This window comes from Semicossyphus pulcher, unplaced genomic scaffold, assembly GCF_022749685.1.
Source record: "Semicossyphus pulcher isolate SPU_LCO1_2020_fin unplaced genomic scaffold, fSemPul1.0.p SCAF_6, whole genome shotgun sequence".
Classification (NCBI taxonomy): domain Eukaryota; kingdom Metazoa; phylum Chordata; class Actinopteri; order Labriformes; family Labridae; genus Semicossyphus; species Semicossyphus pulcher.
Genome location: NW_027211737.1, coordinates 9,412,287 through 9,484,375, shown reverse-complemented (window position 1 = coordinate 9,484,375; position 72,089 = coordinate 9,412,287). Strand labels below are relative to the sequence as shown.

The following is a 72,089-nucleotide window of genomic DNA, read 5'->3' as shown; positions in this document are numbered from 1 at the left end:
ACAGTTATTACATCTTGTTAATTTTGTCAACACATCTATTCATGTATCTTATCTAGTTGAATGACAGGACATTAAGCAATGACTGCTTATCAAGTCAATTACAAGAAAATGTTTCAGTTTCACTTTCCAGTTCCAGCTTCTCCGATATGACAATTTGCCGTGTGTCTTAAATCATATTAAACTTAATATTTTTAGACTTTTAGACTGTCTGACAAAACAAACTGTGTGAAGAGGCCAATGTGGGTCCTGGGAAATTGTGATGGTTATGTATTAATATTAAATGATATTTTAGAGAACCAGTGATTTATCTCTCAGAAACATAATTAAAATCTTCAGTTGATGTCCTGGTAAAGCCGATATCCCACAACTCGATATATATTCATTAAATATTCAAATATGGGAATAAACTAAATAGAGAACCATTTCTGGTGCTGTAAAAAGTATGGCTCCATAACATCATACTGTTGAACTTGTGTGCTTGTTTTGGTTGTCTTGAACGACCACCTGCTTGTATACTTGCAGCTGATGTATCCCATAAGCTCCACATTATAAAACTTACCCATGGATGAGCTTTAAAAAAAGAAATCTCAGCAGATTCCCCGGCCGTAGCTGTCTATTACCGAAGCTTCATTACAATTTCTCATTTCTGCTGTGTAGCAGGTCCCTGCTGGCCGGTTGGAATTTACATTGATTCTGTATGCAGCGTCGTCCTGTTTGTTTTATTGTCCGAGCAAGGCGATTATTAAAACAGGGACGGCTGTGATGTGTTTTCTGATTGGATGCTGAAAGAATACATCCGTGATGAATAATAAAATAAGACGCACTAATGTGTGGCTTCTGTGGAATTGCAAAATGTGGGCTGTCCTGGGACTGAAACTGAGCAAGGGAAAGGAAGAATAAAAAATAGACTTAACTTAATACAGATTTGCACTGAGGAAATGTGTGGCTGCATGCCCCCTCGACTACTTTACTGCTATTTATCCATCAAAAGTGAAATCTAACTGGTGGGATGAGCTTCAAAAGTTTAAGAGGCACAGATTTGTCTGTGGATTGGGTGTTCCCTTTCCACAGCTTCTTTTGATATCCAGACTCTGTTTGTCTGTGTTAACAATGGCACTTCAACTTCAAATATTTGAAGTTGTTCGGGGGCACTTGATTTACCTCAGCAGACTGGAACCGCCGCCAACGCAGACACATTACTGGCAAGATTAAAGTAAATCAAGTGCTCCGGTTTCTGCTGTGTTTGCTGTGGGATCAAGCCGCAGGGAAGGAGTGGAGCTTTCTGTCTTGATCATGATTTAAAAGGCTGTGCATGTGTCTGAGTGTGTGTGAGTGTGTGCACGCTTCTTTGTGCATTAAGTATATTTTCAGTGTCGCAAGGTTGAGACCAGCACTCGCCAGCTGCTGCATGTCTCCCACCATTCTCACTCCTATACCCTCTGCTGTACGCTGTTGAAAAGTAAACCTCAGTGCCGTGAAATAATCTTTAAAAAATTGACCTGTTTTGCTTATGGAAGGCCTCCGTAAAGCCGGCCTCCCCGCGCCCGCAGTGGAAAAAGAGACTGCTGAACTAAATAAAAAATCCACATCCTTTCACTTCACATCATGTTTTGACTCAGAGACTAAATTTCACAGCCAAACAAAGCCGGGGCCTTTCATATACATTTACAGTAGCCTGAGCGCATGAAAAGCTTGTGATTGGTCACACACTGTGAGTGCCACTGCTCAAGGACTCCACTGTACAATACCGTCACCTCCCGGTATCACTCCTGTGAGGGTATGTTCACGTACATGTGTGTGTGTGTGTGTGTGTGTGTGTGTGTGACAGTGTATATGTGAAGATCAATATATCGCTGAGCCGAAGCCCTCTACCGCCCTCAAGTGGTCAAAATGCAAAACTGGCAGGATTTACCTGAGAGAGACAGGAAGGTGTTTGCAATATGCACAGTGAGTGTGTGTGTGTTTGTTTGTTCTGTGTGTGCGCTTTCTTGCATGTCTACACTTTTATTTGTATTTGGGTCTTGCTCACTTCTGCGCCACTGTTTGTGTTTGTACGTCACGCTTGCCTGCACGTGTGTGTGTGCGTGAGGATGTGTGTAGGTGTGAAACAGTGCGTGCGCATGTGTGAATATGTGCGCCGTGCATGCCCATGCCTCATATTTAAACTAGAGATTAGAGGATAGAGAGGGAGCGGCAGAGCAAAACGAACAAATATACAAACACAGTGGTGGAGAGGTGGGAGTGGTGGTAGAGGTGTGGAACAGGGGAATGAAGAGATGAGGCGTTAATGGAAAAGAAGAAGAGGTAATGGGCATTCAGCATGAACATAAAGGAAAGAGGGGGCATGTGACTGTGACAAAATGAAATATCATTCAGGAAGTCCTGTTTAAGTTGCAGATCCATCAGATTCTCAAATGAGAGCCCATGAGAGTTATTATCACAGCAAACTTTTCAGTCAGCTGTTAAATAGTAAATATGTTACCGGGAAACTTGTTAGATTTCTGGGGTCAAAGGTCAATGTCACTGTGACCCTTTTGCAACCCCAGTCTTGTGAACATGACATCTCAGTAACAGCTGAAGGGAATCTCATCACATCTGGCACTGACGTCCACTTGACCCTAGCATGAACTGATTATATTTGTTGACAAAGGTCAAAGGTCGAGTCCTGTACAGTCCTTTAGAGTGTGATATCTCAGCAATGGCGGGAGGAAATTTTATTATATCTGATTTATTTTTATGATGTTTAACCCCGGAGAGGAGACGCCATCAGCAATTGTTAGTGGACAATTTACCCTCGCTTACCCTACTGACAATCATAAGCTCTGCAGAGGAACACAGAAACATCCATCCATCCATCCATCCATCCAATATCTACACTGCTACTCCTGTTCAGGGGCGCAGGGGGGCTGAAGCCTATCCCAGCTGTCATTGAGCGAGAGGCGGGGTACCCGCTAGACTGATCACCAGTCAATCACAGGGCTGACACATAGAGACAGACAACCTTTCACGCTCACACTCACACCTACGGGCAATTTTAGAGTCACCAATGAGCCTAACGAGCATGTTTTTGGACTGTGGGAGGAAGCTGGAGTACCCAGAGGGAACCCACGCATGCACAGGGAGAACATGCAAGCTCCACACAGAAAGACCCATTTCATCCAAACTGGGATTAGAACCAATCCCAGGAACCTTCTAGCTGTGAGGTGACAGCGCTAACCATGTACCACTGTGCAGCCCTACACAGAAAGATGTTCTCAGGTATGTAGTCCTGCCTTTAAACGATTGTGCTGCTCCTTTTTCGTTTAAAGGGGCCATATCTTTTAAATGGATATTCTCATATTTTGAATCCAACTTACCATTCCGATAACTCTGATTCTGGCTCGTACATATAAGGCTGAGTAACCGATCCTAGAGCAGCTTTGAAATGAAAGTGTGGTGCGTCCGCTCCCCCACGTGTGCGCTGTCACTCCAAATACTGTCAGCCAATCATGGCTAAGGTCTGACTTTTGAATGGCAAAACGGCTTGTTCGTTTCAGGAGGATGGAGAGGCTAAGAAAAATAACAAGATTAAAATATGAGTACAATTTTTAAAACGAAACAACTTTACCAACATGATTCAACAACACATAATGATAGCTCAGGCACAGCACAGCTAAAATATGTCCCCTTTAATGTCTGCCTACTTATTTATGTATATATATATGTATATATATTCAATAAAATATATCTGCCGTTCCTCTCCAGGCCACAGTTAAACTTTCTTTCTGTTTGAAACATTGATAGATATAAACTGCAGTTTGACTGGTTCGTGGAGGCATGTAACGACAAAGGGGTCATATAGGTTTTTAATACATTAACACAGTTGGCCACAGATAGAAGTAAGACTTTAATAAATCTAATGCAAATTCATAAGTTTAAAGCAACATCTGGGATGATTCATGCTCTTAGCTGCCTAGTAGATATACTTATTCATTCTCCAGGTAAAAACTGTGCTCAGGCAGGTATGTAAATCACGTCGCCGCCGCCTGTCTCTGTCTAGGTGTTGGTGAAAAGCAAGTATATCAAGTGCCTTAAGAAAGACAAAAACAGCAGGCAAGGAGAAAAATGGGAGGATATGCAAAGAAGAGCAAAACAAAGACGAGAGTTGAAAAAAGATTAGGACAAGATGACACTGGAGACAGAGAGAAAGCGAGAGAACAAACAAGAGAGAGGTGTTTAAAGGAGAGGAAAAGTGGAAATAAAACATGGACAAAGTAAAAAAAGAGACAGAAAAACAGGATGAAAAGAAAGAAAGGTTAAATGGGCAGAGAGAAAAGAAGAGCAAGACAGATGGGGGCCAAAAAAGAAAACACGGACAGAGAAGGAGAGGTGGAGACAAACAGAAACATTGAGTGAGAGATGGAGAGAGGAGAGAAAGAGGGAGAGAAAATGGATGCATGGAGTGAGAAAAGAGAGACAGAGGCAGCAGAGGTGGTGGACCGTTCATGTGGAACTCATCTCTCTCCATTGTTGACACTCTGTGACCTGTATCTCTCACACACACACACACACACACACACATACACACACACACAGATAGCGCTTGGCGAACAGGTTGGAACATAAAATATGCAGCCAAAAACTGGAGAGACTGCAACAACATTTAACTGAAAACAACAGATATTTAGTTTGTGTTTATCTGAAAACAAACCTGACTGAGACATAAAGTTTAATTTATTTGATTCCTGATGTTTAAAAGGCATGAAAAGCTTCTTTGTGATCGATCTACCTCAGCAGAAACAAGTTCAGAACAGGAAACACTGCTTTCAACAACACGGATGCACAAAGTAATTACAACTGTGCCTCTAAATAAAGCATTGATCTGTTTGTGCTATTGATCTGTTGACACTTGACAGATAAATAACGCCCGTCATGATGTGTTCGGGATGTCTAGACACATTTTGACTAAACTTGGCCACTGCCCTTTTTTAGCCGTGTTTAAATGTGTATTTTTCACACATATCTCTTATTGTCCCCGTAAAATGTTCTCCTCTCAGACAGACGTGTCCTGACAAGTTAGATAAGATACAATAAAGAATGGAAGAATCATAAATGACTCTGGGACTATAATCAACAGAGACACTCTGGAGTAAACACCATTAACATGCTAATGCTCAAACAATGATGAAAAATTCAGCAGAGTTGACATGAGTTGATGACCTTTTTTGCAGGGAGGAGAAATTTATTCTGCCATGTTTCAAACAATGGTGAAAACATATTAACATATACTGATACTGCTTTTTACAGAGCCCCTGAAGTCCCAAAAGTTGAAAAAAAAAAGTTAATTTATCCAGTGGGAACAAGATAATTATCTTGTGGGAACAAGTTTTTTTCCTGTGCGAACAAGATAATCATCTTCTGGGAACAAGTTATTATCCTGTGTGAACAAGTTATTATCCTGTGCGAACAAGATAATTATCTTGTGGGAACAAGTTATTATCCTGTGCGAACAAGATAATTATCTTTTGGCAACAAGATGATCATCTTGTGGGAACAAGTTATTATCCTGTGCGAACAAGATAATTATCTTGTGGGAACAAGTTATTATCCTGTGCGAACAAGTTATTATCCAGTGCGAACAAGATAATTATCTTTCGGCAACAAGATAATCATCTTGTGGGAACAAGTTATTATCTTGTGCGCACAAGATAACATTTTTCACCTTTTGGGACTTCAGGGGATCCGTAGCTCTTTTTATTGACCCCATAGATTAGCTTACACAGTCCATGCACCGATCATAATTCTGATAGAAAGTACAATCATAATTTATTTTAACTACCTTTATTCTAATAAATATGTACCACACAACAGCACTTGATATTTGAATTTGGTTAAAACAATGTTAAAGAACAAAGAACAAAAAAAAAATACATTTCCTATGAAAGTATTTCAAAATGTGCAAAATCCATCATTGTAAGAGTTTGTTTCCAACTGAGCAACGATTTCCAAAGCGGTCGAACAGTTCTTTTTGCTGAGGAAGGTTCTTAACTGAGTGAAACAACCCTGAAGTGTTTAAATGTCAGCCATGAGGAGAGAAAGAAAAGGAGCTTCATTGCTTCCTTTATTATCTCCTTTAGCATAAGAAACACTGGACCATCCTTTACGAAAGGAGAGGAGAAAATAGCAATCCACAATTACGTGCAGCAGCTGCATTTAAAGTGACGCACCTCTCGGCCGTTTATGAAAACACCCGATCAACATGACAGCAGTAGATTTTAATACTGTTGTCCATGTTTATTTGGCTCCATGAAAACAACACGGCGAAAACGCATCTTCGTTATATTGTAGTTTTCACACGGCAGACCCACGTGACATCTTTAACATCCGCCCAGTGTAAAAGTGCAGTCTGATTCTCTCACAGCGGTTGTCTTTTCCTATCTTCTCTAAATTCTCCTCACACCTTTCCGTGACCTTATGACATTTCCATGGAGGTCAAGAAAAGTGGTTAGAAAAGGACATAGGATGTAATTTTTTTGACTTTTCGACCGCAGCCTGAGTCTTTGAGCAATTCATGAAACCCAAACATGACCTTTTCCTGAACCTAAACAAAAGGTTACACCATGTTTCAAAATCCCTCCGGTGCCTTTCACGCAGTTAGCATGTTTCAAGTGCTAACTCTACTCAGGTTGAGGTTTAGGGACATCAGACATGAATGTTGACCTTTTTGTTTCACATGTGACATGAACGGCGTGCGCCCACTTGATTGTGGTTTTGTAATAGAAGTGTCAACTAGACCAGACATTGGTTATTATATTTCTATTGTTAGCAATACACCCTTTCGTGACACCAGCCTGGGCTGAAACACGTTTTTTATCTTGACTTTTGAAGTGTAAAAATGGAGATACTAGTCTCTCTTTTAAGACTCTGGTAATGCAATTTGTGGTCTTCTTGTCCCTGATTTAGTTGCTGATGGAAAGCCTGTTTAAAATGGCATCTCAGTGGTGTTAAAGGTAGACACACACAGATATACACACACACACACACTTAGGTAAATCTCACACAGACAAGGCTTTAAAAGGTTTCAGAGTGTAGCAGCACTTATACAGATTACCTCTATCTCTTCACTATAAAGGCTCACGCACACACACACAGTCTCCCTAACATTCAATTACCTCTATCTATTCACTATACAAGCCCATACACACACACACACACACACACACACACACACACACACACAATCATTCAATTACACTAAACTTGCTCTATCGATTTTCATTCACAGGGGCATGCACACTCTGTTCAGCCTTGTGTGTGTGTGTGTGTGTGTGTGTGTGTGTGTGTGTGTGTGTGTGTGTGTGTGTGTGTGTGCTGTAGAAGTGATTTGGAGTATGAATGGGCAGGCAGGTGGTGTGTGTCTATCTTGAATTTCTATCTTTGTGAGGACCAGTATGAGTTTAACACCTTGCAGATGAGGACATTTTTGGAAAGTGAGGACCCTTTGTCTTCTCTCTTCTTTAGAGATCTGTTGAAGAGTTAAGCCTTGGTGTATATAATTATGATATTTAAATGTGATGGTTAAACATAATATGGAATTTCAAAGGTGTATCTAAAGCCTAATGGTCTAATACTTATATTAGAGGCCGTTGTTTCCTATCTTACCCCTTGCACTTAATGTCCATCACTACTGTTAAGTGTTTAATTAAAGCAAAATGCCACATGCACAGCCTTTCAAACAGTTCTCCACCTACACTCTCCACCTTCATCCAAAACTTTTTGCAGTCCATATGGTTGTTAGATTTTAGCTTGTGCATGTGAGGTCCAACCGAGCTGTGAAGGATATGTGTTTAGACTCAAGGAACTACACCAAACCTTCTAATACAGATTTATAAATCCAAGAATTTATGTTAATCTCTGCAAAAAGTGCATTACTTGAAGACCCCCTCCAGTGAAAATCCAGTGTTTAACCTTGTAAACATCTCCATGTGGTGTTCTTCATGTGCTACAAGACATATCAGGGACAACATAAGCAGTCATCTCCATGACTGGGCCTGTCTGCTTTTAAACTGCAGTGTACCAAGGACAGGCTGAACAACACGTTTTCCTGATTGGCAGGTTTGAGACGTCACAAACCTAAGGAGCCAATCCTGTTAATGGACGGGGTGACGCTATGCATATCATTATGTGTAACCTATGGCATCCACTTCGGCGATGGGCGAGCAGCTGTAACTGTCATCGTAACTTTTGCAAACTCACTACTGACAACTAACTTTACTAAATTGCAAGCTAGCTAAGTTTCACGATGGCAGAGGCGCGTTTTGCTTTCAGCTGTAATTTTATGACATGAGAAGCGTAGTACAAAGTGGGCGGGGACAATGCAGATTGGGGAATTCTTAACAAGGGAGAAGAGGAGAGGAGATGCAGAAAAAAGACACAATTTATTATTTAAAGCAGAGCATTTTATATGTTTTAAAACATGACTGGAGCTGGTCTTTAAGACATAAAAGAGGCAATCTTAAAGAAACTGTTGCTAGTTACAAACACCTGTGCTGTGTTTAGAAGACAGCTCAGCCTCTGCTCTCAGAATGAGGAAGCTCTTTGTGTTTGTTTTTCTCTCCTTTTCTTCTTATCACATTACAATTAATTGCACCGACGAGGAAACAAAGCCTTTGTTTACATCCTCTCTCATCTTTAGCTTTATACAGAGGCATGCAGCTTGTAAAATTTGTTCTGTGTTCAACTTTAAGACACCTTTTGTTTAAGGCGTGTGGCTGCGGACTGCATCGTGTCAATGAGTGTCCTAACAAGTAACATATCTGTATCTATGAGACCTTGAAGGAACAATGCATTTGAAAGCTGTGCAGAATAAACAGGACAATGCTTATTCACTGTATCTGTATACTTTCCACACATATTGCCTTCACTTTATTCACACACACACACACACACACACACACACACACACACACACACACACACGCACACACACACACACACACACACACACACACAGACAGCTTTAGTAACAGGCATTTCGAGGAAAGGTGTAGTGTTGAGGTAGCAGCCCGTAGTAATAGAAACTGGTAAAAGTCCAATGTGTCCATGGTGGCTCTTTCAATCAGGTGTGTGTGTGTGTGTGTGTGTGTGTGTGTGTGTGTGTGTGTGTGTGTGTGTGTGTGTGCGTGTGTGTGTGTCCATCTACAGGTCACTGCTCTCAGATCAGGTCTTGCTCAGCACCGTTTTGATTTCCCAACTGAAATCACCACCAGCTGTACCTGCCCGGCACAAACACACACACACACACACACACACGCACACACAGAAATACATTCGCCCATTGTGTTTAATTGGAGTGGGGCTTTTTGTGAGTCACATAACACAAGCTGTCTATTTCTCCACCACGGCTGAAATGAAGGGCAAAATAGCTGTTGTCAGTGTGAGGAAAAGGTAAACATAACAGATGTTTCTATGCCGCCTCTATTTTCTCCACGCTATTGATTTTTTTTCCTGTCCATACTTCACTTTTCTTTATTCTTTCTCTTCCTTTTGTGCTTTTCCCACCTCTGGTATAAATGGCAACATGGAAACTAGCAAAAACCACTGCCCCTCTTTTCCCGTGGGAGCACCGTGTGTCAAACAATCAAAGCAAGGTAAAAACAGTTGTTATAGAAGTGATTTTAACAAAAGAAAAGTGAATTTCACTTTTCATTGATACACACAATAATAATCAAAACAATTTTCTGTTAAACTTCCTCTAAACTTCCTAAATGTTGTCCTCCTAACACGTTATGAAATGGTTTAGGACGTACTGTCAACATAGGTTTCAGCGAGAACCAGGAGTGAGATTTTAACTGTCGGTTTTAATATCTGTCAACAGCAGAATGCTAGCTAGCATTAGCCTTAAGGGCTAGAATGTTTACTGTTGCTTAGAGACAGATGGACGACAGCTCCCTAAGTGAAGCCAAACCCTCACTATCGCCCCCTGCTGACTGGCTGCAGTATAGGTCATAAAGCCCGCCTCCTCCATGTTATCAGATGGGACAGGAGTCAAACTATAAAATCAAAATACACGCCAAACATTTTTTTCTCACACACGGTTTCTGTCATTATAGTCAGCTCTTATCGTGCTGATTTATGTCCAAGTGTTCATTTTGCTGAGTTTATAATTTAATGAGTTATTCGATGCTATAAAAAGAGTCTAACCCCATGATTGACAGCTCTGTTGACAAATCCGGCTCCTGCAGCCGATCTGTTTCAGATTAGCAGAGTAGAGGAGGAATGGCGAGCAGAGACTTAATTAAAACAATCACTACAGTCACTGAAGTTTACATAACTGTTAATATCTCCTCCAGACCACCTGTTGAAAATAACGACATGAGGGATCTTTGCCAGTTTACAATAAGTTAAATGCATGTTCTGGTTAGCGGACGGGGCGGGACGTCAATACTGCGGCTACAACATCCAACCTCTACTGCACAGACTCCAAATGAGAAAGATGGCAGTGCCCGCTTCCAGGGATGTTTTGGCTTCACATTTTTACAATGAGTCTCCATCTGCTCCCATTGAAAGAAAGTGATGCCAAAATAGCCCCTGCGATAGGCGCTGCCATCTTGCGATGGTGACGTCATTTGGAGCCAGAGTCTGCGCAGTAGAGATCGGGGGTTGGTGCCGGCATAGCCACTTCCGCTAACCAAAACACACACTGATTACCGGCAAAAAAAAGCAAGGATCTCACTCGCCGGTGAGTTTTACAGCAGAACAGCTTCTTGTGTTGGTCTGAAGCAAACGTTCACAGATATGGAAACCTCAATGACTGTAGTGATTGTTTTAGTTATGTATCCTCTCGCCGTTTCCTCCTCCACTCTGCTAATCCAGAACAGAGTGGCTGCAGGAGCCGGATTTGTCAACAGAGCTGTCAATCATCCTTTTTACAGCATCAAATAACTTTATTAAAAATAAACGTCAGAGAAATAAACACTTGGATGTAAATCAGCATGATAAGAACTAACTATAATGACAGAAACCAAAACTTATTTGGTGTGTGAATTGATTTTATAGTTTGACTCATGTCCCATCTGTTAACATGGAGGAGGCGGGCTTTATGAGCTACACTGCAGCCAGTCAGCAGGGGGCGCTAGAGATGTTTTGAGATGGCTTCACTTTTAGGGAGCTGTCATGTCGTCCATCTTTTTATACAATCTATGGTACTGACTAAGACTCCAGGCTAGATTTTAAGGTTTTGTGATTTTCAGGAGGGATAAATCAGGGATGAATCGGCCTAAAACTCCTGAAGTCTGAGCCTGACTGAAGTAATTTTCTGAAATCATTTGAAGACCGATAAGCCAATGCATGTTTAATCTACTGATTTCCCTTTTGTAAAGCATGTGATGGAATAGCTGAAAAAAAAAAATCCAAACCATTTACCAAAAATGTATTAAACCAGAAACCTTGAACTTAAGTTCATTTGACCTAACTTTAACCATTGATCCATATTTCATTTCAATGCCACAACTCAATTAGCAAAAATGAATCGGCCCAGAGAATATTAACATGTGTGTTTGTCACTTGCAGCATAGATACAGGACGTCATGGCTTTGCAGGATTAGAGTTGTTGCAGCAACAGAAGAAGTCTGGTGAGCAGAAGGGGCTCTTTTCTTTATCCAGGGGAGATCTGAGTGATTAATGTAAATGACTTCACACTCATACAGCTAATTAACATTGCTACCGCTAATGTTAATATTGCATGTTTGTCCTTCTCGGAAGAAGTGTCCCTCCATTTTCGCTCGAGATGTCTCATAGTCCTCATCCATGACCAACTGTCCGTAGACAGAGGTTGACATAAATGGTATGATCGGTCAACTGTTACTGGCAGGGTTGGCGATTTGGTTAAGTAAGGTAACTGTCCTTAAGCGAGACATCAAACCCCGAAAGCTGCCTAGACCAGCCCCTTAGATCAGTGGCCCCCCTTAGGGGAGCGCCATAGATGGCTGGGGGTGGGCAAGGCTTTGTTTGCACTGAGATGGTCAAGATTAGATTTGCATGTCAATAAAATGTTCAACTATTAAAAATATATATTTTTGGTCCTCATTCAAATATAGTTGATACTTTGTAGGCCACTCCTCTGCGAACTATATGCTGACTGGTGTTAATTTTTGCCCATAAAGATTTGGAATGAATCGCTTTAATGTTTTGGTGTACGTGTGTGCGGGCTAGGGGGGCTCAGCCTTTCTTCAATACAAGCAGGGGGGCGCCAAGGAAAAACGGTTGGGAACCACTGCCTTAGATGGTGGCTTAGGGACTAGTTCTGGGCTGGTGTGCTAGTGCTGGTCCGGAGCTGGCTCCACTTGTGAATCAACTCTGAACCAGTTTGATTTTCCACCTGCTAGAGCCCGTGGAAGAGCCATGTCATGATGTCATGCCGTACTTGACCGCTTTTCCCAGTAGTACTAGTGCAAACTTTACCTCACATTAACACATTTTGGTGGACTACATGGCACGTTTGCTGGTGTTGCTCCTGTCAAAGACAACTCATCCAACACATTTGTGCGACTGGCCATGCTTTCCATGGACCGCGAGATGCACATTGTAAAGTAATATACTGTATACATGCAGGCATATGTTGTAATGATTGACAATCATGTTACGATATCGACTTGGCTTGGATGCAAATCAAGGCAAAGAAAAAGATCGAAATATATGTTAAATGTGCTTTAACTTCAAAACATATCAGTGCTCGTAATACGCCCATGCTTAGGGACACCATTGTAACCACAAGCCTCAGGGTGCAGCGGCTTTAACAGCAGTAATTTACTATTCAACACTGACTGTTAAAATAGGTCAAAGTTTTCAATCGTTAAAGGTGGAGTAAAATCAATTATTAAGTCGTGCTGTCCGGATATTCTGCTGTGTTACCGGACAGGGGAGGAGCTGTGACCTGATTAGAAACAATGCATTAAACAGCTGTCAGTGAACGTGTCCTGACTTCCAGAATAACTCGAGGATGGTAACAACTTCAGGTGGCCTTCTTTTTTAAAACTTCCCCGTATCTCATCAAGGAGAAGTAGGGCACAAAATCACAACAACAGACACAATGCAGGGAGAGGGGGGAAAAAAACACTCCCGGCTGCGGTAGTTTGGTCACGTAATATCAGGTGTTTATACCTTTCAGTGGCCCCGGCAGATGTTGATAAGAGTAAAAAAAGGCCAAACAAACACCTCCGTTTATTTGCTTGTTTGTTTGTTATGATCGATGCTGAGAAAAAAAACCCCGAAGGCGAGGTGGTCCGGCTTTACACCTGGATCCATTTTAAAGCCTGCAGTATGTTTCTGCCTGATTTCTTGCCGTCGTTCAGCTTTGCCGTTATTACTTTTCCTCCCAACAGATGGATCCAAAATGCAACAGGAGAGACATGGGAGCGAGAGGGTGGGGGAGGGGAAGAGGACGGAATAAACAGAGGAGTGACAGGAGTACATAGGATTAAAGGAAGAAAGGAGACAGGAGGAGAGGAAGGTGGATGTGCTTGGAGGAAAGATACGCAGAAAGGCGAGGAAGGGGCTCAGCTTTGTTTATAACACCCTCCAACTATTGTTCGCGGGGGGTTCAGAGGCCTCAGGTATGATTTAGCATGCGCTGGTGAGTCACAGTGCTGCATGAGGGAGGGTTTGTCTGTGCTCACGTGCAGATGACTTGGAAGAGTATTACACAATGTGTGAGAGAGCATGACGGCCCCCCTGAGGCCTGTTATCAGCATGTGTTCGCGGATGCTTGTCTATATGTGTTTGCACGTGTGCGTATGTTTGTTCAGTGAGTCATGGAGTCTCTTGGATCAAACAAACTCAACTAATCAATTTCAAAGATCTCTGTTTCATTCTCTTTGGCGACACCTGTGGCGATAAACGCACTTCCCAGATATCCAGACAGTGTTGCATGTGTGTATTACAAGCACTGGCATGTTTTGAAGTTAAAAAATTTCAACCTTTTAACATATTCCTTTTTATCAATCTATACAAGATAGGGATGGATGGTTGGCGTGTATATATTACTTCACAATGTGCCTCTCAAGGACCCAGTCATGGTTGTCACTAAGCCTCCATGCACGGTGCTGGTCAAGGTAGCTTTAAAGGTTCGATTTCTTGCTTAAGTGGTAATCTCGACGATATCAGTTTCGCTTTGGCGGCACATATGGCAATAAACGGTAATTGCAGGATTGTTTGCCTTCATCTGAGTGTCGAATTTGTTTCTTTTTCTTTGGGTTTTGAAGTTGTATCTGTAGTCATCGATCTTTTCTTTGTTTGTTCAGCCATAGTAGATTACTGTTTAGTTTACTGTCTTGCTCCACCTACCCTCTCTGGCAGACCAACCACTGCTGGCTGATGTAAAACGCGTCACTAACTGGGCGCCACTTGTGTTATTTTTCCACGAAAGTCGCACCAGACAGCCAGTCTGTAATACTGCAAATGCAAAGGCTTTCATCAGTGGGCCATAGGCTCAATCACCATTGTGTTACCTCATTCGGCGATAGATAGAGACTTAACAGACATTTATTAACATGAAAATCTTCAAGATTATTACTTTAAGGTGTATGTCAAATTTCCAAACAACAGAGAACTGTTAAATCATAGAAAAACAGCTGCAGCATCTGTTCTTCAGACCATGATTGAGTACAAAAATAATTCATAAATTACTGTTATTTACTTTGTAGTAGAATAAATACTCATTAAATAATCCATCATGCCTTGTTTTATAGCCCTTTAAGACAATATAAAAACTTAAACACATCAACCATTCAGGTGTTTGCTCACTGGTTCACTGATATATTACAGGGTTGGTCAACACATTTCATGCAACATTAACTATTAAAGACAATTGGGCTTTCTCCTGAATAGTTTTGGATAATATTTCATGACTTGATTAGCAGTTCATTCTGTCTGCCGTTTGACGCCTTAATATTTTGCACCAGAAATTGCACTGCAAAAAAGACCCTTTTTGCTTTTATACCATCGTACAGGAGTTTCTGTACACCATGGGATACAAGGAGGCTGTGTGCATATGCCCGAGCCTTTAGGGAGACAGGTACATTTAGCGAAACAGCCCGTTAATCAGCAGATTCATGTCTAGACAGCAGCTAATTCTGCTGCAGTATCAAGCCACCGTGCGGCTTTGTAGCTATTGCAGCGGTCGTTGACAATAAGCTGAAGAAGGTATCAATAAAGCATCCCAGCAGGTATCATAAAACACAAAGGACAGGAAAATTTGATATCAAAAAACAGACACGCTCTTTTTGTTTCCCGAGGCTTTTACTTGTGCTGATAAATCCATAATAAGCTGAAGATAAGTAAACAGAAATAACAGATCAAATTTAGCTTGCTGTTTCAATTCTCGTCTTATTGACTAAAAATCCTGTTTGTTATTAAGGCGGAATTTTCCGTGTGAGGAAACCTACTTTAAGTCTCACTGCAAAATGAAGCGTCTGATGTTGCATCTGAGAAGAGATATGTACCGTCACGAAGCGCCTTCATTGACAATCAGAGCAAGGAGAGACAGCTTAAGTATATGTGTGTGTGTGTGTGTGTGTGTGTGTGTGTGTGTGTGTGTGTGTGTGTGTGTGTGTGTGTGTGTCTGACACCTCGCTCGACAGACTCTACCTCACTCAGTATCCTGGGATTAAAAGAGGGGATCGTGCAAATAAAAACAAAATACAGGAACCAAAAGACTGAGAGAAGAAGTGAAACTGTGCATGTCCTGAAGTGTCATGTTGTAAGTTTGTGACATTACCATCAACTGTACAAGGCCACCTGAACACCAACCATTGTTTTTTGGCTGAATTTTTGAAGCCTTGAGTTCATCATTTTGGCCGTCACCATGTTGTTTTTTTGAAGCCAGAAGTGACAACATTTTGAAGAGAGGAACAAGGAGTTGGCAATGCAAAGTTTTCGAAGCGATACAGGCTGTGTTAACAACGCCATGTTATCAGAGCTGACACTGCAGCCCATGCCTGTGGCTGATTCATTAGCTGGTGAACGAGTTAGTTAACCATCGCATTTCCCACACAATGCCATTATAATTTGTTGTAGCTGACTGGAGTTGCGACTTCAGCAGCCAGCAGTGCTTGAGGAATGTAGCAAACTTGCTGCTCACTCACCAACATCTCAGGTGGAAGAGCAACAGCAAGTAAACGACACAAACTGGGTAGTCTTGTCAAAACTGATTCTTCTCTGCTGGCATGAGTGAACAACAATCCCTACTCCTGTGCACGGGCCGCCACAAACATATCAATGTATGAGAAACACTCTTAGAGCATATAAACCAGATCAATGAGCAACGAGACAGATACCTGCTAATTAGTGCTAACATATTTATATAATAGATATATATAAATATAATACTGTATTTTTACTCATTGAAAAACTGGAGCACAGTCTTCTTGGTTGGTCTGTTAGAACAATAACCTCCACATGTCTATTATTTCCATTAAGAAGTCTCCAAAAGACGCCACCACAAACACAGCTTAGAGGTTTTGTGAAGGTGACTGCTAGCAGACAGCTAGCAGCATCCACCTGTCACTCAAAGCAACCATGCCGCTAATATGCAAAACTTTAAGGCTTCAAATGGATGAGTTATAAACCTTTACCCACGTGTCATGACGAGAAGAAAACAGCTATAGAGACCGACCAGGCTGTAACGGAGCTTCAAGAGATTGACTCTCTTCTAGACTCAGCTTCTAGTGGCCAGTCGAGGAACTGCAGTTTTTTGTACGTCTGCATGTGCTAACCCAGGAGGTTTCTGCTTGGACATTACACATGATAGGGACTTGTTTAGTGTTGGGGCTAACACGTTACAAAGTAATCCGTTAGAGTACTCTGATTAACGAGTAATGTAACGCGTTACTTCTGAAAGCCTAGCAATCTGTTATTTAGTTACTTTTGCCCCCTGAAGCTGTTTCTGTTTCTCTCCTACTTCTTGGCAGGTAACTGTGTACCAGCCGAAGGTAAACACAGCTGTGTCAGTGTGCATGTAGCTATTTCAGCTAGCGAGATGGCGGAGGACAGCGTTTACTTTGTGGAAATATTTTAAATTTTTGGTTGAAAGAGAGAAGACCAACATCTCAATGAAATGTAAGTTGTGCCTGCAGGATCGGAGCTCCAGTCCAAATTTGTGTCCTGAGTTATTCTCTTGATTTGTATTTCTGAGTTCAGATATTATTTCCTGTTTTACCTTGTCACTTTGTCTCTTGTTGTCATGAGTTCTCATTGTTTATTTTTGTATTTAGTTTATTCTGTGTTCTTGTCACGATTTAGTCTTGTTTAGTTAGTATTTCATTTGTGTTTCATTGGTGAGATCACTTCCCGTTTTACTTTGTCACCTTGTCTCTCGTGTTAGTCCACTTCCTGCCTTTGTGTGTTTCCCGCTTGTTTGATTATGTGCCCTGCCCCTTGATTGTCTCACCTATGTCTGATTAGCCTCACCTCCTAGTTTATTTAGTCTTTGTGTTGGTTCATTGTCGTGTTACCTGCGGAACTTTTGTCGTCCTTACCTGTGAAACCGTCGTCTTTCTGTGGATTTACCTGTTTCCTTGTGGCTCCCTGTGATTGTTACCTGTTGGTTATTTTTTCCTTTGGATTTATTTTACCTGGACACTTTCTAAGTAAGCCTTTGTTGTTCTGCTTTGTTTTTTGCCTTTAGTTTTTTAATTAAACGTTATATCCCCCTTAAAATTTTTTGGTTTGAACGTTAAACCGTGACAATTTGAAGAACCATCTGCAAGCTAAAGACACCTACGCGACGCTGGCGAGTTGCAGCCCGTGTTGTATTGTTGTCATGGAAACAGCTGTGCATAATACAGTATGCCTCTGCCCAGCTCACTGTCAGATTGTTAGCATAATAAAGAGATGTAAAGGTTATATTGCATCTGTGATTCCTGTTATCAGGCTGCAGAGTTACAGATTACGGGCCGTATAGAGGCTTTGCAATGACAGTAGAGTCAATACATTCAAAGGTAGACGTACATAGGCTCACCCCGTCCTGACAATATAACCCACATGTGTCACAAAGGGGGTTTAATTTTTGGTAGCGCAAAAGTAATCTAACACTTTTATCAGTAGGTAACGCAGTAACGTAACAAATTATGTTAAAAGTAACGTTAGCCAACACTTGTCGACAAACTATATGATCCTTTACTTTGACTTTTCTCTCTTACACATCATGTTATTCCTTCTTTGTCTTCTTTGTAATGTGTTGGGCCAGTGGGTGATAAGACCCCAGCTAAAGTCTCTACAGTCTTGTAAAGCCTTTTAACATCTGCAGCCAAATAAAAAGAGAGGAGAGAAAATCTTACTTTGAAATCAGCAGGCAGAGCGTTGCTTCATGTCACATGTGTGAGCTGCGTAGCTCACAGTTCATGTCACTTCATATTATTACTTTCAAAATGCGGTTTGGTAATTATAAGGCTATATCAGTTCTGCTCCGTTCCACCACACACAGCTCAAACTAATGAACATCACCATGAATAACATTATTTCTGTCCCCATCATTTCTGGGGAGGTTTTCTCTCTAATCACAGAAAGTCCTTATTTCTGCTGAATTTTCTTTCATTTCGTCGGGTGTTGAGAAGCAGCGTAACCACAGCTTTGATCACCCTCACAAAAGTCATGGGTTATACATCCTGTGACACAAATTAAAAAAGAGAGATTTAGTTACCTGCTGGTCTACTTGTCTCTATTCCTCTCTAATCTCTATTGTCAGTTCTCTCCTTATTTTCCTAAATAATTGTTTCCTCGTCTTCCTGTTTGTCTGTTTGTGTCTGATATTCTGATTGCTTGTCTGCTGTACCTTCCTGTTGCTTCATTCTTTGTGAAATTAAATCAATGCTTCAACCAGACACATAATTACAAAGAGAGACCGAAACAACTGGAGCGTCACTGTCTGCGTCCTTTTACTTTCAGGTACTTTATAACTCGTTTGTGGCTTTAACACAAAGAGTTCTTAGTTAAATCTCATGCCTTAACTTTATACTGCGTTCAGGGTAAGATAACAGTACACAGGTTTATCGTTTAAGTATGACTCATCCATGAGGTTATAAATAATAATGTGATTTTATCAAAGAGCGAAATGTTCTTTATCTTCAACATGATTTTGTAAAGAAACAGAAACTTAGCTTTAGCTTGTTAGCTTCTGTTTTTGGAAGCTCTGATTTCTCACAGCCAGAAAGAAAACAGATGTTTTCTTGAATGCAGAGGAATTGGAGGCCAGAGTTCAATATTCATACAACTGTATGTTATTGTTGATATATTGAACCCGAGTTCATCCTGAAGGATGTATTTTAAATACATATTCTGTATTGTTATCTTATATACATCATGTTATTCCCTCTTTGTCTTCTTTGTAATGTGTCAGACCATGGGGTGACAGGATCCCTGCAAAAACGGGTTAAATATCTTTGTCAAGTTTATTGACATCTGAAGCCGAATAGAAACAGAGAAGAGAAAATAGTCAGAAAACAACACCCGACGATGCATTCATGGTGTCTCCACTGAATCTCTCTCAAGGTTTGCTTGTGTTTTTGGAAGCTCAGATTTGTCACAGTGGGAAATAATACACGTCTTGAATGTAGCAAAGATGGAGGCCAGAGTTCAGCTTTCATGCAACAGAATATTATTTGATATTGAACCCAAGTTCATTCTTGAAGGTTGTATTTTACACTGTACAAAACGTATTATTATTATTATAAGTAACAAGTAACAAGTAACTTACTGCAAAATAAATCACAATGTTTTTGCTGTGATTTTATTTACAGTAAGAAGTATGTCACTGTAAACTTAAACACTGTAATGACTACTTATTGTATTTTTGGTTAAAGTAGTAGTGTTTTAACTGTAAAATATAACACAGTACTTTCCAAGTACAATATTTGTGTTTACAGTAACAGTGTTTTCAGTGTAAAATAAAAATGTTTAAACTGTAAAATAGAAACTTAAATACTGTATGTTTGTATTACTAAATAACTAAATACAACAGTTTCTTTAATGCGGTATACTTCAGCATTTTGCTATTAAAATAAAATGTAACTGTATTTTAAAAATTCTAAAAAGACATTTTTTAAGCTTCAACAATAACGTTGTCGTTGGAAATGATAGTTTGACAAATTATAGGAACGTATGCAACTACAGCTCAACAGCAAATTCAAATATACTGTACTAATCATTCAAAATGGAAAGTTGTTGCAATCAAAACATCACATTGGCTGATGACGTGAACGTCTGACAGCCACAATCAAAGGAACTTTGGTTTCTCATACTGGACCTTGTTGGGTTAACAGTCACCTGAAGTGTTCTGATTATGTAATCCAGAACCCTTCTGACGCACCAGGTTAAACCAGCTACTTTAAAACTGCTCCAGAATAGCCAGACCTTTCTTGAGAGCTGACATCGTAATTCTGCATGAAGAAGTATCAAAATGCTTCAGTATGTAAGTGTTTCTGTAAAACACTCTCAGTCGTCTTCTTCTCCACTTAACCCAGGGTGAACAAAAGAAGGGGAGGCGAGCCCCTGCGTTAACATGGCTCAATGCTTAACAGGACTACTTTATGCAGAGTGAGTTTGTTGTTGTTGTTGTTTCCCATGGTGACAGGGTTTTTCAATATAGAACCTGGAAGAGGTGAGAGATCTGTGAGTCAGACTACTTTTATACCCAATTCCACTGTAAGAAGGCCCCGTGTCCACATAGCGTCCTTTTCTGGCAGAAAAGCACCGGCAGGACATGGGGAGTGCTGGGATGAAGCACTTGTGCCGGGAGAGAAAAAACGCTGCACCACGTTTTGTTTCTATGACAACAATAAGTTGCTTATAACTTGTAACTTAATACACAAGCTTACAACACGTAGGGCGATAAAACACAACACTTACCAGCAACATTTGGTGTCCGACCGATCTGCTCCCACAAAACAAGTTGCTCCTCATCATTTGTGGTAACCAGGGTGATGAGCGGCGCTCCATCTGATTGGTTGCCTGAAAAAAGCGGCGGTGACGACACAAAAGCCTTTCTGAAAAGTTCAGATTTTCAACTCAAAGCGCTCGGAGCAGCCGCAGTACAAAGGCGGAGCGCTCTAAAAAGAAACGTTTTCTCTAGGCAGCTGCATGAGGCCGCATACGCCCTGTCCTCATTGGGAACAATTATGCTATGTGGACACCGGGCCTGAAGGTTGTCTTTAACTAAAATGTATTGTGGCTGGGATGGTAAAGTAATGCAAAGTAATTTAAAAAAATAATTCAAGTTGAATTCTGCTGAAGTGCTGCAACATTTGCACATTAGTTAATCACAGGCACTCTGTAACAAACAAGTGTGAGCAGCACAAATAGTAATCATTACTGAGGGCACAATTACAGGGGACAAGCCAGAAAAGGTTCATTATTAGTTTTTTATTTCTCATGCAGAGGCTGTCATTTTCCAGCAACCATCACCAGCTCGCAACGAGCACCGGCTTCTGTCCGCACTGCTTTTTCATTCAACCTCTCACTCTGTTGTTTCACTGCATGCTGAACAACAATGAGCACGATTGAAACCCAAAAAATCTCCTGCAGCGACAGAATGACACAGAGTGAGTTGTTAAAATACTGAAGTGCATGCAAAGATCCTCAAACGTGCACACAAGAAGACATGCAAACATGCACAGCAGCACACTCAAAAGACATAAGCGAAAGCATGATACTGTATATACACCACACAAAGGTGCTTTTGCTTAATGAATGTAAATGGAAAATTAATTTTAAAAATGCATTTATTAAAGTGCTTAACAGGTGCAAACTGAAGGAAGAAACCAAAATACATTTACAACTTACATTTCCATAGAGACCAACCTGCATACACTCATAAACACATGGAGACACGTTTTGCAAAATTTAAATGAAGTTATAAAAAGTTTGGATGCACATGAGCACATCCAGGCACATGGTGGTTTCTGCTCTGTGCTTGTTATCTGACTGACAGTCAGACAACAAGCACAGGCACCATGAGGATTGATGACTAATCAGCAAGACACTGGCTAATCAAACACACACACACACCCACCCACACACACACACACACGCGCGCAGACATTAACCAACTTATACTCAGAATAACACACATGGTGCAGAATGTAATTATCAGTGATTGCATTTGAATACCTGCCCATGCTCCCACTGATTAGCATTGTGGCACAAATCACTGTTGGATCCCTTGTTCCTCAAACCAAGAAAATATCAAAGCAGCAAAGTATCGAGCTATTTTATTCACTTTCCAAGGCATTTATCTATCTTGATGTAGCCTCTGTTCCCAACTATCTGCCAAGGGTCAAAACAGTGTAATTTCTTTGTTAAAGAAGGAAAAGGAGTGAAAAAAACTGCCTGAAAGAGCTTGTAGATTGCATCCTTATATATTTCCAGATAACACGAGTACCCTGGTTGTTATTGTTGTTGTTGTTCTCTGCTGTATGTGACTGCTGTGACAGTTTCTCTGCAGTACATTCAAAGTGTTTTGTAACCCCAAGATCACCGCAAACCACTGATAATTCACTGCAAAAAGAAGAAAACATGGCAACGGTGTGCTCGGGAGGAAAACAACTTTTTATCAGTTGCAGAGAAGCTGTCTGTTTGAAGACTGCAGGTTTCCACGGGGCACCAGATACAACTGTGTGCAACAATTCGGCCTTTGGCGTGTAAAGATATTATCATACTAATTATACAATAATGTAATAAAGCAGCCAGCATCCCTAAGAGAGAAACAAAACAAAGAGAGAGAGAGAGGAAGAAACAAACAGACAGGCAGAGAGGAGCAGGGAAAGGAAGGGAACTTCTCCTCCATTAAGATGCAAACAGCTCCTGCTCCTTTGAGACAGCAAACAAGTGGGAAAGGAGGAGGAGGAGGAGGAGGAGGAGGAGGAGACGTATAAATGAAGGAAGGAGAAAATGAAATGAGAGGACAGGAGATGATGGGCTGGTTGTGTTGATCAAAGTGAGAATATTCACAGCACTCTCCTCTCCGAGATTAAATACTAATTACACTCAACAGCTGCTCAATGAGCTCGCTAAGACTCATTATCACAATGTACTACATGTGTACCACTTTAGAAACACAGAGCCTCATTGCTAAACAAGACGTCCACCAAGAGGAAATGAAGGCAGCGTTTTGTACACAATGAGTCTGCAGGAAAGTGAAAAACTTTATGATTGACTATTTGATAAACCCTTCAGGAACGGGACAGAGCTGGTGTGTTAAACAATAAGTGTTTGTCTGTCACTCTAAGTGATTATTTAGCAGTTACTGAATGTTTCACAGAAGTGTCACTGCCCTCTCATTTGAATCAGATCCTTCAGTACCCCTAACCCTAACCCTTCAGTTTTTATGTTTAACAATTGTGTCTTCCGAATGTGTAACAATCAGATAGATTCAGTCAGATATTTGCATGGCTGTGTTGCTTCCTGCAGATAGGATGTAACCTTTAATGTAAACAATCATTAAAGCAAATATTTGACATTTAGGGAAATTGCTTCCTTGTTGAGAGTTAAATGAAACAGTACTGTTTCCTTGGTAGTCCTGCCCAATGAAGCGACTGTTTCATTTTTACACCGTTCACAGATTCAAAACATGAGACATCATTTGTTAATTTGAGTATGAGCTTCTGTTGTAAAGCAGATTTGTGTTGCTAGCTCTATCCCCCTGTTTCCAGTTAGCTTAGCTTAGCTTTGTGTTATGAGATTCACCTGTTCCTAACTTAATTGACTGTTCTGTCATAAATTTTACCACCTCGAAGTATATTATCTATTTCTGTTGACTTTGGGAACTCAGTAAGTAACATAAATATATATGTATTTTCCATCCATCCCCGCTTTTCCTGTTCAGGGGTGGCTGGATCCTATTCCATTTGGCAAGAGGCAGGGTACACCCTGGACTGATCGCCAGTCAGTCAGTCACAGGGCTGACACTTATGCCCTTTTACACTGCCAGTTCAAGTCGGGATTATTACACCTCTGTCATGTTCCATCTTCTATGTTTTGCTTCCGCAACGCCCGGCATTGCTTAGTCCAATGTAAGACTGCACAGCAGTGTAAAAAGGACTATAAAGACAGACAACCATTCACGATCACACCCACAGGCAGATTACAGTCACTAATGAACCTAACAAGCATGTCTTTGGACTGTGAGAGGAAGCCAGAGTACCCGGAGGGAACCCAGGTATGCTCAGGGAGAACATGCACACAGAAAGGCCCACTTTGTCTGAACCGGGGTTTGAACTTGGAAGTGCTAACCACTGCACCACCGTGCAGCCCTTATATACATTTAGTTTTGGCAAAACAAAACATTTGTACATTCATGGGGGCAGTATATTAGTCTGATATATGAGATGTTAAACTCATATGCTGAAGTCCAGCACACCATCACTTTGACCTGATTGCTAAATTCTATTATTGAATTAACCTCTTCATGATAATGCCAAAAAGGTTAACATTATAGCATCATAAAATAGACCCAATGCAGTGCAGTTATGGTCACTAAAGCCTTTTTTACACTGTGGTTCCAGATCAGCGCCGTAACGAAGCTCCGTCCTCATGCCACCTTGGCTCCCCTGTAATAAAGTAGAAGTGAAGAGGTGATGGAGCACAATGTAAACCTGTGAGAAAAACAATGATTTAACAAACCTGTTTATAATGTGCTCATTAAGGTCAAAAAGTCTCACAGGTTACTCTGTGTTGTAACATTAGTCACTGCTAGCTTTGCAGGCTGCGGGTGCTCTTAAAGTGCATGCTGGGAAGTGAGTTATGAAATACTGCGTTGACTCATCTGTGCTGAGCAACAACAAACTCCCACAGATGCTCCAGTGTGGTCACTCTGTGCTACATGGCCGCACATATCTTACTTAATGTCAATTTGAGAACACAAAAAGTCTTGCCAACTACAGCAGCTCCTCTCTTTACCATAACTCTGCACACTATCCCAGAATAGCAGAATCACCATAATAACATATAAATAACAATAAAAGAGTGTGGCAGATGGTGGGCGAGCATGTCACACAACTGGGTCAGCATGTATGAGAATGGACTAGGCTGCACAGTATTTACACGAGCACAATGAGACACGGGGCTGCTGAAATGGATGACTGCAGCTGAACTTGCACAATAAAGGCTATAAGAGTCTGATATAAAAATACTAGGAAGGCAAGGCAAGCTGAAAAAGCTCGGAAAGTTAGCTAAAAACTAAAAAATATTGCATAAAATATTGTATTCTGCTGATGAAGGGTGTTCAGCTAATACACCTTTCTCCACTCTTCCACTTATTTAAGTGACTTAGCTGCAGTTTATCGGGCTGCAGGGACCATGAATGTGACAAGTATCCTGACTGCATAATGGGTAGAAAGTAATTTTGTGTGCCTGTTTGTGCGTGCGTGTGTGTGTCGCTTTTTGTTTGTTGTCTGTGTGACTGGCAGTCGGGCAGCATGAGAGTTGACGGCTAATCAGTGCGTCACTTCCTAATGGGCTAAAATGTACACATGCACACGCAAATGCACACACACACACACACACACACAAATGCACACAAGCACAGCAAGGAGTATAATTGTCTGTGATTGCATTTGGATACCCATCCACACATGCTGATTAGCAATGTGGCGTTAACGGAGAGAGAACTGCAGAGTGAATAACGGAGAGAGAGAGGGAGACTTATTAGAGCGCACAGTTCTCTGCATGTTGCTATTAATGAGAAATTTTTAACCAATTAAAGTGAGGCTTAATCCACTAAACAGCAGCGCAATATATTTGCATATGGTAAATTAACTGCAACACAGCTGCAATACAACAGCTTAAAATTCCAATTCAGTGTTATTTCAAAAACATCATATTTTAAGAGAGACACGTGCAAGGTGGTGCAGCGGTCAGTGCTGTCGCCTCACAGCTAGAAGGTTCTCTAAACTCTAAATTGCCCGTAGGTGTGAATGCGAGTGTGAAAGGTTGTCTGTCTCTATGTGTCAGCCCTGTGATTGACTGGTGACCAGTCCAGGGTGTACCCCATCTCTTGCCCAATGACAGCTGGTATTGACTCCTGTCTGGCGCGACTCTGAACAGGATAAGCGTTAAAGCTAATGGATGGATGGATGGATATTTTAAGATACAGTTAATAGATTGATAATATGCCAAACTCATGTGGAGACTTACATTGATTGGTTTAAAACATTTGACTTGCCATACTCGGAAAAGGTCATCCAATGGATCAATGATGCATCTATTCAAATTCAACCTCAAGTCATTCCACAATTAAGCATGGCAAAACATTAAAATGAAATCAGTTCATCGAACCAAAGAGGTTTTTTCAAAGTAAAATCAATGCAGATGTTTGGATCATCAGGTTCACGTTTGGTGAACTTTGGATGAACAAATTTGTACTGTTGACCGATAAAAAAATGTGTCCTGACTGTGCTTACTTCCAGAGAAAGAAAAGGTCAACAGTGGAGGACAATGTCTCCCTCTTATCAGCTGTCTTTGACCATTTGTTTAACTTCCTGTTCAAAGTACTAACTATTCCTTTAAAAAGTTTTGATACCAAAGTCTATGGTACTACGAAGAAATTGTGTAAACCCATTAGCAAGCTAAAGTACCTGTGAGCTTTAGAGAACATTAACCCGCCTCCTCAATAACTCTATATGGAATGAAATTACAGCATATTTCTGGAGGTACTAAACAACACACCTGTAATAAAATAGAGTCACTTGCTCTATCTCCCTCAACAAGCAAAGTCAACACATGAACTGTTTAATGGGACATGGGATTGTCATGTGCCATGCCAAATACAGGCTTGTTTGGTGTGGAAACATGTTTTCTTAAATGAGTTTCCTTCGGAGGGTGTCTGGGCTCAGCCTTAGAGATTGGGTAAGGAGCTCAGAAATCCGGGGGGAACTCGGAGTAGAGCCGCTTTGTCAGTTGAGGTGGTTTGGGCATCTGGTAAGGATGCCTCCTGGGCGCCTCTCTTTGGATGTTTTCCGGGCACGTCCAACTGGGAGGAGACCCTGGGGCCAACCAAGAGCTCGCTGGAGGGAGTATATATCCTGTCTGGCCTTGGAACGCCTCAGAATCCCCCAGGAAGAACTGGAAAACGTTGCTGGGGAGAGGGACACCTGGGTCACCTTGCTTAACCTGCTGCCACCGTGACCCGGCCCCGGATAAGCAGAAGAAAATGGATGGATGGATGAAGATAAAGGTTCAGGTTCCTTTGTTCTAGTCAAGGGAAATAGAGCAAATGATGATATATTGTGAAAAATGTGCTTCCAACTTTGGTGGACCGTTTGGAGAAGGCCCTTTCCTGTATCAACATGGCAATGTCCCCAAATCCAAATCAAATGCTTGTCTCACTTGGATGAACTTAACTGACCAGCACAGAGCCCTGACCTTAACCTAAATCCCAACCAAACAGGAACTGCAAATCAGGCCTAACATTTATGGTGGTCCTGAGGCTGTTGTGGCCGAATGGCAGCAGATTTATGAAGCCAAGACCTTGTGGAAAATCTTCCCAGAAGAGAAGATATTGTAGAAACATATTGATGGCCATTGTTTGGGACTGTGCTGTTCCACAATCCCATTTAAATGAGTTATTTAGAGGGTACATTCCTTTGAAGTGTCGGCAGGTATTCCCCTTTACATTGCTCTGCACCTTGCTGATAATGACCCATATGAGGATTTATTTCAATACGCCAATTTTGGCAGCACTGTGACTTGTTTTTAAGGCCATATTTCGCCATTTTCACCGTCAGGATGCTGCTGACGGTTACATCATAAGATTTTCAGAGCAATCAAGCACGCAGACTTTAATATTCACCCGAATTAAAACACCACGCAGGTCTCCCGGGTTTCTACTTGAATGTGAGGGCATATTTGTTATTAGAATGCATCATCATGGCTGAATTACAGCAAATTATCATTAATAAGCAGATCCTGCACATAGCATCTCTATGAAAAGATAAACAGTTTTCACCGCCGTCCCCCTCTGTCGATCACATGAAAAGACTGAAGATGTCTCGCTCTTTCTATGAGCGCAGATGGGAACAGAGGAGGAGATTGAATGGGTGAGAGGCAGGGAGGGCTGAGAGGAAGTGGGAGAAAATGGAAGCGGGAGACAGAAAGATGAGAGTGGGCAGGAGAGGAGGAAGGAGAGCGGCGAAGATGAGGAGATGAGGGAGGGGGATCAGAAAAAGGAGTGGGAAGAGGAGAGCAGAGAGGGAATGAGAGCTTTAATGTGCCTGCATGAGTGACAGCCATGTATGAATATTGCATGTGTGATTAGGGAGGAGAGAAGATGGGGCTTAAATGGCTTGTTAACCGGGCCCCTAAATACAGTCAGTGCAATGGAAACGAATAGGGGAAAGGAAGCTGAGAAAGAGAAGTAGGCACCACTGACTGAGAGCTGAGAGCAAGGGAGGAGGGGAGAAAGGTAGGGGGTGGGAGAGGGAAAAGTAAAAGTAAAGGGAGTGGAGAATTACTTGATCTTTTATTAGCTGATACAGCAAGTCGTACAGAAAGCAGAAGAGGAACAAAAGCACAGAGAAAGTCAGAAAAAGCAGTCGACTCTGAACAAGGCTGTATGACACTCAACAGGCCTTCAAGGACCATTCAGGGTGTTTTGGCATGTTTGTTTCATATACACATCCATTATTTAGGATCAGTGTTGAACCATTTTACAGAACATACCTTCCTCTCTCTCTACACAAGGACACTTGCTGCTGTTTGATGCAGATGACACCCTGCTATTCTCTCCCCCCTTTCCTTTCCCCCCTTTTCTTCTTCCCCTTTCAGATACTCAGGTGAAGACACACATCACTGCTTGCCTGGCACAGATACCAGATCACATGTCAAGCTCTATCTTGACAAGAGTGAGCTTGTCTTCCTCCAGGGAAAACGATGCCCGTCTATCTCAGTTGAAAATACTGTAATGCAACTCGGACAATAAGGAACCTGCAATTTACTCTACCCCTAAGCCCTCGTGTCTACCGGCAGAACTCTCTCGATAGTGCTTCCCGCCTGTAGTTCAACCACTCGTTTCTGCTTCTCCTTCTTCAATTCAAGAGTCTGGTGATTGCTTACAGGACAGTGACTTTAGAGTTCCTGCCTTCAAACCAGAGTCAAACACTAGACTCCAGTACAACAATGTCCTTACTCTTCCTCTGGACAGCCAGCCATCCTGTTGCTTTGAGTGTCTTGCACTCACTCGCGTCGGTTAGTACTCTATCCAGTTCTGGTCCTGCAGTGGTGAAATGAACTCCCCAGTGAAGTGTCAGGGCAGCTGAGTCACCAGTCATCATTAACCTCGGGTGAATGCACTTCAAAGTCTTGATGAACTTCTTGAGTTTGAAAGCACTTTGGACAAATGCATATGCTAAATGTAATGCAATGTCCATCATCCAGGTCTACACTCCCTCCCGCCCACTTTGCTCCACCAATGAAAGGCGCCTGTTACTCCCATCACAACAGGGCCTAAAGTCGCTAACTAGACTCTTCCCTTTAGGGGTGGAATAAGTTACCAAACTCTATTCGGTCCGCAGAGTCCCTTACGATGATGACATATATATTAAAAATAATCTCTTCTTTACGCCCTGTGCTTATTCTCTGTGCACTGCCTGTCGACACCAGTGTCCAATCACACTGAAGCTGTTTGTTGGCACTTACTGACTTTGTTCCCTCTTGTCTTGATTCTCTCAGGTGTACATCGCTTTGGGCAAAAGCGTCTGCTAAATGAAATGATAACATTGTAACAATCAAGTCCGCCACATTGATTTTAAGGACCAGTCTTCATGTTCCTTTATACATCTGCTTCCCTCATAGATTAAGCACCTTGTTGCTGCCAAAGCTTGGATCATGACGAATTACCCTTGGGTCTTTTTTAGACTGGTTTTGTAAGTCCTGGGGTACCTTTAAGATCCCCTCTCTGGTCTTGAAATAGGAACTTGTACGTGCTCGATGTTATAGTTTTACTTCTGGACAGCAATTTATTTAAAAACATAGCTTTTCAGTGCCTTTCAGCAGACAACTTTACATTCCCACATGAATTTCATCTCCATAATTTTAAAATGTCCCGAGTTCTATATCACACGACTTTTTGGGTGGTTCTATAGAGATTTATTTTCAGTTCCTCTAAAGATTTTTGGTTTTATCCAAGAGACTGTGTCACTAATTCTCACTAATTGTTGGCCAACAATAAACAAACAAACAAACAACATTATGGAGTTCTGTGATAGTGGCATGAGTTGTTCATCTTCCAATTATGATTTTCCTTTGATTGTTTTTATTGTTTGCAGCATCTCAAACTTGTTTTTGGCAGTATGGAGCTCCTCTTAGCGCTCTCGATCAGTTTCTGGCCGTGCTGTTGCTGTGAACGGGCAGTGTTGGACCATGCTAATCGAAAGTGGCTGCATGCCCGATTTGGCACCGTGTCACATATCGACAGAGCAGCGGACACTTTCTCAAGTCCAAATTCTTGCTGCAGGACATTTCCTGGCAGAGGGAATTAGCTGTCCAAGCCAGACATACACGCACATGGGCACACAAGCACAAAACCCACACAGACTCACACACACATACACATACCGTCGCACAGACACTCATAAGTGCAGAAATGTGTATAATAAACGGACAAATGAGACACAGACTTAGTGGGGGTGGGCGGCTTTGGTGTGAACATGTAAATGACAGGCGTGTGGACAAGAATAACCAGCCAACATGTCCCTCTGTTTTTCTTCTCTCGTTTCTATGAATAAAAGATGCACAAGACTACTTATAAAGAAATTTGGTCACATTAGGGAGATGTATGAATATGAGTCTGTGGAGTTTCAAATCACTGTTTCACTTAATAAAATCTGTCCACTGTGTTTGTGTTCAAAAATGCTCTGTAGTTTCTGTTGTAAGTTTCAAAGCAAGATTTTAGCAGAGCTTACAGATTCTCCAATGGCCAGTGTGGCGATAAAATTAGCACTTTAGCAACAGTTTTCCACGAAGGCTTTACAGGGTTGGAACTCGCTTTTAACAAATATTAAATTTAACAATTGCCACAACCATTGTTAAAAATGAGAAATCAAGCCTTAAAGTGATAATCTTGTAGATTTTGAGTTAAATAAATGTCTGTTAAGTCACTCTCTATCACAGAATGAGGTAACACAATGGTGATTGAGCCTTTGGCCCACTGATGAAAGCCTTTGCATTTGCAGTATCACAGACTGGCGACTTTCATGGAAAAGAACACAAGTGGCGCCCAGTTAGTGACGCGTTTTCCATCAGCCAGCAGTGGTTGGTCTGCCAGAGAGGGTAGGCGGAGCTAAGCGGCTGCTTTTCTGGTCTCTGCAAGTGTTGCGAGTAAACAGTAATCTACTATGGCTGAACAAACAAAGAAAAGATCGATGACTACAGATACAACTTCAAAAATAAGTGAAAATCCAAAGAAAAAGAAACAAATTCGGCGCTCAGATGAAGGCAAACAGTCTGAAAAGGAAAGCGACCGTCAGCGAGAAAAAGAGTTACAACCGGAGCCAACCGTGGACGTCACACATGCAGCACTGTCTGGATATCTGGGAAGTGTGCTCCTGCACACCATAGGTTTATCACCAGAGGTGCCGCCAAAGAGAACGAAAATTAGATCTTCATGTTTATATCTTTAAGGAAGTAAAAATAGAAATAATTTCACACTCAAACTGTATTATATAATATCAAACTGAGTACACATAGACTATTCATTGTTGATTTTTGTAGCCCTTTTAAATGTAGGTTGTTGTTAATAAGAATAAACACAAATGACACACAGTATCCCTTCAGATTAAACCAGGGTCCTCAAATGTCTAAATATGATTGTGAATTTATATGTTGCTAATGCCAAAAGTGATGTTAAATGATGAATACTTTTTTACTTTAACAGTAAAAATAATATTTTAATTAAATGAAAAAAGAAAATGTTACACTTTTACAAACCCCAGTTAGCCAAACTCGCATTACTTACAAAGAGAAACCTATCTGGAAATGGAACAGTGAAAAGGTTAAGTGCTTCTTACTGTATATTTGACTTTTACTGAGAAATGGACGTGCCATTCCTCTTCCTCTAGCAGTCTCTGTGAACACACATTCTGGGCACTGACAGATGTACGAGCCGCATCACATGCTGCTTGGTATTACAGTAAAAGCTAAGCAACAACCGGGATCACATTAACCCCCTGAACAAACACTTGCATGCATTAAAACCCTAAGCCTTGATCATACTCCAGGATGGACATGGACAGCTGCGGACTTGCAAACAGACGAGGCTTCATTACACACACCATGCAGACACATTTCACACACATACACTAGAAAACAGGATGGCAACAACTTGCTCAAGAAAAAGAACTGGCTCAACAATACACCTAAATGGAAAAGGATCAAGGACTGTTTTCTAGTGCATGTGCAAGTGGTGCAGTTACAAATAGCGAGCTGCATGCAGACGTAGGCATAAACACAAAGCTGGTGTTCTCTGTAATCGATAGAAGCAATAATACTTGAAATCTGATATACGATGAGAATATACTGGTGGATCGTCTAAAAAATCTTTAGGTCTGCAGTCTACATTTCAAACCTGACGATTTTGAGACATCACATCAGAGGCGGGCATCGTAGATTGAGGAAGTGTAGTTAAGCGAGCTCCCTGGCCTCCGCTAGATGGCGCGTTTTACGTAGTCTGGTGGAGGTTTTCCAGGGCCCATTGGAGAAGCGGATAGCGTCCTCCAAAGGCACAGAGTGAAATTGCATTTTTTTCAACCATATGGCATTAGCTCCCTATAATAGCATGATAGGACTGATGTTGAAAATCAGCGAACTGGCCCTTTAAGATCAGTAAATCCACTTGGTTATGCAAAAATGTCAGGTCCATTGGGGGACCATGGTTTTTGTCCTCAATTGGTTATGAGTCTTCATCATGACGCTATGTATACAAGTAAGTCCCCACATTAAGACTAAAACAAGCACACGTACACACAGAGTTGTTACTGGTTTATTACTAACCTTAACTTGTAAAATAACTGGTAAAATAACCTTGTGGGGATCAAATTTGTGTCCCAACATGATAGTTGAACACACACAATGTGTTGACACCACAGCACACACACTTCACCCTCCTACCAGAAATAATTTTTTCTCTCCCGAACCCTTTCTGCATTTAGCTTCATTGAAAGTTAATGAAGTGGCTTAAATATGATCTTTCACGCTTAGGTACCCCTTCTTAGATGCACGGGCCAGATAAAATATGAAGAAGATTCCAGATGACACATATTTTACACCACATTTGGCAGGCTGTGGATAAACACAAATGTCATTTCTCTTTTGAGACTGTGATCAATCTGGTGTTGTGTGTCTTACAGGAGAAAACTGGGCGTGGACATAAAGAGATGTCATCCGTCATAATGATTGCATGCACTTTGATGCAAATTGCATTAATAGAGAGCAGTTTTCACTTTCCAACATTACAAGTCTCACTCATAAATAACCCACACAAAAGTTTACATGTCCCCAGCACAGGGTCACATTAAAACTTTCTATTAAACTTTTGATTTCAACTTAAACTTGAAAGCAATTTTTCAGTGAAAATGTATACCGATAGTAGTGAAAATTATTTTTAAAACAGGTTATTACAGATAGAGGGACACCTTGTTTGCATCTTTTTTGTGAGTAACATTAACAAATAGCACATATCAAGGCGCTGGTTTAGCTCAGTTGGTAGAGCAGGTGCCCAGAGGCTACTGTCCTCAACGCACTGATCACAGGTTTGACTTCCGGTCTGCCGATTATTTGATGCATGTCATCGCCTCTCTCTCTCTCTCTCTCTCTGTCTGTCTCTCTCTGTCTGTGTGTGTGTGTTTCTCTGTCTCTCTCCCACTCTCTCTCTGTCATATTAATGCAGCTTATCTGCATCTTCTGGTCCCATTAACATTACTAACCACATATCCTCCCGGGAGTTCTTGTGCTCCCTTGTCTTGAAGGTTCCTGGAGATCGTTGCTGCAGACCACCTGCTGCTGTGGACCTGCTCGACTGCAACAACTACTAACATCAGCCTTCCCCATAGTCATCATGATAGTCATCATTATTGTTGCTGCTAATGCTAATAGTAGACCTGTTGACTTCAACTGTTACAATTACGATTACTACAGCCTTTATCATTACTCTGCGTCTCGCGCTGATTTATTTTTTGCTAATTTTCACACTAGTGTACCACTATTATTGGCATTGTAGCCATAAATATGTATTACCTGTTGTTGTTGATGTAACAAGGACATATGTTGTTGATGTAACAATGACATATGTTGTTGTTGTAACAAGAACATATGTTGTTGTTGCTCTCTTTGCCTTCCACTTTTGGCCCATCCAGTCGAGGCAGACGGCTGTTCAACATGAGTCTGGTTCTGCTCGAGGTTTCTGCCTGTTAAAAGGAAGTTTTTCTGCCAATGTGCCGAATGTTGATAAGTGCTACTCATGGTGATTCATGTTAGGCCTCTCTTTAAATAACAAAACAAAGAGTTGGTCTAGACCTGCTCTTTTTGTGAAGTGTCTTGAGATAACTCTGGTTATGATTTGGCGCTATACAAATAAAATTTGATTGATTGATTGATTGATTCTCTACTCCCCACATTTCTCTCTCTCTATTCAGCTGTTGTATCAATAACGGTACAGTAAATTTAGTTCTTTGTCTGTGTTACCTTGTCTTACCTGTCCTTGTTTAAAGTATAGCATGTCAATGTGTGTATCTGTACATTGAGAGTAAAGAAAAAATTGGAGTCAGAGTCCTTGTATGTGCCCACATACTTGACCAATAAAACTGATTCTGTAGAAGTAACTATAACAAAAAATCTTACTGCAGTATTGAAACTTCCTTGAAATCTGTGTCAGACTCCTTTTAACAGATGGCAGAAGCTGCTGCTCCGAGGGACGGTTCTTCATTCTGTGAGAGTTTTATTGCATTATGTGTGTGAATTAAGCGTCTGGTCAAACAGCGTTTCAGTGTTGATAGTGGCATTATGAGCTTTGAAAACGGGGCCTCAGAATTTAGAGAGGCTTCTGACCAACTGTGGCAGAAGTAAATAAACAGAATCATGAGTCACGATCCTCTCATGAAGCTTTTTAATATGTTTTCCTGTGATGGCAAAACATGTTCACACCCGGCAATGTGTTCACTTGAATTTAAAACCCACTGTGCTGTAAGGGTTAATCAGTCCCTCCAGGATTGCGCAGCATTTTCTGTGATTGTTGCGGCCAAAAATGCCTGATTTCACAGCAGCTTTTTAAAAATTGCGATGTTTTGAGGCTTTGTGTTTTTCTGGTAATGCATTACACATCCACTGTGAGCGACTGGGAAAAACACTCCAATTTTTTATTTTTTATTTAACATTTATTTAACTAAGTGTCCTGGCCAAGACAGGCAGCAGCACATTAACAAGTTTCAGACAAACAATGAGCAGCCATACATACAAACATAACACAGAATATCTGACTGTAATACAATAAAAGACATGAAATAACAAGTGAAACCAGTCAAACTAACACAACCACAATAAACCAATCAAGTCATCTATTGACTGAGGGAGCTGTCTTCTGACATCGCTTCCAGTCAATTTCAGTGTAAATAAGTTGTGTAAAAATTGAATGACCCTAAAGTCAATAGCTATGAAATGCTTATTCCTCGCTGCTTGTGCACATTCAATGTTATCCATATGTGCAAGAGAGAATCTAACCATTATTTATGACATTCACACTGTTCTACTCGTTATTTCAGCTGCTGCAGGAGTATAAAACAATGGATAAGACACAGTGGGATACTATCTCACTGTATAATGACTATTTAAAATCACACACATCAGTATGTCATACAGTAAAAGATGCCCTCAGGTGTTACATGCGGCATTGCAGACCTCAGGTGATCAATATTTTGAATATCAAAGAAGCAAGTTTGGTGACATAAATGACTCAAACAAGTCAGTTGGTCAAACTTGCAGAAAAGCTGCAGCAATTGCCCAAATTGTACGGTTAAAAAGTTGCGGCAATTGGTTAAATTTGCTGGACTCAGCTTTACAACTTCCAACTGCCTGGAGGGACTGGTTTATATAGTCTGACCTTTATTTTAATGTGAGACCTTGTAAGGTCTTGAAATGAATGAGGCCCTACATGATTGGGTTGGTCAATTTTACAAGTCAATGATTGTATATTCAACTAATGATATGTTCTATTCTATATACCATGTACCGTCACAAAGGTCTTAATGTTGTTACATAATGATCTTCACAATGGCATGGCTTTCTTTTAAAATCAGAATCAGAAATACTTCATTAATCCCCGCGGTGAATCTCGGGCGTTACAGTTGCTCCGCCACAGAGAAGCATTGAGAGTTAAATGCAAAATAAAGTTAAATACAAAATAAGAGTTACGATGCAAAAAAAGTTATATACATAAGAGTTATTTACAAATGAACAGTGTATGCAGTATTATATCAACATATTGCAGAGTTGAATTAATGCACAATCATCCAGCTTATACGTACAGTTAGAGCTCAGTGCACAGTTTAAAGTGGTGTCTGTGTGTCTGACACTCAGAGGGAGGAGTTGTAAAGTGTGACGGCCACAGGCAGGAATGACTTCCTGCTCCTGTGCTTAACCAGCACATCATGGAGTGGGTGGGAGACATTAAAGTTGCAGTCCTTATTATTTCAAGAGGTTAATTTGGCAACACTCTTGGTTAAAGTTGTAACAGCAAGTGACTATTGCATGAGGTGTCAACAAATGTTTTGATGAATGACAAAGGTAGCAAACTCTTCATGTTCTCTGTGGCGGCTTCAGAATAAAAGCCACGACAGTTGAACGCTTTTAATGTGAGACAGGAGGAAATTCAGGGTTTGATTTCAGAGTGACTTAATAAAGCTCAGACATGGTGTAAAGAGAGCAAACAGTGAGGCTTATAACTATGTGATAAAATTACACTGGATAACATTCCTTATGCTTCAAAGGGCATTTTGAATCCAGTGCAGGAATGGCAGAGTCTGTCATTACAAACTACTTCAAAAAGATGTCATTACAGAATGTTTATACATCCCATAAATATATGGATTGGTTGGATGAAAATCAGATGGATAATGACTTAATGTAAAATTACTGAAATCATTAAATACACGCTTTACTTTTACTGATAACTGTAGAACATCCCCAGGTTACTAAAGCTCCCAAATTCCCTGAAAAAAGTGCCAATGACCCTGAAGCCAAGACAAAATGCATAATGTATCATCAGCACGATTCAGCAATCTATCCCATCCACGTGCTGTGTTGAATTTTTGGTCACACATCAACTGAGAATTTTAATGTTCGAATGCAGCTCTTGCATGACTGTGATGGATAAGATCAACTTTGATATGACATTTCCAAGTAAAATCCCAGATGCAGTAAAAGTTTAGGAGCCCTTTTCCAGGAGGAAGGAAAGGTGAGAGATGAAAGATGAGGAAAAAACGTGAGAGAGAGCGTGCGGTGAAGCACAGAGAGAAAGATACCCGTGTAGGGAGAGGAACAAGACAAACGGTCAAAGGGAGAAAAGAGAAAAGTTATATGAAAGTGCTCTAAGGAGCTTATCGCTCATATGATAATCATCATTCAATTTGATCAGTTGGTAGATAGAAGGTCAAGAAGGCAGCTAGTCATAATTGTGCCTCCCAGCTCGGCCCGACTCGTTTCAGGTACCGGGTATCGTGTGCATCTATACCTGTTTTTGTGTGTTCTTGTTCTTCTATCTCTGTGAGGACAAATTAAAATTTTCGACCTTGAAAGCAGGGACATTTTTAGAAAGCGGGGACATTTGGGTGTTAAGGTAAGGTTTTTGCAAATGTAGAGGGACAATCATGTTTGTGTGTGTGGGAAACAGATAAAGAGAGAGGAAACGATAGATGGAGATTATGTCCAAGTCCATACTAAGCTGTAGTTGACATTAACATGGATAAAACAAAGCGTATCTGTGAGTGAGGCACATTTTTTGGAATGTTATTATCTCTCAATCAGTTTTACATTCCCGTAGCAAACATTTGTGCGTCATGCTTCAGCTAAACCCTGCGAACTACTCACACTTTTTCTTTTGAAATTGATGTTCCTGTCTTTTACAGTTTTTGATCACTATTGCATTTCAAGGTCACTTTGTGATTTTGGATAGACATGTAGAAAGAAAGTTTAAAAGAGTACGTATTTTTCATGAGCTATTCACTATAGCTAGGTGTGAATGTGAGCATAAAAGGTTATCTGTCTCTATGTGTCAGCCCTGTGATTGACTGTTGACCTGTCCAAGGTGTACCCTGCTCTCGCCCAATGGCAGCTGGGATAGACTCCAGCCCCTCCAGGGTAAGCTGTACAGATGAAGGATGGATGGATGGATTTCACTATAACTATTATACAATGCAAGTGCTGCTAAAAAAGTTACACAATAGTTAATTCTTTTGAGTTTTGTTTTACTGTCTATCAACCGTTTGTGTATCTCAGTTATCCAGCACAAGGTCTGGGAGTAGAAAAAGTCTAATGTGACACATACTCTACAGAAGAAATGTGAAGATTGTAGCTTGGTAAACAGCTAAAAAACACAATAGAGTGATTATACTTAATAGTAAATTAAAGTGGTAATCTCGAAGATCTCAGTTTCGATCTCATTTGCAGCACCTATGGCGATAAACGATTATTACAGGAGCACAATTCCCAGATATCCAGACAGTGTTGCATGTGTGACGTCCACAGTTGGCTGCGGTTTTAACTTGCTGACGGTCGCTTTCCTTTTTAGACTGTTTGCCTTCATCTGAGCGTCAAATTTGTTTCTTTTTCTTTGGATTTTCACCTATTTTTGAAGTTGTATCTGTAGTCATCGATCTTTTCTTTGTTTGTTCAGCCATAGTAGATTACTGTTTACTCGCAACACTTGCAGAGACCGAAAAAGCAGCCGCTTAGCTCCGCCTACCCTCTCTGGCAGACCAACCACTGCTGGCTGATGGAGAACGCGTCACTCACTGGGCGCCGCTTGTGATTTTTTTAAAATAATATGTAATATAATGTAATACTGCAAATGCAAAGGCTTTCATCCGTGGGCCATAGGCTCAATCACCATTGTGACACCTCATTCGGCGATAGATAGTGACTTAACAGACATTTATTTAAAGTATAACTCTAAAATGATTCTGTGCCATTGTGCCCGTGTGAAGATCCATTTTCATCATTTATTGTTCACATCAGTTGTGTAGGAAGAAGGTCATTGTCATAGAAATTGTTACCGAAAAATAAACAGTTAAGCAGCCATGTCTTTAGAAGCAATTGAAATATGAAAATAGGACACCAGTGTGATTAATGATGAATTGTTTCACGATGCTGCCATTATAAAAGCACTCACAACATGTCCAGAATCACAAAGACATTTGCAGATTTTCTCCAACAGCTACAGTTTAACATAAAAAAACATAAAATGTGCACCAATGTCAAATTTTCCAACAAATTATAGCTGAAACTAAAATAAAACAGCAAAGAAATTAGCTCGTCCTGAAAAACTGTTGCTTTCCCTTTCCTTATTTATTATATTGAATAATGAACTGCAGGTGATGCCCTTTTCTGAGGTTGTGTGCGTGTGTGTGTGTGTGTGTGTGTGTGTGTGTGTGAGTGTTTGGCCTGGAGAGAGCGAGGCGCAGGTGGTGAGTTTGAGGCATGGAGAGCCTTTGGAGACTCTGTCCAAACCACCAGGGACCAAAATAAAAACATTTTTACCTCTGTTCTTTCTATTTTCCGCTCTCATCATCCCTCTCTTTTTCCCGAACTCTCCTCTTCACTCCTTGCTCTTATTTTTTCTTCATTTGCTCCTTCCTTCTCAGTTTTCTCCACCGTGCGAGTAATGTTCACGTAGCTCCATCTAGTGGTGAATTCTGTGAATGGCATTTATTCTTTCACCTTTCAGGGATCATGATCAGAGAAAAGGAAATGTCAGAAGGTATTGATCCGGGATTTGACAGTAATCAAAGTAAAATATTTTAAAAGGAATATATTGATATATCTTTTTCATCATCCAATCATCATCTTCCTTTGCACCAGCTGTTGATAAAAAAGATGGTTATTATACAGTTCATATTATGATATAAAGGAATTACATGATTTTGCATGTAATAAAAGAATACTTAGATATTCTAAAAGCTTATTCGAGAGTGACAATACGATCAACCACGATCCAGATCATTGTGGATAGATGACAAGTGAAGTTCTTCTCTCCTCCCTGCCCTCCTTACTTCCCTTTCTTCCACACCCAACCCTTGTTTTCTTTGTCTGCTCTTTCTCTCGGTTCCTCTGCTTGTCTTTCTTCCTCTATCTCTCTCTCTCCTTTGCTTTCGTTTCCTCCCTCCCCTGACTCCCGTTCTCTGATTGTGTCGTTTTTCTCCCTCCACCTCTCCTCTCTCTGCCGTGGGCAACCCGGCTGTGATGCTGTTAGAGATCCACTGGAGGGAAAAGTGTTGGAGCAGAACAGACTTGCCTGTTTGTGCGTGCGCGTGTGTATGTGTGTGTGTGTGTGTGTGTGTGTGTGTGTGTGTGTGTGTCTGTGTTTCTGGTGTGTTTGTGTCGGCATGTATGAGGGCTGTCAACCAAAGACCCGAGGACACCCTTAAGATATTTTCTGTGTCTGTGTCTGTGTGTGTGTGTGTGTGTGTGTGTGTGTGTGTGTGTGTGTGTGTGTGTGTGTGTGCGTGTGTGTGTTTGAGTATGTGCAGCAGCAAAGAAAACTGTCACCTGAATGCCCCAGGTCTCCCCTGATGCCTTTGCACGTCTAAGTGTGTGTGTGTGTGTGTGTGTGTATCAGGTGCTTGCCCATGGGTTTCACCAAGGGATACAAATGTTTGCCTTGCAGCATCTTTAGATCTATTTAGCTAGCTTGCTAGTTAGCTAAATTGTAAAGCTACAAACAAAGCAATGCCTGCTTGTGAATTCCTTTCAGTTGTGTAAAGGTTGTGACAGGTGTGTTTTTATGCATGTCGGGACCTTCAAATATTTTACACATTTTCATGGTCCCCAGAGCATGACGTCTTCTGACTTTGGTTATAAACTTGTATTTCCTCTTGCCTTTGCAGCAGCAACTTCTCTGGGAACCACAAATACTCATATTGAATTGTAATAGCTTTGGTAATCCTCTGAATTTCAATCTAGGACCATCATCTGGTTACATTTTTTTTGGCACTCGCCTTTTTGGACAGGACAGCTGAGGAAAGGCAGTAAATATTGGGAAAGGAGAGTGGGGAAGGCATGCACCAGGGGGCCAGGGGCCGGAGTCAAACTCAGGTCACCGTGCCGTGCGGACTCACTGGTAACATTTCAAAATCGATCCGGTATCCTACTTTAGTTTATGACTAAAAACTGAAGGAGGCTTAGCATGATACATTAATCTTTGTGATTTCAACATTAAAGGATCGACAATGTGCATGTGTACACTTACTTTTGTCCATGAAGTTTATTTATCTATGCACAGATCTAAAAACAGTCTACAGTGTTTAATGCTGTTAGTCGTCTGTGATTGACAATTGACTTTCCAGAATCCACTCACAGTCCCTGCTTAGTTTTTTCTGTTAAATAAATTAAAAAGCTATCACCACTGGAAAAGAAATACTTCTTACTTACTTAATAATAGTTTTTGATTTATTGTGTTCTGTCTGCTACTTAGTGAAACTGTGCTGTAAGCTGTGCAAGTGGTGGTTAATTGTAGTTTCAGTGGTAGGATGTCGGTTAGGTTGTTGGTTTGTTGACTGTCAAGTAGAGTCGGGCTGATTCAGGGTGAAGATGGTGCCTTCAGGGGCTCACCGTAACTTCCAAATTCACACTCTGAAAGTTGGATTATAGATAACACTTAAGAGATAAATGGAATAAATCAAACTGCTTGGGCAAGTTCATGCCAGAAAGCTTAAAAAATGTGCCCGAAAAAAAATCTGTGATTATTTATTATCATAAAGCAGTTTCTGTGCTTACATTTAGTGCATATAGAGAAATTGCTTCCTAAAGACAGGGTAATGGTACATTTTATAACATGAGCTCAGAGCACAAACCAATTCTGTAGCCTTCTCGTCTGCCTAGTTTAATAAGGCTAATATTGTTTCAGAATTTTACACCTATGGAGACATTATACATTCAATGATGGAGACACTTTACTTTTCCTGGATTTTCGTGTGTAGTAATATAATTTTAATCATTAGCAAAATTGCTTAAATGAACATTTTAAAGATAAGATAAGATAATCCTTTATTTTTTTGTGCATATGTTACCAAATTATTATAAAACACATCAAAGGAGTAAAAATATTTATTATTATAAGTTATTATTCACATTGTATTCCTGGGAAAGCAGGTATTATTGTTGTTGTAGTTGTTGCTGTCGTTGTTTTTGTTATTATTATTATTATTATTATTATTATTATTATTATTTAATTAACAACTTTATAAATACAAACATATAAGGTACTTTGTTTTCTTGTACATCACAAGACAAAACTTCTGCCTCAGGTTGAGCATACAAGCTAAATGAAAAACAATAAATAAATAATAAAGTACATAGCCTACATAACTAAAAGGAATGGCTATCTCATATAAACTTAAAATGTTCAAGTAGAGAAAACAATTTCCTGGGTTTCTTGTCTTTAATCAGTTTAAGTGACTTACGTAAAGCAGGTATTAGTATTGTTTTATTGTGATATCTAGATAGTTACACAATTGGCATGATTGTGACATTTCCGATAGCACCTGAAAGCAACATTAGTATGGTGGGAGAGGCTGGTTTGTTGACTGACTTGGAGCCTCGGTTTCGGCTGTGTTGTAGGTGCTGCTACTGGCGAACTAGCTAGCTACCAGTGTCAGAGTTAAAGGAATTCAATTGACGCGATGTCAGTAATGTAACACTCATTGTACTGCTGAAGCCACATGTTCCGGGACATAAAGAAGTTTGCCTGCAAATGAATTCCGTGTTCTCGGACCAATTTATATCGGAGCCCGACGTGGTTTTAGCTAGCATTAGCTTAAGTTACAAGATTGACAAAATAGACGGCTAAAGTTCCTCCGGAGTGAGATGGGCAACCATAGGCTGACCAGAGGTTACCTATGTTGCAGGTTTGCCAGCTGAATGCAATATGGGAATAATGATATTTCCAGATGGATTTCGGTCATTGAATAAACTGCCATTTATTCGGGTGGTTATTTAAGTTGTGGTCTGAAAGGACTGGAGCAGCGGTGTCTGGGCGTTGCTGTCAAACTGTCGCTCGTCCTGTGCTGCAGCGCTGGCCTAGGAAGCTAGCAGCGAGCTAGCCAGCTAGTTGCACGTCTGGCTCATCCACCAAAGTAAGTGTTCATATTAAATGATAATTTGTTGACAGCTTTATTTGGTTTAATATTTTAACATTAGCCAACACAAACCGCTAACGTTGGTCGGTTAAGTTACTGACATACATTGCACGCTCTGGTTGTATGGCAGTTGACGTTTACTCATATAGGTCTGTGAAGCCGCTAGCGTTAACTTAATCTATTGAAGCTATAACATTAGCTAACGGTAGCACACAAGATCAGGGCCTTGGTGAATTTGTTCTGCAGCAATTACTTAAATATTTGACTGAAACTGTTGAATTTCTGAATTTTCTTATTTACATAACATCTCTTATGTGAGCATAAAAGTTGCCAGAACAACAAGCACCAACCAGAAACTACAGAGGTATTTTTAATTTTCACATTTCATTTCACAGTCTTGAATATTCCAGTAGGATATGTCTAATGTCCAAATATTACACTTATAATGTAGGTAATGTAAATACAATTATGTACATATAAATGCTCCTGAAAGTTAAACACGTTGGGGCTTAATGGGGCACATTGACTGTAGTTTTAAGCTCTGCATAAAATGAAGTTTAACAGAAGTTGAGATTAAATCCACTATAAATGTCATGGGTTTCATATCCTCTTTCACATTGTCTGTGGGAAATGTCAATACAGACAACTGCATGCTGCATGTTTCAGCGTAGTGTTTCTCTGTTACCAATTAATACAAAATATAGGTGCTTACTCGATTAGTCGATTAAAGGAGTGATTGATAGACAGTGAAAATGCATTGTCAACAATTTCAGTGATCAACTGAAAATCACTTACAAAGTGAAAATGCTGAGCACTCACTATTTTCAGTTCCTCAAATGGATTCTATATTTTTTTCAGTTTTACTATGTTGTGAATTGAATAATCATGTTTTGGACTGTTGCAATTTCCTTGGGCTCTTTGGGAGCTGAAAAATTGTGATTTCTCAGATGGCATTTGGCACTATTTTCTGACGTTTTATTAGGGATGCACGATGTTATCAGCACGTTATTGGTATCTGCAAATTATGGCCTGAAAATGACAAATTGGCATTGGCATTTTTCTGCTGATATATTCCGTCGATAAAACAACGCTTTAATTATGCCTAAATGCTTGATGATTCCTTGACGCAATGCTGAGACATTAACACGGCGCCTCTTCAGTCAAGTGTGAAGAAGAGTGCAAGATGTCTGCTGTATGGCAGCAGACAGACAGCAGCTGTATGTTTTTCAAAGTTTCCGAAACAGCAAGGTTGTGCTCAGCATTGGTCATGCGATAAGGGCCCAAATCTCATCATCCAAGTTTGTCTAAGTTGTATGAATTTTACTTTTTTATTTGAAGAACATGTTACATACAAATAAATATGACATTTTGTACATAACCTAATTTTAAGTACTTATCTTATCTTGTCCAGTGAATGTGTACATTTTAAAAAGCACTGTATTATGTTACTTCTGCATCTGCAGTGGGTCACTATAATAAGAGTAGGCACGATATCAATTCCACTGCAGGGGAGACTTGATGTTTTCTGCAATTAAGTGGAAAAAAAATGTGCCCAATATATCAAAATCAGCCAAAAGGGTTGGAAAATATCGGCGAGAATTCTGATATCACTCATGCCTACGTTTTATAGACTTCACCATTAGTGGAATGATCAGAAAAATAATTTTTAGGAAGATAAATCAAAGTCGCCCCCCGGGTTTTCCACAATTTTAAGTCAGTGCGGATGTCATTACCTTTCACGCCCACTGCCCTGCTAAATGCCTTTCTAAAAACTGTGTTAGTTCTCAGTTCTTGGAGTGTGAAAAGAGGTGAAGTTTCTCCAACCGTACTTATATATATATATATATATATGAAAAGTTTCTCTCGTCTGAAAACTGCTCTGTAATTGTCAGTGTTAATCAATATTAAGTGGGAAAGTGAGACACAGCAGGATTATTCAATAGCATTTAAAGCCACTGCTTTGCATAACTGCGGTTTTCTTCCATTAAGTACCTAAAAATGATGTTCTTCTCTGTCTTGTTTTTTCCAATACAACTCATGTCAGTCATTTTTATTGTGTTACATTTTTTATACTCAAAAAAAAAAAGGGGATTTTTTTGTCCCGTTCAAACCAGTCTGATGAGTAGTTTTTATTTCAAGCGAGGATGGCTGCTGGATGGCTATGAATAAATAAACAACAATGATGTGCCTTGTGTGTTCTAACTAATGATGGTGAAAGAAATACAACATCCATAATTCAGCTTTCAGTTTGATATAAAACTGTCTTTGTGGCAGGGGGAGAAGGGCTGAATAGCAGCGGCTTTGCCTCTGCTATGAACAAAATATTTACATCTGCCAATAAGAACTGTACACAGATTCTAGGCCGTATAACCTAAATAGGTCATCTAAATGTATTAATTTGAAACTCATACAGCAGGCCTAAAAGCCTCAATACTTCCTTTAAAGTGGAACTTGTCTGCCCTCTTTCATAACTGACACTGAAAGTAGCCCTGTTTTTGAATTAGATTTACAGATTTTATAACCTCCTTCCAGACAATGATTCCTCTGCACTTCAGTTTTATGTAATGGCTGAATTGAATTGGAAACAGTTTATGCAACAGTTGAGAACATGTACCCTAGCTGATCGCGGTAGTTAATTCTTCACACTCTGCAGACAAAAGAAGCCACCATTCCTTCTGCTGACATTTTGCATTTAACTCTTTAAAGGTTGCCTGTTGTTTATGGTCTCCCTGCCAACCATGGACACTGAGACTGACACCTGCCCTGCAGTGCACCAAAATGGGACCGCCCATCGGGAATCTCCAGACTCAAGTCTAGCCTCTGCTGTTCTGAGACTTCATTTCTACCACAGCAGCCAAGGAGAGAGCAACTGCAGCTTCCTCAGCTACCCAGCTGGGGACTATGTGGCTGAGGAGCTGTGTATAGACGCAGCCAAGGCATGCAGTGAGTAGCTCGAGCTGTGCAGGCCTGCATAATGCACCCCCATTCATGTGTTCTGCTGTAACTCGGGGCATAGGTCCCGAGATAAGGTTATCAAGAGGCCACAGTGAAACATATCCACAGATAAATCGCTGGCTTGTTCAGTTGGCTCAATGCTTTGTTTACAGTTTGTGTAACTTTCTTTACTCTGTTTAAGGGAAAATAATAATATGGTGGCTTAGCTTTTTTAACTTAAGTAAAATTTAAGAGTCAATGAAAATATTGTGCAACTAAGACAAAGAGCAGGGCCGTGCAGGGGAGGGGGACTACACTAACCTGCATGTGGCTAGAATAGCATGTTACGTGTTTGATGATGAACCAAACACAGCTGACATTTTAGACAATCTTAAGTGACCTTTTGTTCACATGTGTTGGTAGTAGAAACAATGTGGGTGCTTGAGCATAATCTCTAAAGTACTCCTCCTGTTCCTGAACTAACACTTTCTACAGGAAGATTTGCTTTAGTTTGTTTGTACAGAAGTAAAGTGGTTCACACAGAGCAACAAGGCATCAAGGATCAAGCTAGTAAAACACAGCATACAGACTTTCTTTGGGTGGGCTGCCCAAGAATATTAATAACCCCCCCCAAAATATATTTGCTCACCAATTCAACCAATTTTTGTATTTTTCTTTCATCCATCTGTGATCGATCTATTAGTGATCAATTTCCCCATTACCTTTTTGCAAGCAGGGTTTCCACACAGGCTCTGTCGAGAAACACACACAAAGGGAGTAAGAGAGAGACTTATCCTCTGGTATGTCTCCCCTGTGCATGCATTGATTGGGGTGCAACATCTCCTCTTAAACATGGACTTTCTAATGCCGTCAAGGCTTCTCAGTGCAACTAGTTGATGCCGATGTCAAACTCTACCACCTTGGTCTGAATACACTACGTCATTTATAACGAGCCTCCTTCAAAGACATCTCACCTGCTGTTGTGAAAACAGAAATGCAGGTGAAACAATTTGAAAACACAAGTTGTGTTACTCAGGTGACTTTAGAGAACATACTGATGAGACACATAAAGGGAGACACAACAGAAAGGGGCGAAGCGGGGCAGGCCACTGTGTGCAGTTATGCCCCTTTCCCACTAAAGTGTGCAAGTTTTTCAGACCCGGGAAGACCCGCTAATAAATGCCGTCTCTTGTCTCTTTTCCGTGTTGACCCGGATTTTGTGTTCCCATCATTGCTGATTGGAGCCGAGGCGATAATTAACTCTAACCATGCAGAGTCATTTGACCCGGGTCTGAATGCCGATTGTAACCTTTCCCACTCAGAAAAAAAACGGGTGTTAGTGGGTTATTTGACCAGTGGGAAAGGGGCTTTAGAGAGCAGAGGTGTAAGTGTTTTGGGGCAGAAAAGAGAGCCCACCCCCACCCGTCACTGCCACAGATATTCTGTGGGAAACACCGGTATAACTAACTTTGGTTTAAGTTGCATGTTGTTAAATGAAGTCTAACTTGACAGAATGTAATGTGGTTCCTCTGTCTGCTGTAGGTATATCACCTCTGTACTGCAGCCTTTTTGGTCTCTACCGAGAGCGAGATCACTTGTGGTTTTCACCCAACCACATCTTCCAGCTTGACGAATCGGCTTCAGAAGATGTGATTTTCAGAATAAGGTAGTTTATGTGGCACTGCCTCTCGAATATCTTTTCCAATATTACATTTAAATATGATTGCCACTAATGTGTTTTCCTTATTAACCTTTTACAACAGGTACTACTTCCCTGGCTGGTACAGTGGTGGGGCATCAAAAGCATATCGACATGGGGTCGCCAAGGGGTCAGAAAGTCCTGTCCTCGATGACTTTGTAATGTCATACCTCTTCTCTCAGGTGAGCATTTCAGCAGACAGTCCCACTACATAACACAAGTGCTGATTTGAACCAGGGCTGCCCACTTAAATCTGACAATTCAAATCATCAGCAGAGAAGACCCTGAAGAGGCTCTGTGGTCTTTACATTTTGTTTTTCAACTTGTTCACAGAGCCTGCAAGAGCAACATGGCAGGCTGCGAACATTACCAACCAAGTCTCAAATTGACCCTTCAGTGTTCAGGGTTTTAACCGGGAGCCAAATTATAAGAGTGTCCTCTTCTCCAAAACAAACAGAGATTAAATTTGGTAAAAACACAGCACAGAGCTGTTTCACGTGAAAAATCGATGATTCTCAGATGACAGGAAGTTAGAATTAGTTGATTTTGCCAAACGTGTGTTAGGTTAGGATTCCTTCAGGGTTCATTTATCAGAAGGGTTTTACCAGGAGCCAAATTTCCACAGAGGTTTCCTCATCTCCAAAACAAACATGTAATCAAAACTGGTGAGAACACTGAATCCAGCAGTTTCTGGTTAAAAAACAATGTCCCTCTGATACTCTTTGGCTAGTTCAACTGCAAGCTGGGCTGTTGCTGACTTAAGTTCACTATCCAACTGAAAACGTTATTCTGTCAGATTACATACTAAAAATAGACATTGATATGACTTGAAAAAGCAAGAAAGTAGTCCGCTGGAAATGTTTAAATTATATTAAAGACATCCGGCATGCAACATGAGACTCACGTAGGCTAAAAGAGAGGAACCGGACTGGTAGAAACACGGACAAAAAGGGAACTTATGATGAGCATCTTTTACAATTTTGGGGCATTTTAGAGACTGAAGAATTAATAATGAAACTGATCAGCAAGCACAGAACAGTGAAACTGAGTTTGTGTAATATGGGTAAGTGAACATATACAGAGTTCAGCAGCTCTGGGATAAAGTTATAGACGTAAAAAACAACTAATTCTTTTCACAAGAAGCAGCCACTTGCTGATTTTACCAAAATAGATGACCACTAATGATCAACTGCCCAAAGTTGAAGCCTAATTTCATGACTAGGATCCGTTACATGACTTAACAGGATGCCAGTAAGACTTGATTACTCATACAACAGGCAGCCAGACGTTCAGACTTTGGATATTCCCACGTTAAGTGTGTCTATTGATTTCATGAATTTGACCAAATGCTTATTTTTGGAGGGAGTAAGATGAACCGTGATACATGTTTGTCTGTTTCCCAATACTTACCAACCTCCCCAGGTCATTGACTGAAAAAAAAAGCCACACATGCAAACTTTTATTTTGTAAAATTACAATTGTTATCAAACATGTCTTTAACAGGAGTCTGTGTGTTCTTGAGGACTTCTTCTTCCTTGAATTGCAGAGAGGAATTATTTGCAGTAATACAGAGCCAAATACTGTGTGTAAGAAACATGTTACCCAGGGCAACGCTGTGGATCATTTATGTGTTTTCTTTTTAGTATGGGTCCATTGTGCATTTCTGTCCCAGGGCTTCCTTATGGGTTAATCTGGCCGCGATTGCCACATTAGCTCACAGTTGTACAACATTATTAATGCCCTACAGGTCAATATGTCTCGTTTCCCATTTCAGGCAGTAGACCAAACTCATGACTGAGGTTACACAAAGTCTGCTCTGGTTTAGTTTGCTTGAATGGAGTATTTTGTTAATATTGCTGTGCCTGTACTGGCAGTTTGAGTGTTTGTCTTTGTGTTTTGGGGTTCACAAAAACAGAGCAGCACTGTAGAATATGTTTTAGGACAGAAATAGAAACTTTTCAGCTCCATCATCACAGCCGTGCAGCCCTCAGTCAAGTCACTATGTGTCTCACCCACAGTGAAAGTGGTCTGTATAGTACAGGTGAACCAAGGTTACTCCAGCCAGTAATATGACTGGAGCTGAACTCTAGTGAACTAAAGGATTATGTGGATTTATGCCTGTGGAAATCTGCGCTTGTGGCTCGGGAAAAGCCTATAAGGGAGATGGGAAGCACCGCTGCGCGGGTCATCTGGGGGTGATGCACATTATTTGTTTGCAGCCATTAAGCCATTAGATATGCGTGCATTCACTCCGGACAGATGTTGTGTTTTGCTTTGTGCCCGATATGTTGAATTCATTGCGGTTTATTACAGAACTGAGCGCCTGTGTTTGTGATTAAATCGGGCTGTTGTGACCGGCAAGGAAGTTTGTCACTGCATTTGCCAGTTTGAGGTTAACTAAAAGAACAACATAAACAAATCAAAATTCTGTTGTCAAAACTATTGTAGCAAATATAAACTAAAACAACAAGGGTCTCTCAGGGGTTTTTCATTCAGGGAGGCCTGCCTCTCCTGGGGGGTGGGGTTGTTGCAGGAGGGGTGTGGAGAGAGAGAGGTGATGCAGAATTCTGCGTGAGGTGAAAGGAGACGTTAAGTTTTTTAGTTTGGCTGAGTGATGAAGCAGAATCAGAAATATCTGTGAGGCAGTTAAGGTACTTTGAAATTCTTACTGTCTCAGTAAGATTGTTGTTGAAATGCGCCTGAAAATTTCATCAAATCTGGACACAAAGACGTGATGTCCATCACAAACATGAATAAAAGATCTGCTAAGATCTCATTGAAAAAAACTGCTACTTTTAACTAACAAATGTAGCCAAAGGAGGTTTAAAAATACTTCTCTAGCCCCTTTGCCATTGGTCAAAAAACCCGCCAACACCTGGCTTTTTTGCTTAGTGGGAGAGGTTACAATGAGCATTCAGACCCGCCTCCTCTCCGATCGGCAACGATGGGAACACAACACCCGCCCCTGCCCCCCCAAGGGGTATAAGCAGTGTTAATTTCGTTAAAAAAAAATAAAGACCAAAAAATGTTCGTCAATGATCTTTTTTCCGTGACATTAACATTAAAGAGGCGAGACGGGTCTAAAATGTCAGTGGTGGGCTGTCGCACGTAGTCATATTTTCTCAAGGCCTAATAATAAGATAAGCTTAAGGCCAAGGCATAAGCTTATCTCTTCTTTCGCAGGACAAAGTAAAGAAATGCAACAACAGAAGCGTTTCTGTTTCCAAATGTTGTAACATTTATAAATATTTTAATGAGGCTATTTATCAGAGGTAATAATTAAAGTTGTGTACACATGTGGACCAAAGCAAAATACATAAGTGAACCTCCACATGGACTTAAACAATCAAAGCAAAGAGAAAAAGACGTCAGACAAACTGACAGGAAACTCATTCATTGGTCAGCTTTCATCCTGCATCATCGGTTCTAAACGGACCTGTGTGGGGAAAAGAAAACAAGTTTGTTGTTGTTTTGTTTCAGTGACATGTTGTACAGCTGTTCCCTATCTGTAATTTATCTTCTCTTGTGGTTTTGATAAGCTCATGATGATGAAGAAGTTTGTTATGTGCAAATTGTCATGAATGACTGGCTAAATAAAGTCAGGAAAACGTTAAGATTCTGATCAATAGATGAATAAGTTTCATGTTTACAGTCATTCTGTGGCTGCTCCATTTGTACCTTAAAGAATCTGCTGCCTCACAGTGTGGCGACTGAGAGACATCTTCTAATGCTCTGTGCAGTTGTTTGGTTCAAATGGCCACGTTCTTGCATGCTTAAAGGGGGGTATCTCACCCTGCTGCTCTGTGCAGGCCCTCATACAGCCTCTGCCTGAAACGACTCAATCAGCTCTGTCCCTTTAAGAAACCCCGCCCCTACAATCCCACTTTCTTCTGATTGGCCAGCTCTCCAACGCCCGCTGCAATTTTGTCCGGCTGATCAATGGCAATGCACTTTGTGACGTTATAAAGTGCAGCGTGTAGAAAAAACTGTGTGAAACCTGGCGTTCACAGCAGCCTGAGCTGAGAAGCCTGGGGATTACTACAACATACAAACACAAACATATACATAATATATTCTGTACATGTTCATAAGAATCTTGTTTATGTAACATTCCCAAAAAGTTCTGTTTTTTTTTTTATATGAAGGATACAAATACTCTACCCACGTTCATGACAAACATAGACAAACACAAGTGAATGCTGTGACACACCTGTTTGCATTAAGTGTCTTTAGATGGGTTTACCTGTTGTGCTAACAGTGACTGTGTCCCTCTGTGTGTGCAGTGGAGGAATGACTTTGTCAATGGTTTGGTGAAGATCCCCAACTCCCATGAGTCTCAGGAAGAGTGCCTCGGTATGGCCGTCCTCGACATGACGAGAACAGCCAAGGAGAGACAGATGTCGCCGCTCGACATCTACCACACTATAAGGTACAAGGAAGGAACAAATGTGTTTCTTGGGGAATTATCTGAAAATAACCCCCGCTTAGTTCTTTGATTTAATGGTGTTATTGGTTCCGTTACATAACCCGGCTTACAGCACTGATGCCATAACTTATTTCCGGGATTATTGACACTTATTTTACAAATCTTTTTTGTTGTTCGTTTGTTTATGAAACCAAGCCAATCTTCTTAAATGCCTACTGTAAACCAAACCGTTGTACAGGATTAACTTTTATGATCCTATGAAATATATCAGTTTGATGATTACCAGATGTAACACTTCCATAAGGGAAAAGTGGTTCAGAGAATCAGAAAACAAAAGGAAGTATCTGTCAGATCATTCAGAGCCAACTGTCAGAGCTGTCTTTTTTTTTTAAACTCAAACAGTATTTGAGATCCAAATGTGTGATCTTAGAGAGGTTGTTTTTTTTCAATGACATAGTTTAAAAGTGTGAAACTTTTCATATCTTCTACTCTGTATAGATGCTGGACATAAGACAGCCTTGACCTAATTTCTACCAGAATCACAATTACATAAAATATATTGATCACTTAAAATACCTGCATAAGATAAACACAATATAAGATTTTTCCCTCTGATAATCTCCAGCTATAAGTCCTTCTTGCCGAAGGACGTGAGAGCGCAGATCCAGGACTGCAACTTCTTGACGCGCAAGCGAATCCGCTTCCGCTTCAAGCGCTTCATCCAGCAGTTCAGTCAGTGTCGGACCACAGCACGCGACCTCAAGCTCAAGTACCTCATCAGCATGGAGTCCCTAGAGAAGGCCTTCTACACAGAGACCTTCCAGGTCAGGGAACCGTCCAGCGGACAGCTCATCATCCTGGTGGCAGCCGACAGTGGAATCCAGTGGTGTCGAGAGAAACTAAAAGACTCTGACCAGGTTGGTATCAATGTGTTTCAGTGCTGTGATATATGCTGATCACATGTTGGACGGACTTTCCTACAGAGTCCTTTTAAAATGAGGACAACACTGAAGACATAGAAAGTAACGGATTAGTAATAGTGAAGTAATGGATCACATGGGTCATACAGATTTCCTAACAGCCTAAAGTGTCACTGTTTCCCGACAGTGCTTTGAGCATTGTGTCTCAAAGCATGCACTGTATTTGAGATTATACTTCACAGACTTGTGATGTGTGAATATGCCTCCCAGTTCAACAATATTTTTATTGTATGCTTTTAAATGTTACATCAAAGACCATATTTGTTCCTGAGATCACTTCTTTGTAGGTTTGCAACCAAAATTGCCCCCTATGCTCTTTGTCCAGGAGCTGCAGACCTTATGTGACTTCCCTGATGTCACTGACATCAGCATCAAACAGGCCAGCAAGGAGGGAGCTGCAGAAAGTCGAGTGGTCACCATCAACAAACAAGATGGCAAGAATCTGGTAAGTTCATGTTTTTAGTGTTTGACTTTTTACTTGGTTGTAACAAAGCAAGGAAAAAGGAAATTCTAAGTGATCCCCGGGCACAGAATTAGAAGTACTTGGTTTCAATCCAAGCTTTTTATGCAACATGAGTTTTATAACACGCAGATTGTGGACAGTTGGAGTTTGCTGGAATTTGACTCATTATGTGTCACTTTCTTTCTTTCACTCAGGAGCTGGAGTTCTCCAGCCTGTCTGAAGCCCTCTCCTTTGTGTCCCTCATCGATGGCTACTACCGGCTGACTACAGACGCACATCACTACCTTTGTAAAGAAGTTGCTCCTCCCCGGCTTGTGGAGGCCATCGCTTCACATTGCCATGGCCCCATCTCGTGAGTGGAACAAACAAATCTTATTTAGTTTATGTCACCAGCATTAGTAAAAGCTGCCATTTTCTCTAAAACGTCAAGTTCCAATCAAGAAGAAAATCACATTTTTTTTAAATTCATTAACTTAATAGCAGCCCCATGTTGTGCTAATTTGTTGTGCCTTCACTGCCTTGCTTGTCTCACAAGCTAATTTAATTTTCCCAAACTGTCAAAACAATAGTCATGCCCCCTTGACACAGCGATTAGCCATGCATAAAACGAAGTGCAAATGAGCTGAGCCACAAATTCGATTTATTTTACATCATCACACTCCTACATCTTCCTCTTTCCATGTTAACAGCTGAACTGCAGCAGATATGTTTGTTGTAGCTGCAGCCAAAGTCGCCACTTAATAGTACAACATTATTTTACAGAAGGAATATACATCTATATTTCCATATACGCATTCCTTAGGTTGTTTCTATTTATGTCCTATCCTTGTAGGTAATACCTTATTTCTCTGCTGCTCAAACTCTTATTCGATGTTGTGTTTTTGTTGCAGAATGGAGTTCGCCACCAGCCGGCTTCAGAAATGTGGAAACAAAAGGGGATTGTACATTTTGAGATGTAGCCCTAAAGACTTCAACAAGTATTTTCTGACTTTCCCCGTTGAGGTGGGTAACAGTCATCAGTAGGAGCTGGCACATTTCAGCATGTGTATTGATAACTTCATGCCATAAATACAGTGGAATGCAGAATTCAGGCTGTGTATGGAGGGCAATATGCTGATAGTGGTGCCAATAGGATATCTCAGCTTCAGTACACAGTTTTGGCGTACAGCGTCAAAATCTTGACGTTATTGTCGTTTTTCTGTTGATTCTTGCTTGAAACTCAAATTCTTGTCATTTCCACTGTCTGCCTCTCCTCTTTGTGTCTGCTAGGTGTACAATGCAGTAGAATACAAGCACTGCCAGATAACCAGGTCTGACAGCGGGGAGTTTAACCTCAGTGGAACCAAAAGAAACTTCAGCAGCTTGCAGGAACTACTCACCTGCTACCAAAAGGAAACTGTGCGCTCGGAAAGTGTCATTTTCCAATTCAGCAAGTGCTGTCCTCCTAAATCCAAAGGTAAAAAACACTCTGGAATAAATGCTACTTTAATGGTTGAAAATGACCAATTATGTCCTTTCTGTATATTAACGTTGTAATCTTGAAGATCGAGAGTTTTGTTCTCTTTGGCGGCAACTGTGGCGATAAACGGTAATTGCAGGAGCACACTTCCCAGATATCCAGACAGTGTTGCATGTGTGACGTCCACGGTTGGCTCCAGTTGTAACTCTTGATTTTCCTCGCTGACGGTCGCTTTCCCATTCAGACTGTTTGCTTCATCTGAGCGTCGAATTTTCACTTATTTTTGAAGTTGTATCTGTAGTCATCGATCTTTTCTTTGTTTGTTCAGCCATAGTAGATTAATGTTACTCACTTGCAGAGACCGGAAAAGCAGCCACTTTATGTTGCGTTAGCTCCGCCTACCCTCTCTGGCAGACCAACCACTGCTGGCTGATGAAAAACGCGTCACTAACTGGGCGCCGCTTGTGATTTTTTTCAGCAAAAGTTGCCACAGACACCCAGTCTGTGATACTGCAAATGCAAAGGCTTTCATCAGTGGGCCATAGGCCCAATCACCATTGTGTTACCTCATTGGGCAATAGAGAGTGACTTAACAGACATTTATTAACATGAAAATCTTAGAGATTATTACTTTAAAGTAGGCTAAATGTTTTAAATATAGACAGACTTCCTATTGATGCACACAATGACGTTGCAGTGAACAGTATTGCAGGGGGCAGAGGAGGAATAGATCTTGTGCTCTGTGAATTGCAAAAGGGATGAAAGGAAAATGTTAATTACCCTTAGAGAAAAATACCTCTTTTTATCCTTACTCGACCAGTGATATTTCAACAAGCACGCAGGCTGCTAACTAAACACAGGGCTTCTCCATTTACAAGCAAATATATTAAGCTGGGCTGATCAGGCTGGTGTCAGTGGGCCTCCAGCTGTAGGTGTTTTTCAGATGCTGCTAAATACAAAGACGATTTGGATTCTGTTAAGAAACATTGTCCCCTAAAAAAGAATCATCTGGCCTGCATGGGATAGTGTTTATCTATTGCCCCCTAAACCTTCTTATACACAAAGTTTTAAAGTAAAGCCAGGATTCTGGGCAGCCGTTTATAGCGAGAGAGATACAAACAACCAGGGTGACTCAATGGTTTACCAGTCATTTTGCTTTCGTAATCAAGCCGGAATTCGTCTGAACAATCTGATGATGGGGCGAATCCATTTTCACAGAAATTGATCATGACGAAATGCAGAATTTCAACTTTCCACATACTCTATCTCTGACTCATCTCATCATTTTAAACTTTTCTCTGTCACTTTGACTGAAATTGTTTCAACTCTGAAAACGCCTTTTTTGTTTTTGGTAAGATGGTTTTGTCTTCTCCCGTCCAACAGAAAAGTCCTGCCTCCTCGTGTGCAGGAGCAACAAGGGCTCTGAAGTGCCTCCATCTCCGTCACTACATCGACACAACATCAGTCAGATGGTGTTTCACAAGATCAGGAAAGAAGATCTGGAATTTGTAAGCTTAGTTTGCATTTTTAGATGCTTCATCTAACCATCAATTTTGTACATGATAATATATGATATTGAGCATTCTTCCATTGTTGCACTAAGCTATTTGTGCATTTATCAACACGACATGCACTGAACAGAGATATTCACCTGCTGGAAATGATCATATTGGGATTGAATTAAAACTAAAATAACGATCCCCCTTTCAGATGGAGAGTCTTGGTCAAGGGACATTCACCAAGATCTTTAAAGGGGTCCGCAAGGAGCTGGGAGACTACGGACTCGTGCACCAAACTGAAGTAGTCATGAAAGTTCTCGACCAAGCCCACAGGAATTACTCTGAGGTCTGTGGCTTTCAAGCTTTGCAACTTTCTTTTTTTGTTAATGGCGGCTTGCAGCCACAAATCTGTTATCAGTAAAGCACGTGAAAGTGAAAGATTTCAATATTAATTGATTCTGCATTGTCTGCATTGTGGTATATTAAGGCATGAATACTAGGAGCGAGTTACAGCTCATTAAGGCTGAGAAGGGATAAACTGCTGGTTTATTCAGGCAATGGCTGATTGTTAATTTTACTTTATCTTAAAAAGGGAATTGATTATCTCAGACTTTTTTTGAGCAGAAATTCCAGACATTCACATTCTTTGTTATATTGAGCTTTTGGACATGAAGAAGTGCTTCAAATATAAGTGATTGGGTACAAAATCCACAGTCCTGGAGCCGAGTGCACCAGCTGGGCGTACACCTGTATGTAACGTTACGTCTGACCTAGAGCTGAAAGTTACTACAGACTTTAAATTGCACCCTCTGCACCAGTAAGACTTAAGCCCAGTTTGTGTTGCAAGCCTAGGATGGAGCAGGTGTTCATGTAGAAAGTCAGACTTAAATCCACGGTAAAACAAACGGTAAAAGTAACAGTCACAAAACTTAAAAGCAAAACACCATGTCAGCGCGTTGTTGTTTTACAGGATGAGAGAGAGTGAGCTAATCGAAAGGGTTTTTTTTTACATACAAGTCCTGTTTGAATTAATTGAAGCGCTCTCCCCTCAGCTACAGCATGTGTTGGAGAGATGTGTGGTTCTGTCCCCTCCCTGCAGATGCTGATTGAGCTCAGATTTTATGCCAACGGGGCCTTTCAAAACACCGTGGGGGACATGATGAATATATCTCGGACACGGCATGGTTACCATTATTGCTTGTAGTGGTGATCACTTTCCCTGGCGATAGCTTTTGTTTATTTGTGTGTTGTTTTTAAGTTCTGCATAAAACTCCATGAGTGTCCTTATTTCACTTTACTTTTGGTTTGTGTTATCCGTATCTCCTGTAGAAAATTTGATAGGAGAAGTTAGAGAGTGGAGAAGTGTGTTGCTTGGCAACAGTCACTGCTTTGCGAGTGTTCACATGCACGCGCAGCTACGACCGGTGTCAGTTATGCTTGGTGCACTCGGTGTAAATTCGAATCAAGAAGTCGGTCGTAGTTAAGTCAGATGCGAGAGAAAAGATTTTTACGCCCAGCTGGTGCTCTCAGCTCCTGGATTTTTGGGAAATACCATTTGGAAAATGTCTAATTTGTCAAAACTGAGACTTTTTAATGTATTTTTGCAGAGGTTGAGGACTGTGGATGTTGCCTCCCATCACTTAAATTGAAAGGATGAAATCTTTTAATGGCCAGTATGAACTGGAGGAATGATTACAACAAGCAAAACCTGTTAACATGTTTATATATGCACCTAAATGTTGTTTAATAGGGACTGTATTTGAAAATGACGACAATAATAAGTTGTTTGCTTGTATCAGTTTACCTTTTTGTCTATTTAAGGGCACAAATAACACAATCCTCTCTGTCTTCTTCTGCACCGCAGTCTTTCTTTGAAGCTGCTAGCATGATGAGTCAGTTGTCCCATAAGCACCTGATCCTTAACTATGGCGTGTGCGTCTGCGGGGAAGAAAGTAAGTCAGCCAGACACACAGTAAGCAAACTGCATGTCCTCATATGTCCTTGCACGCACACATATGGTTTGCATTCATTTGGCAAACGTTATGAGCTTATGTCATTACGGTGTAATGATGTCAAGAGTCTACTGTACACGCTATAATCTTGACCAGACTCTATTAGGCTGTGGCTCAGAGCAGTGATTAAAACGCATGGTGGGCTATTCTGAGGAGGATTACAATCCCCAGGCCCAGAACCTCTTTGACCTGCCTCCTGTTCTCTTCACCTCACAAGACTTCAGCTGCTACTGAAGCCATCTGCTTAGGCTGCATGTGATTGTTTTGTTTACTGTTGATCAATCTGTTGGCATGCATTGATCAATCTGAAATTTTAATATGAAAAATTTACCCAGGAGTTCTATCTTTGTTTAGGGTTTATGAGCATGTTTGGTAACCCCAGTGTGCATTTTTAGCTGTCAGTGATATCTGTATTAGCCCCTTAGACTTGCACTCTTTGTTACCTGACATTGACATATTTCCCATTTACAATAAAGTTTAAGAGAACACTTAACAGATACAATCTTGAGTTTAAAGACCCCCTCCAGTGAAAATCAAGTGTTTAACCTTATAAACATCTCCATGTGGTGTTCTTCATGTGCTACAAGACATATCAGGGACAACATAAGCGGTCATCTCCATGGCTGGGCCTGTCTGCTTTTAAACTGCAGTGTACCAAGGACAGGCTGTTTTGTTGAGTCGGAAGTGTGTAAATTCACCTTATTACTGAGGCGGTTGTTAAAGGTGGTGTTGTACTGAACTCAATTATATTGAAATGTGTCTCTAAGTTTGAGTCCTCCCTGTTTACATACATGAGGGGGCCGGAGTATTAGAAACCCCTCTGACTATAATGCAGCTCAGTGCAGCCCGACTAATCATGACCTTGATGCTGAAATATCATTGAATCAACACCTCTATGACAGCTTAGAACAAATCCTGTAGATTACAGGCAACATAAAAGCGAATCTTATGACTGAGCTGGTGTGTTGGATTACATATGATTTTTCAGGTGTACCTAATGAAGTGGCCGGTGAGTGTATATGTCTTACAACATGATGGTGCTGGTCTTTAAACACGCCTGTGTCTTACTGATTTATGGGGAAATACATTGTAGGGGATTCAGAGGAGCAGCAAACATATCTAAGTATTGTCAACCAAACATACTAACATTTTTTCTTAGTGAAAAGGGGAAAAGCATCAGAAACAGTTGTGACATAATGTTGATGACAATCTCTAAAACAATATCTTGATAAGAAATAACTCTTAAAACCAAATAAATAAAAGATCAGTTAAAGATGAAAAACACATCCTTGTCAGACTCTCAAGTCTCTTTGAGCGTGACACTTAATTCCTGCTTACTCGTTTCAAGTGGCTTTGCTTAACCCCATTTACAAAGTGGCTCATAAAGGTAATAACATAATGCAGGATGAGGGGAAATTGATATGTTTGAGCACTCGGCCGTTCTTGTCAAAATTATTTTTAACCTCTGCTTTAAAAAATAATGTGTTCTTTCAGACATCATGGTGCAGGAGCTGGTGAAGTTCGGGTCGCTGGACACTTACTTGAAGAAGAACAAGAACTCGATAAACATCCTGTGGAAGCTTGAGGTGGCCAAGCAGCTGGCCTGGGCCATGAACTTCCTGGTAGGAGTCTGTGTATAGTGTTGCATTTCAAAGTGTTGTTGAATAACAATTTGTGTGTTTCCCACAGCTGTAGTTTTTTTATTTCTCTATCAAGAACATTTATTGGTTTAAGATTTAAGTTGGACAAATATGTTAGAAAAGGAAAATACAAGCGAATGATTCTCTTTACAGAACTAACCGAACAGAGTCTCTTTCGCAATGGAGGGAAAACAAATACAAATAGTGAAAGTGGAAAAAAACAAACAAAAAACATATTAACACGTGAATCAATAAAGGACCAGATATCCAAGCAGTGAAGTGTAATGTCATACCACTTGATTAAGACTTGTATGATAGGGTAAAGCTTTAAATATGGAATAATCAGAGTAAAAAGAGTGTCTGAAGAGTCTGACTGATCTCTCCATGTCTGACCCTGCAGGAAGAGAAGCATCTTGTCCACGGGAACGTCTGCGCTAAAAACATTCTTCTGATCAGAGAGGATGACCGGAGGGCTGGGAACCCTCCCTTCATCAAATTGAGTGACCCTGGCATCAGCATCACCGTCCTGCCAAAAGAAAGTGAGTTCATGTCTCGCCTCAGCTTAACTGTAATACACCTCTTTAATCAGTAGGTGGCAGCAGTTTAACAAGTCTGTGATTGTATCGAGATGGTGCCTTCTGTATTCCAGACTGCATTGGATTACTTTGTTTACTGTGACTAAATATCATAAAAAGAGGCAAAATGAGCAGTAAGACACTTTATTAATGCTTTTTATATAAGAATAGATTCTGTTTTATGAAATGTGCAGTGAAGGAATCTTCTTGAATTCCTGCATGAACTCAAACTGAATCAACTGACTTTGATCTGAACTTTTTAGTGCTTGAAATAAAAATGATGAATTCACTAACAGTTTGTGTTTGTGATTAGTCCTGATTGAGAGGATCCCTTGGGTGCCCCCTGAGTGTATCGAGGACCCTGCCAACCTGAGCCTGGCTGCAGACAAGTGGAGCTTTGGCACCACGTTATGGGAGATCTGCAGCGGTGGGGAGAAACCTTTATCAACACTGGACAACTCTAAGGTAGGGCAGGGTGGAATAAGCTAAAAGAGCTGTGACCTGCGATCAGTTCATCATAGTTTATAATAACGCAGAACGGGGAGGACACAGACGTTAAATAACGTGCGTCTGTGTAAATCACTCGGCTCTTTGTCTGTCACTGTTAACAGAGACTCCAGTCTATACTCCATATATATCAGAGCTGTAGAGGAGCAGTCCTCCTCTGCAGTCTGTGATCACCCACTCCCTCCCTCCCTCTGTGCTCGTGCTCTCCCCCTCTCAGCGCTGCGAGTCTGCATCACAGTTTCTGTTATATGTTTTAAAGTGTAATGAAGGTGAATGAGGCTCCTTGTATATTCACAGGGCCTAAGGCTCTAATATATTTAATCAGAGTACAGAAGTAGGTCGACTATTGTATATGTTACATGCATAAGCAGGTCGGCATGTTCTTCTGCTTTGTCATAAACGTTCACGGGATCAAAATGTATGCTGCCTGAAAACTGAATTAACCTCCTGCAGTTGGCATCAGCAGCAGGTTGTTCTTCCAACTCTGGGTCAAAGCACGCCCTGTAATTTATGAAGCTGAAATATTTTTCCTTTGCATGACACAATTTGCACACTAAAGTCTTCTATATTTTCCCTTTAATACTCTGCAACATGAAATCCAAATGTTTTCTTTTGATGCAATGAAAAATCCAAAAAGACAGTAAATTGGAAAATAAAAGGCAAAAACTGAATCTGCATGTATTAGTCTATATAACAGGAGCTCTGGCACTGTAAGAGGTTAGTGTGCACCAATCTGCACATGCGTTTCCACTGTCCATCACAATTCTAACCCTCAGTGTTGCTTCTCTAGAAAACCCTGTTCTACGAGGACCACCACCAGCTTCCGGCTCCGAAGTGGACCGAGCTGGCTAATCTGATCACCAGCTGCATGGACTACGAGCCAACGTTCAGGCCAACATTTCGTGCCATCATCCGTGACCTCCACAGTCTCTTCACACCAGGTTGGTGAACACGCTCGTCAGCCGGACAGCCAAAGTTCCCCTAATGGTGTCACAACAGGGAATCTGGGTCACACCAGTGTGGAATCTCAAATGTCCTCAGACACACAACCCCTGACCACACACACATTTATCATGGTGTCTTCAGAGGCATGACAGGGAATAGAGACTCTCAGGTCCTGTCTTCATTAGATACTAATTGAAATGAGGTGAGCAAAGGAGTAGGGATAGTGTTGAAGGTGTTCCTCAGCACTTTTGGAATGTTCTCCAGCTGGAAGTTAGAAATTAGTGAATAAGACATGAGCCTACCTTGAGAAACTGAGCAAACAGTGTTCAGGGAAAGCAGGATAAATGTTGTTTTAATGAGTTACTGAGCTGTCCATGATTTTGGTCTTTGATTTCCCCAGACTATGAGCTGATCGTGGACAGTGACATCCTGCCAAACAGGACAGTGGGCTCTGGCTGGGCGACTGGAGGCTTTGAGAGTCAGGAGCCGGCTCAGTTTGAGGAGAGACACCTCATATTCCTGCAGCAGCTGGGCAAGGTACGAAGAAGTGTGAAACTGTGTTGTGATGTTTTTTAATTTTACCTCGCTAAATGAGGGTGACATGACAATAACTTCCCTCTCTGAATTTTCAAAAAGAAACTACTTTTCTGAGCAGGAAAAAAATCATTAAAAAATACCTGCCTTTAAAATAAATCTGAAACATGGTTCTTCAATTTCTATGTGTTTTTCTGTAATTCAGATGGTTAATGCATTTTGAGAATGTAATTCCTCAGAGGGCACAAAACCTAAAACCCAGGCTAAGTTAAGGCTATGAAATATTTGCTAAGAGTTTAAGGAAAATCAGTGTCAATTTAGTTCGATGACACATCATTTTAAAGAGTAACTGCACACTTGCACGTTTTTTGAGCTGTAATCTAAATTATATTGCTGTACTGTGATGAAACACATCAATGCTGGTGTTAAATATTGACAATTCTATTTATATAAAAATTGGCATTTCATGGGTTGGAAATGGCTCAACGGGACATCTACTGTTTTAAATCAGCCCCGGACCTTGCCAGCCGATGGTGACGTAGACACGACCGTTTGGGACAAAATTACATCATGAAATACATTTTTTTTTTAAAGGAACGTTAACGCCTGTCAATGAACGCGCAGTCAGCGCATGCGCACTTGCATTGCCTCGGCTCCGAAAGCTCCAGCTTCAGGTATTAGTGTGGCTGGAGCCAACAGCTTGAACTGATAGGGCTCGGGACCACCACGGTCCTCCACCACACTAAAGTGCTCTTCAGGGGATTCTGGAGGGGAGAAGTCCTGCACCTCAAAAGAGCCCTCTGTGGCATATGTGCCTTGTGACTCTGTGTCACTCTCTATTTTTCTCTGGCCTGGGGAGGGGACGTCACTGAGCTGCCGGACACACCGGGTGAGGGTGTCGGCTGCAATGGCGATCATGACGGTGCATGTCTGTGACGAAGCGTTAGCAACAATCAAGTTAGTTTTCCTCGCTTAAAACAGCGTGGAAAACACAAAACACACTGTGGCTTATTGTAAATAGGAGAAGTTGTAGCGGCTTGGACCTAGAAACAGTTTAATGCGGAGTTATGACGTCACCACTTAACAACCAGACAGCACCATTGTCTGGGTAAAATACCTTAACACAATAAAATACCTCTCTCTGCATTTTATACTGGTATATTGGTTGCACTGGTATATAGGATGCAGCCCACTTTTTAGATGAAAAACAAAGTTTTAAAAGTGCGTCTTATTCACGAAATTTTACAGTATGTGTCTTTGTTCAGAGTGGATTAACGTACAATTATCATATTGCAAGAAACTAACTTTGATGCTTAGGCTTTCTATGTCTGTACCTCATGTCATGTTATTTTCACCTAATTATTAAGCTATCAATTTGGCAGCTAGTTACTAACTAGCAGACTAGCAGAACTTCTTAAAATAAGAAATATATAAAACAAATCAGTAAAAAACACAACAGCTGACTTTACTTGGTCTTCTCTTCAAGGGAAACTTTGGCAGTGTGGAGATGTGTCGATATGACCCGCTTCAGGACAACACTGGAGAGGTCGTGGCTGTGAAGAAACTCCAGCACAGCACCGCGGAGCACTTAAGAGACTTTGAGCGAGAGATCGAGATCCTGAAATCTCTGCAGCATGAGAACATCGTCAAGTACAAAGGCGTTTGCTACAGTGCAGGTACACCTGACTCTGAATCAAAACCTTGATTTTGCTGATGTTCCTGAGCTGAGGAGTTTGGTTGATTTTGGAGGATCAGTGTACAATGTATAGAACTTCCAGCCTCCACTTCCTCTTCACTTTCTCTACAGATTAGCCACCTAAACCACAAATACATGCCTATATACTGTATATGTATTGTCACCAGTATTAGCGATGAGCAAAACAGGACTTTGGTTCACCAATTTTTTACACAAACTTGGTTATAACATCAGTGCATTTACAGTAGCTATGTGCATTGGACCCATCTGTGCTTAATTATAAAGAAGCTTCATTAATCAATGAATTTGCTAGTACTCTACATGGGTCAGGATGCTCAAGGAAATCATAGCAAGTTCCAAGACTGACTAGGTCCTGTGGATGACTTTGTTTTTTTGCTTCTCTCAGGACGTCGAAATCTGCGTCTCATCATGGAATATCTGCCATTCGGCAGTCTGAGAGATTACCTCATGAAAAACAGGGAAAGGATCGACCACAAGAAGCTTGTGCATTACACTTCTCAGATCTGCAAGGTAACTCCCCTTCGTCTGATTCTGTCACGTGATCTCTGGAGCTGCTGAGCACTGGAGATACAGATGCAAAAACATGCTTTTTTCTTTGTGTTCACAGGGAATGGAGTACCTGTCAAGTAAGCGGTATATCCACAGAGACCTGGCAACACGAAATATTCTTGTGGAGAGCGAGCTGAGGGTGAAGATCGGCGATTTCGGCCTCACCAAAGTTCTGCCTCAGGACAAGGAGTACTACATGGTCAAAGAGCCGGGAGAGAGTCCCATATTCTGGTCAGACTCTTGTTGATGTCACCTTTGACCACTACCTTTTCAGAGAATCAGAACAGTAAGAGTCACATGGTGTGTTGTTTTTGTAGGTACGCTCCTGAGTCGTTGACCGAGAGCAAGTTTTCTGTGGCGTCAGATGTCTGGAGCTTTGGAGTGGTTCTTTATGAGCTCTTCACCCACAGTGACAAGAACAGCAGTCCTCCTGCAGTAAGTAATAAACACACACAAGCCTTTTCTTTGCAAGTTCAGTTTAATTTCTGTCTACTGCTCTTTGAACTTAGTGTAGAAACAGCATGCTGAAGGAGAAGAATTTTCCAGCCATTTAATGTGCAAACAGAAGCAAATGTTGCAGCACTCAGCCCTGCAGAAGTCCATTTCAGTTACAACACACAACAATCTACAGATTCAAGCAAATGCCTCATTATTTGCCATCATAGTGTATATAGCTTACTCTTCCTCATTAGATCCCATTTTAAATGTAAGATAATAGTGTAGCTGGTGTGCTATAGTGGCCTGGAGTGATCTTTCAACATGTACAATGAATCAAAGGCAAAAATAATTTTCTAAAGACAGAGAGGTTTAATAACAAGAGTTTGTATAGAAAGCTGTATTTAAAGGTCATTTTCAGACATGTAGGACACCTGCAGTGTAAACACATAGGTTAGGTAGGAGGTACAGGCCTGTCATTGACTTACAGAGTATTATTTTTCATGTTCCATAAAAGCTTCTGACTGCTGCTGCTCCCTCCTGTACCTGATCAGTTGTACCTTGAGGTGTGCACTTCAATGGGTTAAAGGCGTCATCTTGTCTTTGCTGCATAACTTGTTATGCTTCAGCTTTCAGTGTTCGGGTGTACGCTGTAGATAAGCGGGTAAAATAAGTATTGAACATGTCATTTTTCTCAGTAAATATATTTCTAAAGGCGCTATTGACATGACATTTTCACCAGAAGTTGGTAACAACCCAAGTAATCCATACTTCCAAAGAAACCAAAACAAATAAGTTCAGAAATTAAGTTATGTGAAATAAAATGGAATGACACAGGGGAAAAGTATTGAACACGCTTAATGAAATGTATTTAATACTTTAAAAAATACAAAAGCCTTTGTTGGTAATGACAGCTTCATGGAGAAACTAGTTGCATGCATTGCTCAGGTGTGATTCTGGCCCATTCTTCCACACTGACAGTCTTCAAATGTTGAAGGTTCAGTGGGCCTCTTCTATGAACTCTGATCTTTAGTTCTCTCCATAGATTTTAATTGGATTCAAGTCAGGTGATTGGCTGGGCCATTCTAGCAGCTTTGATTTCTTTCTCTGAAACCAACTGAGAGTTTCCTTGGCTGTGTGTTTGGGATCTTGCTGAAATGTCCACCCTCGTTACATCTTCAGCATCCTGGTAGATGGCAGCAGATTTTTATCAAGATTGTCTTGGTATATTTTTCCATTCATCCTTCCTTCAATTATATGAAGTATGCCGGTACCGTACGCTGAAAAACAGCCCCACACCATGATGTTCCCACCTCCAAACTTCACTGTTGGTATGGTGTTTTTGGGGTGATTTGTCCTCCAAACATGGTGTGTTTTATGGCATCCAAAGAGTTCAATTTTGGTCTCATCTGACCAGACTATATTCTCTCAGTATTTTACAAGCTTGTCCAAATGTTGTGCAGCAAACTTTAAACAAGCTTTTTCTTCAGCAATGGAGTCTTGCGTGGTGAGCGTGCATAGAGGCCATGGCGGTTGAGAGCATTACTTATTGTTTTCTTTGAAACAATTGAACCTGCTAATTCCAGGGGTCCGTTTCACAAAGAAGGTTCAACAAACTCTGAGTCTAACCCTGAACTCTGAGTCGATCTACTCTGAGATAGGAAACTCTGAGTTTTCGGTTTCAGAACAGCTGATCAGAGTTAGTTCAATCAACTCTGAGTAGGTTCACCCGGAGTTAAGTGCGTGCACGCTGACTGTAAAAAGTCAGCATTAATGGAGCCCAGACACCACGATTCACCATGGCAACGGTACACAAAAAGAGGTCCTCCTACGTCACACCAGTGGAGCTCGAAATCCTCATGCGGACGTTCAGAAAAATAAAGTAACACAGCTGCAGCTGCAAAAGAGAGAGAAGCGGCGTGGGAAGAAACTGCTGCTCGAGTTAATGCGCAAGTTTGAACTGGTCTATTTATTTAATACTTAATCACGACCGGAAGCTAAAATGTATATTAATTTAGGAGCAATGCAGCGGTAGAAAAAAACATACATGGAAGCACTTCAATCATATTTTAAACATTAAACAGATTAAATATCATTCAGTGGCTGTTTTAATGTGCATCAGCTTTTTCCTAACATGATGCTGACTTCACATACATTAGAATTCATGTTGATTAAACTGAATGTGTTAGTTTAAAAAAAAGAAATCCAATAACTTCCGGCGTCTTATTTGAGTGCTCTTGGCAGTGGCGGTGGGAAATCTAAAAATGATGACTTTGACACAGATTTGTCTTTTGATTTTTTTTTATCATAATTATAAAAGACTTTTGCAACGCGGTCAGAGCAGCACAGAGACGCAACGTTTCTTCTTTTAATTCAGTAACCGCTTAAACACACGCGTGAGACGGGCTGAATGAATGAGGAAGTCGAATTGATAGAATATAAGAGAATATTAGAGAATATAAAAACAAATCGGTTTTATCTTCTAGAGGGAGGAGACAGAGCGAAACTGTGAGTTTCCTGAAGAAAACCTGCTCGCGACCAGGTTAGGTTCATAGAGTCTGTTACTACGGTAACTGACCGAGAGCTTAAATTACCTCCCTTTGTGAAACGGAAAACTCAGAGTTTCCCTCATTTCAGGGTTAACAGACTCAGAGTTTTCAATAAACCTGCTTTGTGAAACAGACCCCAGGTCTTTCTGAAGAACTCCACAAGTGGTCCTCGGCTCTTGGACAACTCTTCTGATAATTCTTTTCACTTCTCTGTCAGAAATCTTGAGAGGAGCACCTGGTCGTGGCCGGTTTATGGTGAAATTATGTTCTTTCCACTTCCGGATTATGGCTCCAACAGTGCTCACTGGAACATTTAGGAGTTTAGAAATCCTTCTGTAACCAATGCCATCAGTATGTTTTGCAACAATGAGGTTGCTATGGTCTTGAGAGAGCTCCTTGCTTTTACCCATCATGAGATGTTTCTTGTGTGACACCTTGGTAATGAGACACCTTTTTATAGGCCATCAGTTGGGACTGAACCAGCTGATATTAATTTGCACTGACAAGGGGCAGGATAGCTTTCTAATTACTAATAGATTTAAGCTGGTGTCTTGGCTTTCCATGCCTTTTTGCACCTCCCTTTCTTCATGTGTTTAATACTTTTTCCCTGTGTCATTTCACATTATTACACATAACTTAATTTATGGACATCTATGGTTTGATTTCTTTGCATGTGTGGATTGCATGGGTCGTTTCTCACATTTGGTAAATATTTCATTACAATAGCCCCATTAGAAATATATTTACTCAGAAAAATGTTGATGTGTTCACTACTTATTTTACCCGCTGTATTTCTGTTTTTCAATAACTGGCTGAGCCAAAAGTTTTGTGTGATCCATGACTGACAACAACATTGAATATATATATTTGGCCTCTGCATATTTTGCTCCTTGTTGTCTCGATCTGTACATTTTACTGTTTAGATATGGAACCATAGTTATTGTTGTGTCATTTTCAGGTTTTTATGTCCATGATGGGGAACGATAAGCAGGGACAGTTGATCGTCTATCACCTCATTGAGCTCCTCAAATCAGGCAGCAGGCTGCCTCAACCTCTGGGATGTCCCACTGAGGTAGGAACATGAACCGATCGGATCCACCTGTCACTCACATACACTTTTGTTATATCTGTTGTTTTTTATTCTGTTGTTTAATTTGTTTTACTTTCATTGAATTATCTCTCTTCACGTTCTTTTTCTCTCAGATACATGAGATCACGGAGGAGTGCTGGGACAACGACCCCGGCCTGCGTCCTTCTTTCAAGGAGCTCGCTCTGCGCATTGACCTGTTCAGGGACAGTAAAGAGTTTTAGACTGAAAAATCACCCAAAGTGCCGTGCTCCTCTACACCAGAGTCGCTCTTAATGTTGTCGTCCTGTTTGAGATAAAGGGACAAAGGCCAAAAAGATGTTCTTCTCCTGCTTAGTGCCAGTGTTTGGCAAAGCAGCTTGTGACTGGAAGAGTGGTGGTTCAAAACTAGGACCAGATGAATACTACTGCCAAGGTGCCTTTAAGCAAGGCACTTAAACGCCATTTCTATGGTAGAGCTGCTAAGTGGCAGCAGAATGGAAATGGAGGCTTGGATGCGATGAAGTGTTGATCATGTTGCCGAAAAAGTGTTGGGTCAAACGTACTGGATTTAAAAGAAGAGTTTGTGGAGACTGTGAGGAGAATATTGCCAGGTCTAAAGCTAGAGACGCTTATGTCAAACAAGTCCGCTGTGTCAGTGTACGTGTGTGTTTATGAATGTATGTTTTTGTAAGAGAGAGTGTGTGTTGTGATCATACAAACAGCTAGCAGGGCTAGCTCTCGCCATCCCCTTTTCCCCTAACCTGAAGAGAAATGGACTAATAGAGTTTAGTGTTTTATATGTATGTGTGTATATACCAACACTATATTTGTGTACATATGTCCAGAAAAATTTTATAATTTTATAAAATGAAAATACAGTGAAATACTATATTTGAACTGCCAGCAAAATGTCAGTTTTAATGAAGTACATACAAAGGTGATTTAAAATCTGTTATTGTTTTGTTTTTATTGTGAGAGGTGGTGTGAAATAAAAGAACAATTTAATTCAACAACAATATCTATCAAGCAAATTCTTGTGGTCTATCCCTTTGTAATTATTTTCATGGTATAAAGTCATGTTATTGAAACAGTGCATTGTATCAGGTGACACATAAAACAGCCAATAATCTAAAAAACTAAATAACATTAAAGAGGAAATTCTCATTTGCACCACACAAGGCATTAACATCTTAAGCATATCAGACTCTCAGAATTTGCTGAGCAGGACAAGAACAGGTCAGGATCTAAAAGAAGCAACAGTAAATGTATTATACTACGTATTCAGATTTCAATTTCTTACACTACAACTGTTAATTTTTACAGGAAGAAAATATAAGTAGCTTTGGTCAAAATTGTAAAAAAAACTGAAAAAAGCAGATCATAAAGATTACCCAGATTGAACTAGACAGCTCTAGATTCAACACACATGTTGCTTTACGTGCACCCTGTGTAAATGTCCTTAAGCATATCTATGTCCTTACTTGTCATTCCAGGAATGTTGTCCAGTAAGCTGAGTCTGACAGCTTAAAAAGGATGCAATTAGTGTTACTTACTGTCAAAGTAGTCAGTCATATCATTTGACTTATTTAAATGTTGTTACAGATGTGTGTAGTTCAAGATGTAGTCAAGAAAATGCTGCAATGCAGGGAGATGTTTAATGCCTTCATGCACTGATATAGCATCAACGTCATTATGTAACTGCAGTAACAGAGGCCCTGAATTGGGGGCCCGGGGAGGGGCTTTTACCAAATGTCTGAACTTCTAAAGCAGGACTTACATGCCCTGATGGGCATTTTGGTTTTAGTTGAGTCATGAAAAACCTAAATAATTAATAGTAATTACAAGCTTTGGGGTATTTTGTTATTTATTTAATGTTAATTTAGTATTTTATATTTATATTTTTTAGTAACATATATATTCCATATATATTACTCAAAAAATGTCAAATGTAAAATTACTTTTTTCTATAGCTTTGTAAATTCAGGCGACAAAAACATTTACCCATAAATAGGCTTTTTAAAAATAATTTTTAAAAATAAGAAAAGAGAGATTTTTTTTTATAATGTTTTTGTTTTGCTAATTTTCCCTTGTGCGTGTCTCTATTCACCAAATTTGCTTGCATTTATGGACAAAAAAATACAGTGTAATATAAATAAATTGATGAATAGAAATAACATCAATTCCGGTACTTTATTTTGAAACCCGGATGTTGCGTGCGCTGCGTATCAGGTGCAACTTCATCAAAGGCGAGGAGGTTTGCGTCGGTGGCCGCCGGGTCCGCTGATGATGGTAATACCTCACAGCTGCTGGAATTAGTCTTGACGGCCGTGTGCTGTGACCGGCTGTGATGCTTGTTCGTTAAATGTGAAGGAAGGGGCGAAATTATATTGCTAACATCCAGGCTAACCTTAGCTTGTTTTCTGTTTTGTCAGTTAGATTACCGTAACTCTAGAATAAGGTCGCACTGTCAGAATTGACGGCGCACATGCGCCTTTGACGTAGTACAAAAGGAACAGTAGCAGCAACATAATTATGGCGAGGATGACAGGGACAGGACGGTAGCGGACAAAACGTGAGCTTGAAATTTCTTTCTTTTTTTTTGTTTTGTTTACTTTAAAATGTCCTTAGTTCAATATAACGTAACCGCACTTAACTATATATGTTATCCTTGTTCACTTTTGCTACCTTTGTTTTCGGTGGACAAGTTTTCTAGGCTGTACTTTGTGGTGCTGTTGT

General features: G+C 40.7%; 1 protein-coding gene across 2 annotated transcripts; it reads left to right on the top strand.

The window, feature by feature from the left end:
* Nucleotides 1-42,860: 42,860 nt before the first annotated feature.
* On the top strand, nt 42,861-70,352 carry jak2b (Janus kinase 2b). Of its 2 annotated transcripts, XM_069682615.1 has the most exons (24): nt 42,861-43,358; nt 46,068-46,304; nt 47,838-47,961; nt 48,059-48,176; nt 52,278-52,423; nt 53,046-53,337; nt 53,726-53,845; nt 54,058-54,215; nt 54,754-54,865; nt 55,133-55,319; nt 56,706-56,830; nt 57,033-57,167; nt 58,686-58,773; nt 60,328-60,455; nt 60,874-61,012; nt 61,362-61,513; nt 62,346-62,496; nt 62,901-63,037; nt 64,521-64,710; nt 65,137-65,261; nt 65,359-65,531; nt 65,618-65,735; nt 69,243-69,356; nt 69,488-70,352. In XM_069682615.1, exons 2-24 carry the CDS (start codon nt 46,082-46,084, stop codon nt 69,593-69,595), a joined length of 3,363 nt encoding a protein of 1,120 aa, XP_069538716.1. In that variant the 5' UTR covers nt 42,861-43,358; nt 46,068-46,081; the 3' UTR covers nt 69,596-70,352. The 2 variants fall into 2 exon arrangements, with proteins under 2 accessions (XP_069538716.1, XP_069538717.1); XM_069682616.1 differs by lacking the exon at nt 42,861-43,358 and having other exon boundaries at nt 46,090-46,304.
* Nucleotides 70,353-72,089: the final 1,737 nt, after the last annotated feature.

Coding starts and splice junctions, on each gene's coding strand:
- jak2b (XM_069682615.1), top strand. CDS start 46,082: ATGGTCTCCCTGCCAACCATGGACACTGAGACTGACACCTGCCCTGCA. Junction 46,305..47,837: donor AGACGCAGCCAAGGCATGCA/GTGAGTAGCTCG, acceptor TGTCTGCTGTAG/GTATATCACCTCTGTACTGC. Junction 55,320..56,705: donor CTGTCCTCCTAAATCCAAAG/GTAAAAAACACT, acceptor CCCGTCCAACAG/AAAAGTCCTGCCTCCTCGTG.